The sequence below is a fragment of the Canis aureus genome, chromosome 7 (genome assembly GCF_053574225.1).
Source record: "Canis aureus isolate CA01 chromosome 7, VMU_Caureus_v.1.0, whole genome shotgun sequence".
Lineage (NCBI taxonomy): Eukaryota > Metazoa > Chordata > Mammalia > Carnivora > Canidae > Canis > Canis aureus.
The window spans coordinates 71,797,297-71,865,511 of NC_135617.1; the positions used below are offsets into that span (position 1 = coordinate 71,797,297).

The 68,215-nt window shown below is 50.1% G+C and overlaps 5 protein-coding genes across 20 annotated transcripts; 4 read left to right on the top strand and 1 right to left on the bottom strand.

The window, feature by feature from the left end:
• Positions 1-1,531: 1,531 nt before the first annotated feature.
• On the bottom strand, positions 1,532-5,568 carry TCF19 (transcription factor 19). The gene is made up of 4 exons (XM_077904761.1): positions 5,201-5,568; positions 4,180-4,794; positions 2,568-3,123; positions 1,532-2,284 (listed from the first exon to the last, which is right to left on the bottom strand). Exons 2-4 carry the CDS (start codon positions 4,415-4,417, stop codon positions 2,044-2,046), a joined length of 1,035 nt encoding a protein of 344 aa, XP_077760887.1. The 5' UTR covers positions 4,418-4,794; positions 5,201-5,568; the 3' UTR covers positions 1,532-2,043.
• A 19-nt stretch (positions 5,569-5,587) lies between these two features.
• Positions 5,588-18,513, top strand: CCHCR1 (coiled-coil alpha-helical rod protein 1). 15 transcript variants are annotated; one of them, XM_077904753.1, is made up of 18 exons: positions 5,588-5,713; positions 6,667-6,799; positions 6,878-7,091; positions 8,521-8,824; positions 11,134-11,297; positions 11,401-11,536; positions 11,699-11,809; positions 11,989-12,138; positions 12,718-12,828; positions 12,934-13,040; positions 15,046-15,158; positions 15,320-15,365; positions 15,507-15,643; positions 15,757-15,945; positions 16,062-16,163; positions 17,573-17,724; positions 17,831-17,999; positions 18,251-18,513. In XM_077904753.1, exons 2-18 carry the CDS (start codon positions 6,784-6,786, stop codon positions 18,361-18,363), a joined length of 2,334 nt encoding a protein of 777 aa, XP_077760879.1. In that variant the 5' UTR covers positions 5,588-5,713; positions 6,667-6,783; the 3' UTR covers positions 18,364-18,513. The 15 variants fall into 15 exon arrangements, 13 of the variants coding, with proteins under 13 accessions (XP_077760879.1, XP_077760878.1, XP_077760882.1 ...); XM_077904752.1 differs by having other exon boundaries at positions 5,619-5,713; positions 6,733-6,799; XM_077904756.1 differs by having other exon boundaries at positions 5,654-5,713; positions 6,733-6,799; positions 6,962-7,091.
• A 1,418-nt stretch (positions 18,514-19,931) lies between these two features.
• Positions 19,932-22,412, top strand: PSORS1C2 (psoriasis susceptibility 1 candidate 2). The gene is made up of 2 exons (XM_077904762.1): positions 19,932-20,835; positions 21,653-22,412. The coding sequence occupies exons 1-2, from the start codon at positions 20,781-20,783 to the stop codon at positions 22,006-22,008; spliced, it is 411 nt and encodes a 136-aa protein (XP_077760888.1). The 5' UTR covers positions 19,932-20,780; the 3' UTR covers positions 22,009-22,412.
• A 14,095-nt stretch (positions 22,413-36,507) lies between these two features.
• Positions 36,508-40,550, top strand: CDSN (corneodesmosin). The gene is made up of 2 exons (XM_077904763.1): positions 36,508-36,659; positions 38,692-40,550. Exons 1-2 carry the CDS (start codon positions 36,575-36,577, stop codon positions 40,101-40,103), a joined length of 1,497 nt encoding a protein of 498 aa, XP_077760889.1. The 5' UTR covers positions 36,508-36,574; the 3' UTR covers positions 40,104-40,550.
• Positions 40,551-41,219: 669 nt separating this feature from the next.
• Positions 41,220-45,248, top strand: C7H6orf15 (chromosome 7 C6orf15 homolog). 2 transcript variants are annotated; one of them, XM_077904764.1, is made up of 2 exons: positions 41,220-44,082; positions 44,208-45,248. In XM_077904764.1, exons 1-2 carry the CDS (start codon positions 43,803-43,805, stop codon positions 44,993-44,995), a joined length of 1,068 nt encoding a protein of 355 aa, XP_077760890.1. In that variant the 5' UTR covers positions 41,220-43,802; the 3' UTR covers positions 44,996-45,248. The 2 variants fall into 2 exon arrangements, with proteins under 2 accessions (XP_077760890.1, XP_077760891.1); XM_077904765.1 differs by having other exon boundaries at positions 41,220-44,007.
• The last annotated feature ends 22,967 nt before the right edge of the window (positions 45,249-68,215 follow it).

The window sequence follows — 68,215 nt, forward strand, 5'->3', positions numbered from 1 at the left end:
ACTCCTGGGACTCCATCCCAGGACCCTGAGATCACACAACCTGAGCTGAAATCAAGAGTCAAGCACTCACCTGACTGAGCCACCCAGGCATCCCTGGCATGCCTTATTTTTATAGCTCATTGCCTATTAGGACCTGGCTTTTTGCTTTCCTCTCTCTACTCTGGAAGTGTTCTTAGTGTTTTTATACTAAGGAATGATCTTTAGATACCTTTTTTCTGCTATTGCCCCAACTAGAAACTCCATCTTTGTTTTGTTGTATGCTTTGTTTTGTTTTAATTTTTTAAAATTTTATTTATTTATGATAGTCCCACAGAGAGAGAGAGAGAGAGAGAGAGAGATGCAGAGACATAGGCAGAGGGAGAAGCAGGCTCCATGCACCAGGAGCCTGATGTGGGATTCGATCCCGGGTCTCCAGGATCGCGCCCTGGGCCAAAGGCTGGCACTAAACCGCTGCGCCACCCAGGGATCCCCTATTATATGCTTTGTTAATACCAAAGTCCATTTGGTTTCCACTTGAGGTTTTGGCCTAGTCTGTCCATGAGCAACTCCCCAAACCCCCATGTTTTTGTCCTGGCTCTGCCATTACTTAATTGGGGCTCTTGCCTGGAGCTGTTCTTTTGATGTGGGAAAAAACCAACCAAACCTTGGGCTGATTTAAGTAGGGATAGAAGGAAATGGACAAAGATTGCTAATAGGTCAACATAAAGCTTTCCTAGTAAGAGCTACACCATTGACAATATGTTGGCTTGGCTAACTGTAGATGGGTTAGGCTCATTCATGCTGAATAAAGTGAGTATCTGCTCTACCTGGTGTACCAGGTTTTCTCTCTTCTATCATAGTACTGGTGAAATTTGTAAAGGTTCCACCATCCTCAAGAACTTGACCAAATTTCATCTACTTTAAGACAGTGGATCTGCTTTTCTTTTAAACATTTTATTTATTCATAGAGACGGGGGGGGGGGGGGGGGGGCAGAGACACAGGCAGAGGGAGAAGCAGGCTCCATGCAGGGAGCCTGATGTGGGAATGTGGGACTCGATCCCGGATCTCTAGGATCACGCCCTGGACTGGAGGCAGTCCTAAACCCGCTGAGCCACAAGGGCTTCCCTGTTTTTCCTTTAAAATAGGAACCTTAGGTACCTCTTCTCCATTCTCCCACCTCCAGCCCATTCTATTTCAAGTGAGCAGGTTCACATTTCTCTGTGCTTTGCTCATCTCTTCCCCTAAGAGTCAGTTAGTTGGGATCCCTGGGTGGCGCAGCGGTTTGGCGCCTGCCTTTGGCCCAGGGAGCGATCCTGGAGACCCAGGATCGAATCCCACATCAGGCTCCCGGTGCATGGAGCCTGCTTCTCCCTCTGCCTATGTCTCTGCCTCTCTCTCTCTCTCTTTCTCTGTGACTATTGTAAAAAAAAAAAAAAAGAGAGTCAGTTAGTTTTCCAGACCATACCATTCTTTCAAGAACTGGAAAGCCAGGAGTGTCAGACCTAGAAAAAGAATAAATGAAAAAAAAAAAAAAAGAATAAATGTCTAGGATTGAATGAAGTTGCTTATTTATTTGGAAATAGAAGCAAAGCTCTGAAAAGCCAGTTCAAGATCATGGTCTGTGTCAGTGGTTTACCCACAACGTAAAAGCTTTCTTGGGTTTTCCCAGTATGCCTTAGTGATGCCATCCAAGAACATTAAGCGCTTGTTTGTTCCAAGTCTGCCCAGGGATTGCCTCTGCAATTGACGGGTGCTCTGACCAGACACTCTAGTGCCTCTGACGACAAGGACCTACCTACAGCTTGTAATGGAATTTCCAGCTTGCAACTTCCGGAGGCAACAATATCTTTGGCAGGAAACCATCTTTTCTGTCACCTTGGCCATGAGGGCCTCTTCCAGCCTTGAATCAGTGTCCATAGCAATGGGCACGATCCCCTGTAGTCATTCCCTCCCAGGGAGGCAAGGGAAGATGGGAGCATTTCTTAGGATCCATCGGTGCTCCACTGTCTACCCCTGGCCTGGAGGTGCTGGCTCCCTGTCCTCTGGTACCCCGGTGATGGGCCTTAAGTCTGGATGCCTACATGACACCCTGGGCACCGGAAGTCAGCCTCCCTGGCAGCCTGGATGCTGTAGCCAACACAGGCCACATGGAACCAGACATCACAACCGTCGCACTGAACCCAGGCAACTGTTTCTTCTTGGGGTAGGTAGCAACAAGTGGCTGCACAGGGCTCCCCGCCCCCAGCTGCAGGGGGAGCCCTGGGAGTGCTCACTGGGTGCTTCCAAGGGCATCCACGTCGATTGCTGAAGAAAGTGACACAGAAAATCAGGGTCACTAGAAACCTGTAGTAGCCTAGAACTTTCCCCTGGGTAATCCTAGAGGGAACTTAGATAGACTCACTGGACCAGTGGTGAACCTCAACAGTAGAGCTAACCCAGGTCTTGCCAATTCAACATCTGTTCCACCTCTGTCCACCTCCTATTCCCATCCCCATTCCTATCCCCAGAGCAGAAGGCCACCTTCCAGCCTAGGGCACTAAAAAAGAATAAAAAAGGAATTAAAATTGAGAAAGTTCTCTCCACTTACCCAGCAAGTGTCTGTGGGGTTGTCTCTACACGGAGTTTCTTTCTGGGCTCCATAAAGACTGGGGGAGCCTCAGGAATCTCTCCCTCATCATCCAGCTCTGCCAACACTCGGTGAGCTGATTTCCTCCGATTTCTTGGGGGTGGGTCAGAAGGGGTACTCCCCACCTCCCTAGGAGGAGTGGGAACAGGCAGTTTCTGTGGCCCACCCCCACTCCGGGAAAAGGTGAGGGGAAGGGGTCTGAGCTTGCTGAGACTACCGATGGAATTGAGGATCAACGTGGCTTTCGGGGAAGGGGAAAGGGTGCTGAGGGGGCGCTTTGGGGCCCCTTGTGGGGGCAGCATAGGCTGGAAGCCAGTCCCAGTTCCCTCTTCACCACTAGACCTCGGGATGGTAATGGCCGCAAAATCTTGAGGTTTGACTCGGACTTGTTGAAACATGAAGTAGAACTCTGAAGGGCTGGTTCCTGGGGGCCCTTCAGGGCCAAAAGTCACAAGGTCTCCATCACTCAACTCCAGCCTGTGACCCCTTGGGAGTCGGACATTATTGACCAGAGTCCCTGTTGATGGCAGGGCACCAGACAGATACAGAGAATGACAAAAACAGAAATGACCAGAGTCAGGAGAGGAGAAATCTGGCCTCCTTCGCTTTTCTGGGGAACATGAAGGAGGAGAACATGACACTTGTCATCAACTTCTCAACACCTGAAGTCCCTCAGCAGGTGACACCAGATATTAAGCTCCTAGTGAGTTGAGAACAAGTTTATTTTTTATGCCGTCCCACAGGCATATGGAAGGAATGGACTCCTTCCCTCACTCTGCTGAGGTGCCATCCTCAGACATGTTTCTCACCCAGCTCTAACACAAAAACAGTTAATGGCATACCATGGACTGTCTGGGTTGAGATCTTGGCTCTATCTTACCAGCTATGTCACCTGAAAATTAAGCTATGCTTAATGTTTGTTGTCTGTAAAATGGGGACTGTATTAGTGTTCACCGACATTCGATGCGCTTAGAACAGTACCTGGTGCCCACAGTAAGCACTAAATGAATGTTGGCTCCCATAGTTAACCTAATCTCCACAACACTCCTGAAACCGACCTTACAAAGCCTTCCTTACATTATACCTATGAGGAACTCGAGACCCAGAGACGTGAAGGGACAGCAGCAAAGCCCAGGCCTTCTGAGGTTGACTACAAATGCCTGCCAGTCAAGGAGCAAGACCTATGCCCTGATCATTAAAACATAATGCAACATATAACCGCCTTCAGACAAAAACAAGGTGCCTCAACAAATTTGGAAACTGAGTCATCTGAGTTTGGCTCCCAAGGCCCCAGATCATCCCCACTATGATACTTCCCTGATGATGGCAGGCCCTGCATCTACCTCCCAGCCCCTGTTTAGATGCTTCCAGCTAGGCAGCGACCATTGGGGGCCAGTCCCACAGAGAGCTTCTGACACTGCACACCTTGAGTGGGAAGATGCAGGTCAAGACAACTGTCCATCCAATCTGATAGGGCGTTTGGGAGGCAGGCAGGGTCCCTGTGAAGCCCCTTGATCATTCTGGCCCAGAACTGCAATTGCCCAGGTGCAAGGCTGCCCTGCTTGCTGCTCACCTTGGCTGCTATGGTCCTCCAGGCTGACCCTCCAGTCATCACCCCGGCGCTCAGCGTGCAGCTCCGCATGGACTCCAGAGATGAGGCCAGGCTCCCTCTGGGGCTGCAGGGCCACATCACACAGGTCGGCCCTACAGCCCAAGCGATAAGTGCAGCCAGCCCCGTTAGGGGGGTGGAAGGTGTAGAGATCACCACCCCTGCCTCCTCCTATGCGCAGGAGCTGGAAGCAGGGCAGCATGGGTGGTGCCCTCTCTGCACCACCTGTTCCACTTCAGGAGTCTATCACCTGTCCCACACCAGAGCCATGCACGCTGCCCTAAGTTCACTTTCTGTCTGATGCAAATTTGAGCTGTGCTTTGTGCTTTTTTTCAACTTTGAGCACAGGCTTGAATTTGTACCAGGGATCAGTGGTAAAACTCAGAGGAGAACCCAGGCCTGAGTAGTGCAACTTCAGAGTGCAGGGCGCCTAGGCACGGGATACAAACAAAACTGTCAAGCAGCTTTGCAACCGAAGAATTCGGGGAAGGTCCCAGTGCAGCGCAGAGAGGAACACGTCCTGTGGCACCTTGGTGGAGCCGGATCCTCAGGCTGCCCCAGGTATTCAGGAGACTCAATCTGTGCAAGGCAACAACACATTAGGCGCCTCCCAGGGAAATGCGGTCTGTAGATGGGTGTGTGGGATTCCTGCTCTGTACCATACTACCTTGTCACCTCTGTAATTTGTAGAAAAGAAGCTTCCTATCAGACTTGCTTATCCAAATCGAGTAACCGTCCTGCTCGCCCGCGCCGCCTCGCCCTTCAGGCCAATCCCTCTCACAACCAGTTCCCTTTAACCCCAGCGGGAGGCGAATCCACTGTCCCCCAACAGACAGTGAAGACGGTCCCTCGGTTCTCCAGCAAAGCGAAGCTAAGCCCCGGCTTCCCGGCTTCTCCGGGCGCGGCGCAAAGGGGAAGGGGCTCCCGCGGTCAGGCAGGGCCGCCCCAGGCCTTCCCTCCCGTGCCCGGCCTGGTGCCCACCTACCGCGAGCAGCCTCCACGTGCCGTCCCCCGCAGGCAGTGCCCGAGCTCGCGCGCGGCCGCCGGGTGACAGCGGGGAGGCCGGGGGGGGGGGGGGGGGCGTGGCCTCCGCGCGCGGGCAGCGCCTGGCCCGCCTTCCGAGTTCCCGGGCCCGAGCTCGGAGCGACGAGCCCCCACCGGCCCTCCTGGTTGGCCGCTTCCGTTGCCCCCCGCCGCTCCATTGGCCGGCGCTCTGGAGAGCTCCGATTTCCCGCCTTCCGCCTCTCCTGATTAGTTCTCCTGTTTTCCCGGGTTCCCGGAGTTGGGAGGGGCCGCGGGCGCGCGGAGGCGTCCCCCACGGCCTGGGGCCTGGGGCCTGGCTTTAGACCCCACTGCGCCTGCGTGCCCTTCCCCTCCCCCCTCCCCCGGCGGCCCGCCGAGCCGCCCGCTCTGCGCAGGCGCGGTGGCCGCGCCCGGGGCGAGGGCCAGGGGTGGTGGCTGGAGGGCGGAGGGCGGAGGGCGGAGGGCCTCGCGCTCGGTAAGGGGCGTTCGGGAAGAGTCGGTTGGGGGGCGGGAAGGGGCCGACAGGGGGTTCGGGGTGGGCTCAGGGGTCCATAGGGGAAGAGGGGCACAGGGACCAGGGGAAGGAGCAGATGAAGTGGTCCCAACGGCCTTAGAGCCCCGGGTCCAGCAGGGGAAGGCTCGGGTATCGGGGGAGACGCGGGAGTGGAAAGAGCTGGGAGCCTGCAGGCGTGCGGTTGGGAGGGGATGCGGCCGTGAGGGACTAGAGTAACGCTTTCAGGAAGGAGCAGATGAGGCTGTAGGGAGGGTGATAGGAATCCCAGGCAGGGAGACTAGGTGCGTTCTGGTGGGAGGGTAGGGAGACCTTGAAAAGACCTCTCGTGTTCTGGACCCCGGAGAGAGGACGGTAGGCGGCAGGAATGGCAGCTGAGGGCATAGAAGAGGGAAACTGAGGACAGCGGCCGGAAGGCTCTGGATGAGATGTCAGGAAATTGTTTTTTCGGCCAAGGGGTCTAGGCTGCCTGTTCCCAGGGGACCTGGGGAGGTGTCCTGCCCTACATGTGGCCACATTCATCTGGGCCCAGGCCTTGGGCCAGTGCTTTAATAGGGAAGGACCCAGGAGTCATGGCTTGGTGGTGTCTGGATGGGCTTCCAGAAGGCCTTGCTGAGCCATGGAGAAAACTCTGGAGATTGGGCTCACAGCCCCTGCACTGCGTACCTCCTTTCTCACCTCCGACAAGGAAAGGCAGAGGCCGTAGAAACTTAAAGAAGAGGGTAAAGGCTTCCCAGAATTCTAAAAGTAGGAGTAAAGTCTAAGAGCTTCCTCTCAGCCTGCCTTAATTACCTCCATCTCATGGTTATTGCCATAGTTCTTCTATCAGGAACCAGGTTGGGTCAAGCAAGTGATCTTCGGGTATTTCCTACTTCTCTTGAGAAGTTACTAAAGGATTATGACTTTTGTTATTGTAGGGGCTTTCTCTTTGGAAGGTGGCCTGAAAATTGAACTGGGGTGTCCTTGTTTCTCCTATTGTCCAGGGAAACATAGATGGCTGGACACAGAATCTAGAGACTTCAGATAATGTGGAGATGTTTCAACCTTCAGGTCAGTGGGCCCAGGCAAGGGGACTGGTGATTGCCTTTCCTTAGAAAACTGACCATCTGTGTCCTTGTGATTCCTCAGGTTCCACTGGGTTGATTCCCCCATCCCACTTCCAAGCTCATCCCCTTCCAACTGTACCAAGAATGGCTCCCACCTGGGTTTCAGACATTCCCCTGGTCCAAACCTCAGCCCATCAAGATGTCTCAGAGAGGCGGCCAGACAACCAGAGACCTCAAGTGATCACGTGGGAACAGGATGTTTCTGGCAATGGGCAGGAGCCGGGGCGGAGAGGCAGGTAGGGATTCATTGTTGCTCTTTTCTTGGGCTTGCTTGCCAGTGACCCCTTTTCACTGAAATAGATTCCTTACCCTGTTTCAGCCCTTAGTTCCCTAATTTGTGCATTTTTGCATAAGCAACTCCTGGAGCTTAAGGATAAAGGATAAGGCATAAAGGATAAGGCAATGTGCTCGATGCTACAGATGGGGATAATGAAAATGAATGAGATCCTGATAGCAATGATTTAAAAGCCCTAAGGGAAGAGGTAGTAGGGTGAGAGAAAGAAGTACAAACCAGGAGTATAGGCTGTACTGTGGTAGCGTGGATTCTGATGGAGGACTTGCCTTTAGAGCTGACCGTGCTATTTGCCAATGTTTTTCTATAAAAATTGTGATTCTTACTCTTGATGTTTCGTCATGTGTCTCTTCTCAAATGTACTGGAATGTCATTCTGCCATTTTGCTCTAGAGTGGGGCTGCAGATGGGTCTGCCTTGGACCCCGTCCAAGAGAAAGGAGCATGATGATGAAAAGGGGAGAGCCCCAGAGTGGGTGTCAGGAGACAGAGACTCTGATGCTAGTTTGGCTACCAACTAGGGTCCTTTGGCCAGTTAATATCTCTAGGCTGTAGGGACGCCTGGGTGGCTCAGTGGTTAAGTGTCTGCCTTTGGCTCGGGGCATGATCCTGGAGTCCCAGGATCGAGTCCCACATCAGGCTCCCTGCATGGAGCCTGCTTCTTCTGCCTGTGTCTCTACATCTGTCTCTCCGTGTCTCTCATGAATAAATAAAATCTTAAAAAAAAAAAAATATCTCTAGGCTGTAGATCCCCACCATTTTAAAAGAAAAATCCTGTGGTTCTGGGCCTCAGTGGAGGAGGTGTGTCAAGATCCATGTTATCGTAAGCTCGTTTAAACTTTACAAGACACCAGTGGTCTATGTAACTTATTAATGTGCTGTCGACTCCTGGATACAGGATAGATACAGGATATCTAACACTCAATAAAGGCTTTTAATTAGTGCCTGGTCTCACTGTATTGATACTAGAAGCCATGATGACCTGTCTTTCTCTGAAACTTCCTCCAACTTTTCCTTACCCTTAAATCAGAATTCAGAAGTCTCTGGGTGTCTTCCAATCTCTATTTCAGAATGTGGGGCCTAATGATGTGCGTGTTTGATGCATCTGCCTGTATGTAGCTCAAAAGAGATCATGTTCCGTGAACTCAAGTAGCCTTTAGGTCCTGTGAGTGCCACTAGTGAGCCTAATATGCTTAGGACTGCCATGATAAATGACAGTGATGATGCAAATGCAGAGATTCCCCTGGCCCACCTTCATCCTCCCTCCCCCCATCTCCTCATACAGTAGCAGAAGGATCCTCCTCCTCTCTCTGTTTGTGACCTCCACCACCCTCCCAGCACCAGACAGGTCTCACCTGTGCTAACCTCTTTGAAGGTCTGTGGAGATAGAGGGGTCACAGGCCCTGAGCCAGCAGGCTGAGCTGATCTCTCGGCAGCTGCAAGAGCTGCGGCGGCTTGAGGAGGAGGTCCGAGTCCTGCGGGAGACCTCATTGCAGCAGAAGATGAAGCTGGAGGCCCAGGCCATGGAGCTGGAGGCTCTGGCACGGGCGGAGAAGGCTGGTCGGGCTGAGGCTGAGGGCCTGCGTGCTGCCTTGGCTGGGGCTGAGGTTGTCCGAAAGAACCTGGAAGAAGGGAGCCAGCGGGAACTGGAAGAGATTAAGAGGCTGCACCAGGAGCAGGTGAATATGGGGGTGAGAAGGGTTCAGTTCCTGCTGGAGGAACTGGCCAGAAGCTTCCTAGCAAAGAGCAAGTTTCACAGAAAAGTCCCCATGACCAGTGGAGTAATAAGATGTCTGGGGAAGGTGAAAGACGAATTTGGGTGTTTTGGTCTTTGTTCAGTAGGAAGTACTTTGTGTTCCTGCTTCACTCAGGATACCCACTTCATGTGGGAGCATTGTAGGGGTGGTGAGGAGGGTGGGAGAGGTCTCCTGAGGTGGACTGGGGAAAGGAGAGGACTCATTCAGCAAGCATTTCTCAGTGCTACCTTTTGCCATCTGAGATCTGTGTGGGGACTCTGGGGTGGGCAAATCAGCCTGAGTCCTTGTGGGTGGAGCTGACACCCAACTGGGGGACTTGCACATTCAACACCTTATGTAATCCTAATTAATTAATTGCAATTGGGAGAAATGCCAGGAAGGAGAAGGACAGGAAGCCCTAATGTGGACAAGGGCATTAGGGGAGACCATCCTAACCAGTTGACATGTTAAGAAGTGAAACCATAAAGATACTGGAAGAAAACATGGGTGAATTCCTTTTTTTTTTTTTTTTTTAAAGATTTTCTTTTTTTAAGTAATCTCTACACCCAAAATGACCCTGAGATCAGGAGTTGCATGCTCTATCTACTGACTGAGCCAGTCTGGTACCCCTGGTGAATTCCTTTATAACAGATTGGTGAAGGCTTTTCTACCTATGAGTTAAAATCCAGTCATTAAAGGAAAGATGGATACATTGGCTTTATAATTTTAAAATTAAGGATGTGTGGCGCAGCTGAAGGGACAGGTCACTTGACACACCCTCTCACTTGACTCTCTCCCTGTTCATCCCCCCCCAACTCCTGCCTCCTTACACAACGGATGGTACTTACCCACCAAAGATCTCTTGAAGAGTTACCCTATGTACCGGGAAAATAGTCCTGAACAAACACAATGACACAGTAAAAATGACAAAGTAAAATTAAAGAACAGATGATAAAAAATATTTACAGTTCATATCGTGAAAAAGGCTAATATCCCTAACATATACTCTGTGCCTAGAAATTGATAAGGGAAAGGTAGCAATCTAGCCAGAAAATGGACACAGCAGGTAGTTTAAAAAAAAAATGGCCTTTAGGTTTATGAAAGATGCATCTTGATAAGTTGTCATTTGAGCTGAATAGGAGTTGGCTGGTGAGCTGGCGACACTTGGCAGCCTGTGGGGCATAAGGAGGCCAGAGGGTCAAGGGGTATGAGTGTAGAAGAGGGGGGGTGCCCTGGATGGTGTACGCACGGGGAGTCCTTGGGGCCTGTTCAGAACTTTGTACTTTACCTTAAGAGCAGTGAGCTCTGTTTTTGTTATTTTAAGATTTTATTTATTCATGAGAGACACAGAGAGGCAGACACAGGCAGAGGGAGAAGCAGGCTCCATGCAAGGGAGCCTGATGTGGGACTCGATCCCGGGACTGAGCCAAAGGCAGCTGCTCAACCGCGGAGCCACCCAGGTGCCCTGATGAAAAATTTTTAAATAGACACTGTCTGTGTCTCTGCCTCTCTCTGTGTGTCTTGTGAATAAATAAATAATCTTAGGGGATCCCTGGGTGGCGCAGCGGTTTAGCGCCTGCCTTTGGCCCAGGGTGTGATCCTGGAGCCCCGGGATCAAGTCCCATGTCGGGCTCCCAGTGCATGGAGCCTGCTTCTCCCTCTGCCTGTGTCTCTGCCTCTCTCTCTCTCTCTATCTCTCTCTGTGTGTGACTATCATAAATAAATAAAAGTTTAAAAAATAAATAAATAAAGATTTAAATAAATAAATAAATAATCTTAAAAAAATTTTTTTCATCTATTTGATAGAGAATGAATGGGGGGAGGGGAATACAGAGTGGGACAAGGAGACTCCCCACTGAGCACGGGGCCTGTCTCTAGCCCCAATATCATGACCGGAGTCAAAGTCTGACGCTTAACCAACTGAGCCACGCATGCGGCCCCTGCCCCAGAAGGCTTCTGAAGACTGGTCAGGAGTTTGTTGGTATTGTGCAGGCCAGAGAGGAGGGTGGCTTGCTAAGGTTGGAGACAGAAGTGAAGATACATTTAGTGGAGAGAGACCTGGCAGGGACCGCTGACAGAATGGCAGGTGGACGGAGGACAGTGGGGCACCAGGGACTGTCTCCATTTTGCCACGTTGTTTTCTAAGGTTATGGAAGGTGGGATTGCAAGGACAGGGTCTGAGCGGGAGTGGATTCAGAAAGTCCAGATGTGGGAGTGAGCTGGCCCCTCTGTGCCCTCTCTTCTCTCCACAGCTCTTGTCCTTGACACAGGCACACCAGGAGGCTCTTTCCAGTTTGACCAGCAAAGCTGAGGGCTTGGAGAAATCTCTGAATAGTCTGGAAACTAGGAGGGCAGGGGAAGCCAAGGAGCTGGCTGTGGCCCAGAGAGAGGCCGAGTTGCTACAGAAGCAGCTGAGGTAAAGTGGGGGTGGGCAGCAAATGGGATCCGGCAGGTGGGTGGATGTGGCGGGTCTCCAGGGTGCCTCACTGATGGCTGCCCGGTTCCCATCCCAACCCCAGCAAGACCGAAGAAGACTTAGAGGCACAAGTGACCTTGGTTGAGAATTTAAGGAGATATGTGGGGGAGCAAGTCCCTCCTGAGGTCCACAGCCAGACCTGGGAATCGGAGCGACAGGAGCTTCTAGAAACAGTGCAAGTGAGAGAGTGCGCCTCTGTGTGGGCTGGAGGTGGGGTGAGAAGGCTCAGGGATCAGATCCTGGGAGATGGGTGGCCCCTGAAAGCAGTTGCTGACAAGGGGTGGCATCAGGCTTGAGGGCCTGCAGAGCAGCCGCTCCCTCCTTTGCGCTTCCTCCTGCAGCACTTGCGGGAGGACCGGGATGGCCTGCACACCACGGCGGAGCTGCTGCAGGTGCGGGTGCAGAGCCTCATGCACATTCTTGCCATGCAGGAGGAGGAGCTGACCAGGAAGGTAGGCCCCTTGCCTCCAGCAACTCCCCGAGGGTGGGAAGAGTTGCCGTGCTGCCAGAACCTTCTGGGACCTTCTCTTCAGTGAAGCCCTCTTCTTGCTGTGGCTCTTGTGGCTTGGGTGGGACAAAGAAAACAAAAAAACAAAGCCTGGGCGCACTTCTGGCCCTTCCTCCAACGCAGGTCCAGCCTGCAGACTCCCTGGAGCCCGAGTTCAGCAGGAAGTGCCAGGCCCTGCTGAAGCGCTGGCGGGAGAAGGTGTTTGCCCTCATGGTGCAGCTGAAGGCCCAAGAGCTGGAGCACAGAGGATGTGTGGCGCAGCTGAAGGGACAGGTCACTTGACACACCCTCTCACTTGACTCTCTCTCCCTGTTCGTCCCCCCACCAACTCCTGGCTCCTTACACAAGGGATGGTACTTACCCACCAAAGATCTCTTGAAGAGTTACCCTATGTACCGGGAACATAGTCCTGAACAAACACTAGTGCTGGCACGGAGCTTACGTTGGGCAGCAGGGACAGCAGGCCAGCAGACAGATGATGTCAAGTGATTATGGTGTGCGCTAAAGAAAAGTGTAAAAGCGTGACAGAAAGAGACCCCAGGGTGGGCGTGCTTTAGGCAGGATGGTCAGGAATGGCTTTTCTAAGGAGGTGACAAAGTCCAAACATGGGTGGCATGGGCTGAGGTGGTGCATCCTTGTTGGTATGTCACAGTGTGGTTCCTCAAGGTGTGGGCATGTGGAACATGCTTCTGGAAGGAAACCTGGACTCAGACTCCATCTCAGGAACCCAAGCTTGTCTCCCTGCATGATGTTCTTTCAGAGACTTTGACACCAGCCCCTCCATTCCCAGTGCCCCCCTCCAGCTTTCTGCCCTAGCTGTGCCCCGTCTTGCCTCCTCCCCACCCTGCCCAGGTGGCAGAGCTCCAGGAGGGAGCTGTGGCTCAGAGCCAGGAGCAGGCCATCCTGCAGCGCTCCCTACAGGACAAAGCCGCAGAGGTGGAGGTGGAGCGGATGAGCACCAAGGTAGTGGCTGAGCCAGGCCGAGGCTGGGTGGGGTCGGGCGTGCCTCACCACTGCCCCCCACGAGCCCTGGGGAGGGGATCCCTGTCTTCACTGCCTCCTTCCCAGGCCCTGCAGCTAGAGCTCAGCCGTGCTCAGGAGGCCCAGCGCCGGAGGCAGCAGCACACAGCCACAGCCGAGGAGCAGCTGAGGCTTGTGGCCAATTTTGTCAGCAGGTATATGGGATGGAGGGTAGGCGGAGTAGCATTTTTGCTTCCCTGGTTTCCTGGGTAGCCGGAAGTTTAGGAGCTTAGGCAAGAGGGGCTGGAAAGCTGGCAATTGGGGGATGCAGGGCTAGAGGTACCCAGCCCTTTACTGTAAAAGTCCCTGTGTTTGTTTTTCCCTGGGGCGACCTGCTCCACACTCAGGAGGGTCGCTTGTTACAACTCCCATGCATGTTTGGTTGGAGGTGAGACCGTGCTTCCTCCTATAGTGCCGCTCACTGGGAGGTTCTCCACCTTCAGAGCTGTTGGAAGATGCAGAGTGTGGATACACCAAGTTTAATGTATTTATTTTAAAGCTGTACACCTCCTGGCTTACTAGATAGTCTGTGACATGTATGCCAATTTCCTCCTTAATCATTTGCAAGCCAGTGCCTCTCATACCAACTTCCTAGGTGTGTCCTTCTCAACTCCTGTTTTACAACCTGTAGGAGGGCCTCTAAGCGGAACGCATGCTTCTTTGTGCTGGTGACAGCCCCTTGTCAGCTTTGGACTTGGGAATACTGAGGTGGGCCCCCATAGGCCTCCTGGCACGGTGCCCGCTTGTCATCCGCACTCTGAATGTTGACTGTTACCACGAGGCTGTTCTGGGTGGATAACAGAAGAATTACTGGTGTAGAAAATTGTGAGGCTGGCTAGGTCCTTGTCCACCATCACTTTCTGTTGGGTTTGTACCTTGAGGATTAATTTCACTTTAAAATAATCATGAAAAATTTCCACTTCTCATGGACTTAGACTTATAATGAACCACCCAGATTCACCTCATCGTGCATGCCTCCTGTTCCCAGGAGAATGGGAAGGTTGCACTGTGCACAGGGCTTTACTTTGGCACCAGGACATCACTGAAATGGTCCTTGCCAATGACTGATTGCCAGAAAGTTCGTGAGGCTTAAAACAACCCACACTCAGATTGTTAATCATGTTTGTTTGTCTATCTCTAGATGGTCTGGAAACTTCATCAGGAAATTGCTTTAATAAGAGCCACAGGAGGTGTTGGAGGTTTTTGAATAATGGGTTTCTGCTGTGCTGCAAGGGATACAACCTTTATCATCAGCCTTTATCATCTATGTGTTTTTCAGTCAATACAGACTTGGACTCTCCTGGAGAGTTCTGCCCTTGCCTTGGCCCTGCTCAGTTTTCATGAGCCTTTGCTGTACCGCTTGGGGCACGGCCAGCCCATAATGCTCATGGGTCTGGCCTTCACTAGTGTCAAGGAATTGTGAGGGTAGCTTTGATCTGTAATGCATATTAGTGACCAAAACATAGGTTATGAGAAATAAACTCTGCAGGTTGCTTGGAAAGATAAAAGATACATAGGCGATGCCTTCTTGGAAACTGTGTGCCTTGTTCTTTAGGGAAAATGTACCTAAGTTCATATACCCACACATGGCGTACAGTGCCAGGAGGTTTCCAAAACCAGGAGACATGTCCAGGGACTGCAGGCAAAAAAAGTCCAAATGAGCTAGAGATGATCCATCCTTATGGTGTCAGCCCCCATAGAGTTGTTTGTACTGATGTGTACTGAACTCTGTGTGTTATGGGCTCTGGGTCAGGATGAGGTGTGTGACCCTATGAAGCTCGTTCTTGTTTTTACCACAGGGCTCTTATTAAAGATACTGATTGATAGGACCCAGAGGAGAAGCTTGCTGTAGGTTTTGGGACCAAGCAAAGCCATGTGGTCCTTAGGAGCAATGGGATCATTTTTATCTAACAGACACTAAAGGGTGTGAGCGCTCAGGCTTTCCTCATTGGCCGAGGCCGAGGGGCTCAGATGCGACTGGTGGGACAGAGTTGGTGCCCCAGCCCTCGGCCTCAGCTTCTCTTTTCCCTGCTATGGTTTTCCCTGCCTGTTCCCTGCATATTCAGCAGTATAGGATAGAAGGAGTTGTTCCTACGAGTCACATCAGGTCCTTCAGGGGATGAGTGGGGTGGAAGGGTCAGTGATGTGTGCCTTCTCCAGCTTTCAGACCTGGCTCCAGAGCACCATGGCTGAAGTGGAAGGGGCTGCAGCCCGGCTGCCCTGCCTCAGCAGCCGAGTCAGCTATGCCGTCCGCAGGGTCCACACGATTCGGGGTGGGTAGGGCAACTGCCAGACACGCTGTACTCCTGCCCCTGCCTTCCCCAGCTCTTGCCTCCCACATTTGACCTCATGCCTTCTTGTCACCAGACCATGCATCCCTTCCCCTTTCCCTCCTCAAGCTCCTCTCCGTTGCTCTCTGCCTTTTCTCCCCCAGGCCTGATGGCTCGAAAACTGGCCCTTGCTCAGCTGCGCCAGGAGAGGTGAAGCCTGGGGCACTGCGGTGGATGGGAGGGGGTTAAGGTGGTGTCTGCTGGGACCCCAGACAGTGAGGACTGAAGGGGATGGGGGCTTAGGGATCAGGCTAGGTGACTGCCCCTGACTCTTTCCCTTCCCTGCTGCAGCTGCCCCCCAGCCCCGCCAGCCACACACATGAGCCTTGAGTTGGAGCAGCTGCGGGAAGAACGGAACCGCCTGGATGCAGAGCTGCAGCTGAGTGCCCACATCATCCAGCAGGAGGTGGGCCGGGCCCGGGAGCAAGGTACGCTTGGTCCTGGCGTTACAGAGCTGGAGCAGGGGCCAGAGTTGGGTGTGTTGGGGAGGGAGGAGTGGAGTCTGGCCACGGAGAGACCTTTGAGTGCCATCTCTTCCCAGGGGAGGCGGAGCGGCAGCAGCTGAGTGAGGTCGCCCAGCAGCTAGAGCAGGAGCTGCAACGCACCCAGGAGTCCCTGGCTAGTGTGGGGCTGCAGCTGGAGGCTGCTCGCCAGGGCCAGCAGGAGAGCACAGAGGAGGCTGCCAATCTCCGGCAGGAACTGACCCAGCAGCAGGAGCTCTATGGGCAAGGTGTGCAGGATGCGGAGTCTGTTTACCACGGAGGGCTGTGAGGAACGGAGAAGCAAAGCTTCCTCTGACACATCCCATCTGCACCCCCGCCCCCCCCCCCCCCCCCCCCGCCCCAGCTCTGCAAGAGAAGGTGGCTGAAGTGGAAACCAGGCTGCGGGAACAGCTCTTAGAAACAGAGAGGAGACTGAATGAGGCTCGGAGGGAGCATGGCAAGGCAGGTGAGATTTGTTTGGGTGGCTGTGGTCGTCCGGGGAGAAGGCAGTGTTGGACATAAGGGTTTTTTGTTTTGTTTTTTTAAGATTTATTTATTTGTTCATGAGAGACAGGCAGAGAGAGAAGCAGGCTCCCCACTGGGAGCCTGATGTGGGACTCAATTCCGGATCCTGGGATCACGCCCTGAGCCAAAGGCAGGTGCCCAACTGCTGAGTCACCCAGGTGTCCAAGGATCTTAAAGCTGTTTTTGAAGTATGCCAATAATGAAGTTACCAAGAAATGGCACAAATACATTCTGAGGCGGTGAACACACTCCTTCAGCCAGCACACATAGGAGCACCAGCAGGTGGCCAGCCCTAGTGCCCCCTGAGCCCTGCCCAGCCACCCCCCTCCACAAGGCCACGGCCATCCCAACCTCACACCAACCATTACCCCCAACTTTTTTCTTTTTCTTTTCCTTTTCCTTTTCCTTTTTCTTTTTCTTTTTTCTTTTTTCTTTTTTCTTTTTCTTTCTTTTTTTTTTTTTGCCTTAAAGCAATAGAAAATTGTTCTCTTACAGTACTGGAAGCTAGAAGTCTGAAGTCAAGATGCTGGCCAGGGTTGGTGCCTACTAGAGGTTCTGAGAGTCTATTTTATGATTCTCTCCTGCATTCTCATGGTTGCTGGCAATCAGTGGCATCCCTGGTTTGTTGGCACATCATTCTTTTGTGTGTCCATCTTTACATGATGTTCTGTGCTGCACGTGTCCGTCTCCCAACTTTTTTTAAAAAGATTTTGTTTTTGAGTAATCTTTACAACCAGCATGGGGTTCAAACTTACCTAAGATCAAGAATCATGTACTCTACCGACTGACCCAGCCAGAGGCTTCCCCCCAATGTCATAATAGGGAAAAGTTCAAATACCTAGCCAAATTACAAGACTCATGCAGTGCCCACTTGTGTACTTCCTCTAACTAGATGCAACAGCTATTCATCTATTTTTTGTTAAAGATTTTTTTTAAAGATTTTATTTATTTATGAGGGACATAGAGAAGCAGAGACACAGGCAGAGGGAGAAGCAGGCTTCCTGCAGGGAGCCGGATATGGGACTTGATCCTGGGACCCCAGGATCATGCCCTGAGCCAAAGGCAGGCACTCAACAGCTGAGCCACCCAGGCGTCCCTAACCTCAGTGTCATTGGCACACATTAAGAAGACATTGATTGCACCAAATTGAATATTCAGTACACATTCAGATTCTCCCTAAATGAGTCCAGGAAGGTTCAGGGATGGGGTTGTGGAGCATCAGCCACTGTGCCCAGCATGCAGAAGACATAGCCCCCCAGTGTTCTGCCCACAATTCCAGCTGTTCTCATGGTGCCTCACTACCTCTGGGTTGCCCCACACCTGTGCCCTCTGTACCCTGGCTTCCACTAGTGGTCTCCCTGCGCCAGATGCAGCGCAAAGCCACCTGGGAGAAGGAGCGGAACCAGGAGCTCAGGCGCCTGCAAGATGAGGCCCGGAAGGAGGAGGGGCTGCGGCTGACCCAGCGCCTGCAGGAGCTAGAGAGGGACAAGAACGTTATGCTGGTAGGGGGTCAGAGACTGGGCCCTGGAGCTGCCCGGGGAGTAGAGGCCTCATTGGGGAGGGGTGGCTCTGCCCGGGCTAGGTGGCATTTGACCCTCTCCTTCCCAGGCCACCTTGCAGCAGGAGGGTCTCCTCTCCCGTTACAAGCAGCAGCGACTATTGGCAGTTCTTCCTTCCCTCCTGGATAAGGGAAAGTCTGTGGAGTCCAGCCCCAGGGACCCAGGGTCTTCAGCAGCTGTGCCTCTGGCAGCACCCACCACCAGGGAGTCCATAAAAGGTAATGGTCTAGATAGGAAGGGATGGATGGATGTACAGGACTTAAGGAATCTCTCCTCCAGGTGCTCTTAATGGTGTGAGCATTTTTCTCCATGACCTTTGGAGGCCCACAGCCCCTCATCCATGCCCACCTTGGGCCAGAGAACACCCTCCCTCATAACCCTCCCATCTGATGGCAGTCCTGTTCTCTGCAACCGGAGCTGCAACAGCCTTGTCTGTCTGGCTGCTATCCCTGGGGGTCTTCTTTCCTAGGATCCCTCTCTGTCCTGCTCAGTGATCTGCAGGGCCTGAGTGAGGCCATTTCCAAAGAGGAAGCTATTTCTCAAGGAGGCAACCCGAACTGTCCTGCTCCAGTGTGTGGCTGAACAGCTGGGGACTCTGCCTCTGGGGGCTCAGGGTGAACAGCTGGGGACTCTGCCTCTGGGGGCTCAGGGTGGGGGGCCGGCCAGCTGCCCTCGTGGATACCAGCCACCAGGATGTCTGAATGCTGTGGCTCAATAAAGGTGATTACAGTGTGCCATGTTTTCTCTGGGACTGAGAGGGAATTCCCCTGCAGCCATCTCCATCCACCCGGAAAATGCGAGAGGTGGTCCCCAGCTGTTTTCTCTAGGTAGTGCCTTTCTCAAAACCCCTTCCCCAGGCTGCTTGAGAAGTTTCTGGCAAGCCCCAGGTTTTCTTTTTCTCAACTTTTGTTTTAAAACTCTACTTCTGGAAGAAGACCACTGCCCAGAGTGAGGAATATAAAACATCGCTCATTTGCTCAGAGTCAGGCAGTGTCCTCCCTCAGGGGCCATAGTGGTGGGCTTGCTGAGTGGGTCCCTGCTGCCGAGGCACTGCTGTCCCGGTGGTAGAGACAGATGATGGACAGGTACCTAAGTGAACGGACGGGCGTCCTTGGGAAGAGAAAAGACATACAAGGTGATAGAACCTGACCAGGGAGGGGCCACCCGATGCTGCCTCCCTGAGGAGGGGCTGTGTGGAGGACCTGCCTGAGGTGGGGAAGCAAGCAGCGGCGTTGGCTGGAGTCCTGCAGATGGCAGGCTAGCATGGAGGGGGACCTGGTGGGGTGCGGGTTTTATTCCAGGTCAGTAAAAAGCCCTTGGAGTACTTGTAGCAGGGATGCAACCACATGATTAGGCTGACTTCTTTTTTTTAAAGATTTTGTTTATTTATGAGAGAGAGAGAGGCCCAGACACAGGCAGGGGGAGAAGCAGGCTCCATGCAAGGAACCAGATGTGGGACTTGACCCCAGAATCATGCCCTGGGCCAAAGGCAGGCTCTAAACCACTGAGCCACCCAGGGATCCCTAGGCTGACATTCTTTTTTTTTTTTTTTAAGATTTTATTTATTTATTCATGAGAGAGACACACACACAGAGGCAGAGACACAGGCAGAGGGAGAAGCAGGCTCCATGCATGGAGCCTCCATGCATGGAGCCTGATGTGGGACTTGATCCCGGGACTCCAGGATCACACACTGGGCCAAAGGCAAGCACTAAACTGCTGAGCCACCCAGGGATCCCCTAGGCTGACATTCTTAAGAGCTAGGTAGGCTGGCTGTGGAAGTTGGGGTTTGGGTTGGGGAGGGAAGAAGAGGGGGTGGGGAGACCAGTTAGCAGGGTAACTGAGGAGGCCTGGAGAGATGGGCTCCTGAGCTGGGCTTGGGGCAGGGTTGGGGGAAGGAGCAAAATGAAGGCTTCAAAGTGAGCCACAGAGGGACAGTGGTGTCCCTCACCAGGAGGGAGCAGACCAGGTGGGGAACAGCCTGGGGAGGGTGGGAGATGTGTTAGGGAGGCATTACTTCCTAGAGGCTTACTGGACCTCCAGACCAGGGGCAGCCTTTCTGAGGGCTCCAAGAGACGGAGACAAAACTGGACTGAGGTCTACAAGATGGGGTGGGGGGTTTTGGGGGCAGAGGGGGAAGGGCAGGGAGGACCAGGCAGTGGCCAGAGGGGCAGTGAGCAGGATTCCAGAGGGAGGAGGAAGGGGCGGAGATCCACAGGAAGCAGAGGCAGTTTCCTCCTGAGCCTCTGGGCTGGGACGGATGGAGCTAGCTCCGGGGTGGGGGAAGAAATCAGGGTGTCCTCATACTTCCTGGCCTGCCATCTCCCACATGGCTCCTGGGTGTAATTCTTCTGATGTCATAGCTTGGGAGGCCCCTTGAGTGCCTGATGAAGGCATGTGCTACTGCACGTCCCAGTCCTGAGGGGAGGGGGGATTGGGAGTTCCAAGGACAAAACAGTCCCAAGGGGGAAGCTCGGGGTGCTGGCTGGGGCCATCCTAGCTGCGTTCCGTATGTTTAGAAGGAGCATCTCTCCCTGCTCCTGCCACGGCGTCCTGCCTGCTGGCCCCTGTAATTACACTGCTTCCCCACGCATGGTTGGCTTCCATTCCTTGGCTTCCAGTAGTGCCAAGGAATGAAAGGTGGAAGTCCCCGTGACTAGAGATGACAGGTAGGTATTGATGGCTGCAGAGTGTGTGGAGGAGGACATGAACACAAGGGTGGGGTGACCGAGGTCTAGGTCATCAATAGAGCTGGGGTGGCTGAATCCCAAAATGAAGGGGGGGTGGCACTAAAGTGAGGGACGCCACCGTCAGAGGTTACACATTAGCCCTGGCTTTCCAAACGGGTTCAACCAGTTAGGTTCTGATGGGATTCCTGTGTCACTGGGCTGGCCCCTCCCCAGAGATTGGACACCTCCTCTCAATCCCTATAAAGCCTCTTGGGGTTCCTAGGCACCTACACTCAGCCCACCCCCAATTTTGGGGGCCAGGAGACAGCCATGATGCTCAACTGGAAGCTACTGGGGATCCTGGTCCTTTACCTGTGTGCTGGAGGTAATCTGGGAACAGAGCAAGGAGTGCAATTTGGGGTGATGGAGGATGGTCAGGTGGGGCAAGGGTGAATTAGATGCCTAGGGATGGAGGAGACTTCAGAAGATTCTGGGTTTTCACATGAAGGAGGGAGTTAAGAAGTTGAAGGTGATGCAGGAAAATGCATTTTAGCTCAGAATGTTTTTGCTGGTTGAAGTGTAGGTCCATGTGGCAATTTAGATCAGAATCCAGGTGTGTGGGTGAGTATGCATCACGACTGAGGCCTGTGGAGGGTGGATGTGTTTGCAAAGGGTGGGGTCTGGTTGCCACATGGGCCCAAGGTGTAGATGGCTTTGGAGGTGTAGACCAGCACAGAGGCCATGCCAGTGAAGGTCCCAACCCTGGCTGAATGGAGCTTATGTCAACTTATGTTGGTTTTTTTTTTTTTTTTTAATTTATTCATGAGAGACAGAGAGGCAGAGACACAGGCAGAGGGAGAAGCAGGCTCCATGCAGGGAGCCCAACTTGAGACTTGATCCCAGGACTCCAGGATCACACCCTGGGCTGAAGGCGGCACTAAACTGCTGAGCCACCCAGGCTGCCCGCTCTGTTGGTTTAAAGTAGGTCAAGTTAATGATTCCGGACAAGGTTTTTATGTCATTTTAAGATCACTTCGGTCTGTTGTTAATGTGTGGAGAGCTCTTTGAGACTGACTTTTGAGGTAGGTTTGTGATGTCTGCTCAGGCTGTGGTCTATCCCAGAGAGCCTATTCCCCCTGACCAGCTGGGGCAGGGAGATCTGGCCCTCACCACCTTCTACCTTTCCCCTTCCTCTTCCACAGGCATCTCAGGCAGCAGAGAGCACCCCCGTCCCCCACTCACAGAGACTGGAGAGGAGGAGGGCTCCCCAACATTGCCGCAGGGCCCCCCAGTCCCTGGTGATCCCTGGCCAGGGGCACCCCCTCTCTTTGAGGACCCTCCACCTCCAGGCCCCAGTCGTCCCTGGAGAGACCTGCCTGAATCCGGAGCCTGGCCTCCTGAACCCCCGAGAACCGACCCCCCTCAGCCTCCCCGGCCTGATGACCCCTGGCCAGCAGGACCCCAGCCTCCAGAAAACCCCTGGCCACCTGCCCCTGAAGTGGACCATGGACCTCAAGAGGACCCAGATCTTGACCCACCCCGGGAAGAGTACAGATAAAGGGACTCCCCCAGAGGCTTCTTAGGGCTCCAGGCTGAGTATCCCAAGTATACCTTTCTGATTCCTCTCCAGTTCTCCCATCAGCCTCAATCCCCTTCCTCTTCAATTTTTTTCTGAACTCTGAAAGCGTCATTCTCTTATCTGTCCTCTCTTGAGATCCAGCCCCCTTTCCCCCTCCTTTTTTCTTTGACAGCTGAAGCATACACCCCTACCTCATGCCCAGTCCACCCACCTACCTGCTTCCAACCTGGTCCCTCCTCCCCACCCCTGGGGCTCCTGGGGCCAGGTTGGTGGCCCTGTGTTCTCTGCTGCCCCCTGGTGGCCGACAGCTGGGAACTATCGGAAGACGGAGACCATTCTTCCATGAAATGGAAAAATAAAAACCATGTTTTCTTCATTTTGAATCTTGGCTGCTGCTTTGCTGATGATTAGGTCTTTGAATAATGAGATGCCCTCCCCAGAGCACAAAGCTACGGAGATCTGGAAGTACTCTTAAGTTCCCGTCTTGCCCATATGCGTAAGGACGTGGAGCTCAGCAGGAGGAAGTTGGAAATGTAACCATCAGAGTTACAAGGACATTCAGACCCACATTTCTCCCATTCTGGAACCCCTATTTTGGAGAATGAGAAACCATATTAAGTCTCTTTTATTTTTTTTTAAGATTTTATTTATTTATTCATAGAGACACAACAACACACAGAGAGAGAGAGAGAGAGAGAGGCAGAGACACAGGCAGAGGGAGAAGCAGGCTCCATGCAGGGAGCCCGACGTGGGACTCGATCCTGGGTCTCCAGGATCACGCCCTGGGCTGCAGGCGGCGCTAAACCTCTGTGCCACCGGGGCCGCCCTTAAGTCTCTTTTAAATAGCTTTTGATTTGCACTGAACATGAAAGCTTTTTCGCGGGGATCCCTGGGTGGCTCAGCGGTTTAGCGCCTGCCTTTGGCCCAGGGTGTGGTTCTGGAGTCGCACATCGGGCTCCCTACATGGAGCCTGCTTCTGTCTCTGCCTCTCTCTCTCTCTCTCTCTCTCTCTCTCTCTCTCTGTGTCTCTCTCGTGAATAAGTGAATAAATAAGATCTTTTAGAAAAAAAAAGAAAACTTTTTCCCAAGGGCATGTGGGCAAGACTAAGTTCTAAGGGGATCAATTTCCAGAAGTATATGCATCCCCTTCCTAAAATGAATCTGCCGAGGACCGTACTGTTTTCTACCTGCCTCCATTAACAAACCACTCTACTCCCTCTTGACAGAGAGAGGCTGGGCTCTCTTTTTCACCCTAAACAGGACCCGAGTGCCCTTCCTGGAGTTGCCAAACAAGAGTCAGGGGGAAACAGAAGTCAGCCCTTTCCCCCATCTCATTAAGAGATGCATTTTTTTTTTTTTTTTTTTTTTTTAAGACTTTATTTCATGAGAGACACAGGCAGAGGGAGAAGCAGACTCCTTGCCGGGAGCCTGATGCTACTCCATTCCAGGACGCCAGGATCACGCCCTGGGCCAAAGGCAGGCCCTCCAAGGGAGGCATCTTAAATAAAAACTTGCTTTTCAGGACACCTGCGTGGCTCAGGGTGTGATCCGAAATTCCTGGATCGAGTCCCGCATCCAGTACCGTGCATGGAGCCTGTGTCTCTGCTTCTCTTTCTGTGTCTCTCATGAATAAATAAAAATCTTTTTTTAAAATAAATAAAAATCTTAAAAAAAACCAAACTTGCTTTTCTGTTTAATCACTGTCAATATTTGTAGTTTTGACAACTTGTGTCCTGTAGTAATTGTAGTTATAAACCCGCTGCCGAATAACTGTTTTCAACACTTCGGGTCTTCTAGTCACAGGAAATACATTTCAATCTATATACATGTTTTTGTTACGGAGATATACAAAAGGACTTCCCCAAAATACAATAAAATACAAAAAGAAAGTGACACAATGGAAATATATTTCATTAGGATAGAACTGTAGGGAGAGTGGAATGGAAAAAACTAAAAAGAAATATAAGCTAAATTTGTGGACTGGTTATAGGGCTTGCTCACTTATTAAAAGGGTGTTGTGGGTACAAAAATATTATGCTATGTCCCATCTGCTATATTTGAGTGATGTGGCTTTTAACAGGTAAGTATGTACAATTTCCTGGAAAGTATACCCTTTGCAATATTTTAACTTATAATTAAAAATGTTAGCCGTTGACTTAAAAATACATAATTCAGGGCAGCCTGGGTGGGTGGCTCAGTGGTTTAGTGCTGTTTTCAGCCCAGAGTGTGATCCTGGAGTCACAGGATCGAGTCCCACGTCAGGCTCCCTCCATGGAGCCTGCTTCTCCCTCTGCCTGTCTCTGCCTCTTTGTGTCTCTCATGGATAAATAAATAAAATCTTTAAAAAAATAAATACATAATTTAAAACCATTCTTTAAAGGAGTATTTGAGCAGGAAAGTTCAAAAGGCAAGAGCTAAAAGATTACCCTGACCTAATGTGGAGCAAGTGGCTTACCAGGGTGGGGCTGAGAAGGGTTAAAAGCAATTGAATGTGCACGACCTTAACATTCACCACTTAGGACCCATTTGTTTATGTGGCGACTCCCATCAAAACCTGTAGGTGACCAGTTTGAAAACAATACAAAACGAAACCAAACCTAGTTTTAGAATTTAGAAATAATCCTGGAAAGTAACAGGGTTGTAGGGGTGGGCCTAGTAGAATTCAATAGGCCTCAAAGGGGCCTGGTTCACGAAATTTATTCATTCAGCCATGATCTTTTTTTTTTTTTTTTAAGATCTTATTCATTTATTCATGAGGGGCACAGAGAGGCAGAGAAGAGACACAGGCTGCGGGAGAAGCAGGCTCCCTGTGGGATTCCAGGATCAGGCCCTGAGCCGAAGGCCGACTCTTCCGCTGAGCCAGCCCTCAGTCCCTCGGGCATGATCTTATAGACCCTCAGTGTGTCCATCAGTGCCACGTGACACAGGGGAATATAGTAAAAAATACACGGTTCCCACTCTCAGGAAGTCTAAAATTCAGCTGAGGAAGAAAGGTTTTGCCTGAAAAGTTAAACAATGTCCCACACAGGAAGGATGTGTGTGACTAAATCACTCTGAGAAGGAACCCAAACAGCCTGGGCAAGCAACGCCGCGGGCTCAGAGGGGTCCAGGGAGGCCTCCTAGCGGCGGGGGGATCGGCCCGGCCCGGAGGGGCTGCGGGGGAGGGGCTTGGGAGGCTTGGGGCTGCGGGGGAGAGGCTTGGGGGGCTTGGGGCTGCGGGGGGCTGCGGGGGAGGGGCTTGGGAGGCTTGGGGCTGCGGGGGGCTGCGGGGGAGGGGCTTGGGAGGCTTGGGGCTGCGGGGGGCTTGGGGGGCTGCGGGGGAGAGGCTTGGGGGGCTTGGGGCTGCGGGGGGCTGCGGGGGAGGGGCTTGGGAGGCTTGGGGCTGCGGGGGGCTTGGGGGCTTGGGGGCTGCGGGGGAGGGGCTGCGGGACTCCGGCGCAGACGCAGAGGGCGGGCCCTGCCCCTGCGAGCTCCGGCGGCGGGCACCTGGCGGGCACCTGGCGGGCACCTGGCGGGCACCTGGCGCCGTGTGCCCCGCGCCGCCCGCCGTGTGCGCAGGCCTCCCTCTCCGCAGCCGGTGGTGGTTCTTTTTTTTTTTTTTTTTTTTAAGATTTTATTTATTTATTCATGAGAGAGAGAGAGAGGCAGAGGCACAGGCAGAGGGAGAAGCAGGCTCCGTGCAGGGAGCCCGACGTGGGACTCGATCCCGTGTCCGCAGGATCACACCCGGGCTGCCCGGTGGTGGTTCTCCGCGTCGCCGCTGCTCTGTCCCCCGCCGCCTGCGGTCCGCGGTGCAGCGGGGCCTGCGCCAGAGCTCGGGCGGGAAATGACCTATTCGGGCTGCTCGCCGCGGGCGGGGCGCTTCTTCGGGGACCTGGTTAGCGCCTAGAGCCTTCTGCCCGCAAAGTGCTGTCACCCCGGCAGCCCGCCACCGCCTCTGCCCGCTGGGAGCACCTGAGCGGCGTCCCCTGGCGTTCGCGCTCCCCCGCAGCTCCCCGCAGCCCCTCAAGGGCGACTCACAGATGCGGGGCGTGCACACTCCGGTCCTCTGAGCCCCGGTTGTCCCCTCCCCCTTGCCTTTTTAAACTGAGTCCCCTTTGTTTTGAATCTTTGTCTCAGGATCTGGGCAACCCAGCGTAAGACGCAGAGTACAGTTTACTACAAGCCACCGCAGTTACCTGTGACCCCCATGTACTGTATGGACACCCTTGTGAAATGTCTACACAGTAAGCTCTCACCTAATTTGCACAATAACCCCATCCTTATCACCGTTTTTAAAAAAAATATTTTTATTTATTTATTAATGAGAGACACACAGAGAGAGAGAGAGGCAGAGACACAGGCAGACGGAGAAGCAGGCTCCATGCAGGGAGCCTATGTGGGACTCTGTCCGGGCCCGGGATCACCCTGAGCCACCCAGGTGTCCCCTTATCACCGTTTTGGATCCAGACAGGTACAGTGAGGAGCATACAAGGAGAAACAAATGGCAAAATTGGGATTTGAACTCAGATCTATCCTACAGCAATGTCTCTGATTTTAATCACTATAGCTTCCCATCCCTTTATTCATCTGTGTAACCCTGACACCGAATACAGTGGTTATATGAGGGTTCTTCAGAGAAACAGAACCAATGGAATATACCTGGAGGTTTATTACAGGAATTGGCTCTTGAGACTGTGCAGGCTGAGAATCCCCACAGTCTGCCATCTACAAGCTGGAGACCCAGGAAAGCAGTGGAATAATCCCAAAGGCCTGACAACCAGGGGAACAGTTGGTGCAGGTACCAGTCCCAGTCAAAAGGCCAGCAAACCAGGGGTGTTGATGATGTCCGAGGACAGGAGAACATGGATGTCCCAGCTCAAACAGAGCAAGTTCATCCTTCTTCTTATCTGTTCAATTAATTCAGCCCTCACAGGTTGGATGATGCCTACCCGCACCCCACCAGTGACAGCAGGCTTCTTCCCTCAGTTCACCATTCAAATGCTACTCTCTTCCAAGAAACCGCCTCGCTGATGCACCTCACAGATGCACTCCAAAATAATGTTTTACCAGCTACCTGGGCATCCCTTTGCCCAGTCAAGTTGACAGATAAAACTAACCATTGCATACATGTTTTATGAGTGGCTGAATTCATTAATAAATAGCAAGTTTGGGCAACAGAAATAGACTGTAATGATTAGAGTGAAGGGCTTTATAACCTGGAAAGGAAGGGGATATTGTTGGACAAGTGAGTTGGGGGGAAATCAGGGAAGCCAAGCTTGGGAGCTCATATCAAAAGTCTTTGTCCTCTGATAGAGTCGTGCCCAGTGATAAGGAGGCTCACACACATGCCTGGGTGTGCTCGGGCAGGGAGGTATGGGAAGGAAGGGAAGAAGTCTGGACCCCTCAAATGGACCCCTAGCAACCCCCCAAGCCAGTGAGATGAAGTTCGTTGTGAAAAGAAAGAGAAAAGCATTCTTAAAGGAGAGAGAAAGTGAGGCAAAGGAACGGAGTCCTTAGTGTGGCCCAGGCAAGGACCTAGGGTTCCGTCTTATTTAATTTCCACATTATTGTGGTTTCCATGTTTCTCCTCTTGTAAAGTATGAGGTTCTGGAGGGCAGAGATGGTGCCTTGTCTGTGTTTATAGGTCTTACTTCTTATCCTCGTACTTGGCTCTGAAGGTGTTCAAGAAAGCAAGTTATTAGCCCCACTTCACAGATGAGGAAACTACTCTGAGAGAGGTAACTCATCTGTTTAAGATGTCACCCAAGGACAGCCCGGGTGGCTCAGCAGTTTAGCGCCAACTTCGGCCCAGGGCGTGATCCTGGAGACCCAGAATCAAGTCCCACATCGGGCTTCCTGCATGGAACCTGCTTCTCTCTCTGCCTCTCATGAATAAATAAATAAAATCTTAAAAAAAAAAAAAAAAAAAAAGACATCACCCAAGTGCCAAAGTGAAGACAATCCAGGACTTGGCTCCAAATCAGTTCTTTCCGGTTTGACACAACAGGTGGGTGAGTGGGAGAGAGAAGGGGGAGGCATGAGGTAATTGGAGATTTTAATACCTATTGATAGGCAGCAGGCATTGACACCCAAACACAGGGTGCTTATTAGCTGGGAAGGAGATTGAGTGGTACTGAAGGGTATGGAGTATTAACACAGGGGAACCCATTGTGCCAGCCTATCATTGAGGTTAGACAATACTGCTTCTTTCCTGTCTACTTTGACTGACCTCACCTAGGAGTGAATGTGGTGGGGACAGTGTTGCATCTTATGTCAACATGGAGTCAGAGAATTAAATAATAGAACAGGATCACAGTTTTAGAGAACAATAGCTCAGTACCTCGGACATGGCAGGTAGTCAGTAAATGCTTGGCCAATGAAAGAGAAGAACCTAGAACTTGTATCATGGTATAACCTAATTATAGAAGCCTAGTTAACTTGAGAAGGCATCGGGCACAGTGCTCAGCCTTTGGGCAGGCCAATCATGTCTTTGGATTAGACAGAAGAGATGGTTGTCTGCACTTCTTTGAAGATCTCTAGGCAGGGAAACTCCAAGGCACTCATTTGTTCATCCACTTGCCCATACAACAATAATTTATTGAGCATCTACTGTGTGGGGTGCTAGACTGCGGTGACAATCCCAGGAAGCAGCTTCAGTCCTCCCTGCCCTCAAGGAGCTGTGTGTCTGGGGAGGAAACAAACATGTAAATCATGGCGATAAAATGTGATAAAAGTTAAATTACAGAGGGGCACACCCCTCTGTAGGAGCTGAGGAGGGGAAGACCTAACTCCTCTGCCAATTTTATGTTTCAAATTCATTTGAAAACTTGCTTCAGTATAAAGTTAAGCTCTCTTGCTATACATTTTCTTCCTCTAATCTTCAATTGCGTGCCCACTGGGTGCCTGGCACTAGCTCAAAGAACTTGTTGGATTAAACCAACTCCACCTTCCCAGCTTCCCCCTACCCCCACCATAGCCTCAAAAATCCTTAGCCTTCCTTTTGACAGCTTAATCTCAACTGTGGTTGGAGGAAGACCGAATCCCATAGTGGTGAAAGCATCCGATTGTAACCCAAGTTTTTGTCCCTTCTCCGCTACATATTTTCTGTGTGACCTTGGGATGTGACTTTTCGGGATTTCTGTAATAATCTCCAAATTTCCACCCCAGGCGGAGAGGCTTTCCTTGTGTTGGGTATTCTATGCTTTTCCACCAGAGGGCGGCCTAGAGGCCCCCCAAGATGTTTCCATCCAGAGTTCTCTTTGCCCTTTGCCTCTGACATCATACACTCCCCAGGCCTCACTCAGGCCCCACTAGTACCCTCTTGGTCGCCAGGGTGACCTCTCTGAGGTGAGTCAGGCACATGAGGTGAGATGAGGCAGGCTCTGGAGCCCTCAGGAAAATTCAGGCACAGGCTGCTTGGCCTGTGGCCTAACATATTCATTATTTCTTCGTTCTCTGATTATGTCCCTCCCATGAGCCAGGCGGTGCTCTAGGGCTGTGGATGCGGTGGTGAGTCAAAGAGAGGAGGGCCCTCCCCTCACGGGGCTCATCTTGTGGTGGGGGAAGGGAACATCCCACAGATGGACACAGGACAGAAGTAATGGGATGTCAGGCTGGGATAAGCGCTCTGAAGAAAATTCAGGAAAAGGAAGGAAATGGAGCATGATGGGTCATATTTAGCGGTGGGGTGCGATTTTAAATAGAAAAGATAGAGGGGGGCCTCTTGAGGAAATGGCAGGTGACAAGAAGTGAATGAAGTGAAGGAGGAAGTCAGGCTATGGGAATACCCAAGAAGAAGAGGAGAAAGCAGCTTAGGGCATCCTGAGTGCATGGGAAGCCCAGGCCACTAGGGTGAGCATCACCTTACCTCCCTGGACTTGTGTCTGCAGCTCCCTCTGCAGCTCCAAAGGACAAGTGATAATTTCTGTCTCCTGGGGTCACTGAGAGGATCCGAATCAACCCCGCACATGTGGATGACTGTGAGGATCTGTTACACACTGTTGAGGACTCAGTGCTACTCTCTGGTTCTAGTCCTGGGGTCCAGGAGAACAGAGCTGGACTAGGGATGCCAGCCTCTCCAACATGATTCGGGCTTTTCTGGCCACCTGTGTGGAAGGGTGATGCATCAGGTGCCAGGGATGGACACTTCGGGGGACAGGAGAAGCTCCCTGTGAGAGTGATGCTCCCAGCCAGGCAGAAGTCCAGAAGACGGGCCCACACGATCCGCCCCCAGCAGCCCGAGAACCACACCTGGCCTGGGAGTCCCGCTTGGGGCAACGCCTTCCGCCTTCCTGCTGCTCCCAAAAGCTCATTCAGACTGTACCCTGGCCTTCCCTTTCACCCTCCCTGGCTCCATCCTCTGGACTGCCAGGGAGCTGGGAGGCACTAGTCCTGGGTGACCAATAACAATAAAGAAGCATTAATAGCTACAGTGGAAAGAACGACTGTTTTAAAGGTAAACATAATGAGCAATGAGTGCTGGTTTCCCTGGCGCTCATTCCACAGAACAGAGAAGAGGACAAATATTGTTGTTGCTCGGACAGCTAATCACAGCCTCTGTAGTCACCTCCTCACAAGGCAAGAGAGGTGGTGGCCAAATCAGATGTGACTTAAACCCAGCGGGTCTCAGGCTGGGAGCATGACCGGCACTCAGCTGACTCCCTGCTGCTGCTTACAGGAGGCGGGGTGGAGACAGGAGGGGGAGCAGGGAGGCTGGGGGCAGAGTTCTTCCTCACGGAGACTCACTGCCCAAAGATGCCCCTGCCTCGGGCTCCAGTCCTCACTCCAGCTGCAGTGCCCTGGGTCCCTGGGAGGGTGCCGGCAGGCTTCGGAGAGGGTGAAGGTGGGGCATGGGAAGAGGAGAAGTGGAGGCTGACCAGGCCAAACTCCAGGAGGTCAGTCCCAGAGGAGACACGGGTGGGCTGGAGCTGATGGAGGAGGACCAGGTGGAGCTGAGCATAGAGCACACCGCTGAACGTTTTGATGAGGTGCAGACTGCTCCCCAGTGATTCTTAGCTAAGGGTGGCGTGTTATCCTGGGTGGGATTCCCAATAACTCACCTAAGGGATTGTTAGGGAACACGGCCCCGTCCTGCTCCACCCTCGGCTCCAGAGTAAGGCTGGGTGCAGGGGAGTTCCCAGGACTCCCTCGGGGTGCCATGTGAGCTCTGCTCTTTAAATGGAGGTGTGCTGCATCCCCCAGAGGAGAGAGAACGTCCAGGGGGGCGACGAGTGGCTCGGGGAGACAGTCACCCGTGAGGAATGAGGGTGGGACGGATGGGCCCCCAACACAGTGGAGCTGAGAAGCTTCACATGGGAGCCCAGTTCATGTGCCTGGACAGACAGGGTGCTCCTGGGGGCAAGGCCTCAGCCGTTGCCACATCCCACCGGGCGCCGAGCGGCTGGGAGGGCGCTGAAGGCCGAGAGGGGGGATCCAGGGGAAGTGGGGCAGCGGGGGAAGAACCACCGAGCGCCTGCTGGGGGCGCGGGCCTGGCATTCGGAGATCCGAGATCCGGGGCTGATGGCCGTGCCGGGCTGCACACATAAGCTGCCCTGGGATCTGTCTGCTCAGAGGGGGCCGGCCATGTGGAACATGGGTCCTGGGCTGCATCATCTACCACAGGGAAGAAAGCACAGAGGCAGGTGGAGGAGAGAGACCACACTGGAGTGACACTTAGCCAGTCACGTGGGCACAGCGGGGCTGAGGTGGGCATGGGTCGGGCAGGAACTCCCACGTGCAGATTCGTCCTCTGCTTCCTGGACCCGTGTCCTCAGCCACAAGAGGACCAGGTGGAGAGTGTGGGTGACTCAGGGGCACCCACACCCACTACAGGGCAATGGCCCAGGGAGACCTTCTGGGAGCGGGCCAGGGGTGTGAGCCTGCCCTGGGTGACAGCTGGACAGAGGAGCCCACCCCAGCAGAGAAAGTGCGAGGGAGGAAGAGAGGGCAGGAGACGGAAGTGCCTTTGGCTGGAGCAGAGCAGAGAGGCTCAGGCCCTGGGGTGCAGAGCAGCCTCTTGCCCTCTGCCCCCACAAAACAAGCCCCTCTCTTGGGCTTCTTCTCCCCTGTGTTTTCATTCCCCGTTCCTTCTCTCAAGCGGAAGTCCTAGGTCTACCAAACACCCCTGCATGGGACACTTGTTCCAAAACTTCTGTCCTGACTTTGAGGGCCGTGGATAAAACACAAAGGAGACAAGATTGAGTGGGAGGGACAGGATGTGCTGTTGACTTTCTTGCTTGGGACCTCTCAGCTTTGAGACTTTGATGACACACAAGGAATTTTGCACACACCCTTACTGGGTCTAAGGAACCTCTGAAATCTGTCTGTGGACCACTGCCATTGATTCATGGCCTGGTGTCAGCTGAAAGATGGGACCTACACGGCCTCTAGAGTCCAACAGGCTTGAGTGTGTGTCCTTTCCAAACTCTCGTGCTAGTTACCCGCTGGTCTGAGCAACCAATTTAAACTCAAGTTTCCTTGTCTGTGAATTGGGGGAGAAAAACTCTTACCCTGCCGAGCTGTTGTGAGGTCTAAGCACCAGAGCAGTTGGAGTAGCCGGGACAGTATCTGGCCCACCGTTGGCCCTCAGGAGATGGTGGTTCTCTACCCCAAACCTCCCCTCTGACTATGCTGTTCCCCCTGTTCAGAACCCTCCAATCCCTGCATCCTCCTACACTGACCATATTCCTCCCTTACCTGCTGTTACGCATCCCCTGTGATGCTGGCCCAAGTAGCCCCTCTGTGCCTCCACTCTGCTGCTCCCATTTATACTTTCCAAGCCAGCCACTTGTTCCAAACACCCCTTCAGCACAGCCAGGGCCTGGAGTCTGAGCTGCTGACTCCCTGCCTTCAGCACTCCCCAAGGCCCAGGGAATGTCCTGACACCACCTCGGAACCAAGTGCTTCTCTTTTCTCCATGCTAGCCTTCTCTCTGGGCTGTGTGTTTATCCCCAGCTGACCTCAGCTCCTCACGGTCAAGGACAATTCATCGCCCTCCTTGTTGCAAAGTCTAAAGCACCGTGTAGGCTGAGCGTACTGAACCAGTGCCCAATGCTGGACGCAGCAGCAGCAGCCCCGAGCAGCCCCAGGCAGCCTCAATTGAGTGGACACAACCTGCCTTCTTCATAAACGTGTCACCAACTCCCAATCCCTTGCCCTTGGAAGGCATGTGCCTTAGGTCTGATTTTCTAGGGGCACCTGGGTGGCTCAGCCGGTTAAGCTTCTGCCTGTGGCTCAGGTCATGATCTCAGGGTCCTAGGATGGAGCTCCACGTTGGGCTCCCTGCTCAGTGGGGAGCCTGCTTCTCCCTCTCCCTTTGCACCACCCCCCTGCTTGTGCTCTCTCTCTCTCTCTCTCTCTAATAAATAAATAAAGTCTTAAAAAATGTTTGATATTCTCTGGTGTGTGTGGGGTTGCCTCGGGCCACCATGTTCTCTCCCTCAGTCCAGGTGTTGGACGGGGCACTTGCTGGGGAGCACAGCAGACCTCCTTCACCTCTGTAGGCATTGGTGAATGTCCCACGGGACAGCCCTGGCCTGGCAGGTGCCGAGCCAATGGCCCTTCCTGCCCTCCTCAGCCCCATTAGCTTCAGATTTTTACTGCCTGAGCTGAAAGAAGTGTTCATGATGAGTCCAAGGGACATAGTAAAACAGCAGAGAGGAGAGTTGCTGGGAGGGCCCACACATGGGGAGACGCGCTGGTGGGATCAGGGAGAAAGGTGACAGAGAGGACAGGAGGATAGGAGCACAGCAGGTGGGAGAAGGACGGAGGCTGAACACCAGGCTGCGCGAGTGGCTGCAGCTGTCGAGAGAGGCCGAGACACTCTGCCTCCCCCAGCCCTGGCTGTCCTGGCCAAGGTCTGACGGCATCTGGGAGGAATGAAGAGAGAGAAAACAGGACAGACGTTGCCACCTCTGTTTGCGCTGGGAAAGACTATCCCACAGGCCTTGCCGACGTTCCTCCCCTTCTGCCCACCCACAAGGCTCCCTGTGCCTCTTCTTTCGGGCACTCCCCTCTCTGCTCCCAGCCCACCCCGCCCCCCTCTTCCCTGAGACAGCCAGCGGCTGGGAGTCCAGGGAGGGAACAGAGGTGGCCGGGATGGGCTCTGGAGGAACTGACACCATGTTCAGTAGCACCCCTGGGTGACGCTGCTCGCTGCTCCATAGGGGTGGGGCGGGCGGGGCGGGGGTGGGGGGAGACTCTGTGTCCCCTCCAGGTCAGCTGGGCTGGAGCCTCTGAAGGGAAAGCCTGGGGCTGGGGAGTGGGCCATCCTGCTCGCTGTCCCCAGGGGAGGACACAGGTGGGGCGCTGTGGGGCTTCATCTGCTAAGCTCCTGTGCCCGGAGGGCTGCATCTTCAGCCTCACCGAATCTTTCTGATCATTTCCCATTTGTTTTCTTTCTTTCTTTTTTTAATTTATTTATGTTAGTCACAGAGAGAGAGAGAGAGAGGCAGAGACATAGGCAGAGGGAGAAGCAGGCTCCATGCACCGGGAGCCCGACGTGGGATTAGATCCCGGGTCTCCAGGATCACGCCCTGGGCCAAAGGCAGGCGCCAAACCGCTGCGCCACCCAGGGATCCCTCATTTCCCATTTGATCCTCGCAAACCCCCTGTCAGGTAGGCTTGACTCAAAGTATCTCCATTTTACAGAGGAGGACACTGACGTTCAGAAAGGTTGGGAGACTTGCCGGAGGCCAGGAAGTTAACTGAGACTCCTACCCAGGTCATCCTGGTCCTAAGCCAGTGGTTTTGTTTTTCTCCCACTGCCTCAACCCTCTTTGGGGAGTCTGTCCTGTTACCTCCTGTCTCCCTAGCTCCTGGCCCCTCTTCTTTCCCAATCCCATTTTGAATGCTGGTAAAATCAAGGGCTAGACTAGCTGCACATGGTAGCCACTAGCTGCACATGTCTGTTCACATTTAAATTAAAATTAAGGGGATGCCTGAGTGGCTCAGGGTTAAGTGCCTGCCTTCTGTCAGGGGCATGATTCCACGGTTCCCATTGAGTCCCACATCAGGCTCCCTGCAGGGAGCCTGCTTCCCTCTATGCTTGTGTCTCTGCCTCTCTCTGTGTCTTTCATGAATAAATAAATAAAATATTTAAAAAATAAATTAAAATTAAGTACAATAAAAAAATTCAGTTCCTTAGGCTGGCCATATTAGCCCCATTTCAAATGCTTAGTAGTATTTGGCAGCACAGATACAGAACAGAACATTCCTATCATCAAAGAAAGTCCTAGGGGCAGCACTGGGCTGGAGGGAAAGGCAGGACAGGAGAGAGAGAGAGAGAGAGAGAGAGAGAAGGCAATCAGGGCTGGGGCATAGGCAGTCTTTGTGGGGAGGTATGGAGGTGAGAGTCTGGGTGAGGGGTGCAGGGAGGAGGAGGAGAGGCAGCTTGACCTGGTCCCAGGCCTCTCCCTCCGATACTGATACTCTGGGCAATACCAGTGAGCAATTAATTGGCTGGGGTGGGGCCAGGACCAAAGCAGGAGGAGGGGAACATGATGGAGGAGGACCGGCCTCCCTCCCAGCTGAACTCAGGACTCTGGTCGGCCAGTCCTGCCTTTCATCCTAGGGGACCCTGAAGTCTGCCTTCTGCCTGACCCTCCTTCACCACCCTCAGACCAGGGCTGGCTGCTTCCTGTCCCCTCATCCAGGCCAGGGAGCCAGCTAATGGTCTGCAGGGCCACCACCTTCCCAATTAGCCTCATTAGCTTCTGGCTCACGCCCGGGAGTCAGGGTCACCAGCTGTGCGGGAGAGGCCATGAGTGGCCTGTGAGTAACCTCAGACCCAGCTATGACAGGGGCTCCCAGCCCAGGCCTCTCCCCAGGCTGTGGCCCTGGCACCCAGCACCCCTCACCCTATCCCAGGAGCGCCCCCGGAAGGGAGAGGTCAGGGAGCTGGTATTCGGAGTGCAGATTCCTAGTGGGTAGGAGGGAGAGGACTCATTCATTGCTGGACACATACTAGGCATGTGGCAGGCATGCGACCCGGACAGTGACCACAGGGGGTTCTGGGGGTGCAGGGCAGATTCTCTGAGCTGCAGGAGGAAAGTGGAGGCTGAGGGACAGATCCCAAGGAAAGGGGCAGATCCAGGGGCCATGGACGGGAAGCCAGGTGGGGTTAGCCATGGGGTAGTGGTGGGGGGCCAGAGCGGGTACCTGGGAAAGTTGAATGTCCACGTCTGTGCATGGGAGGAGGATGGGGAGTGGGACAGGAGCCAGGTGACTGGGTCTGTGGGGAGAGTGGCCGCTTGAGTGGGCAGAGTGCCTGGTTCCAGGTGAAGCAATGACGAGCCATGGGCAGGCCCGTCAGCGGGCTGGAAGGCAGGATTGTTGGAGGCCCCGTGGCCGCGGATACTCCGCACCGAGCCACCTCTGCCGCTGAGTAGGCAGATGCCCCAGCTGATTACTTGAGCTCCTCCCAGCCACACCAAGGTGCCCCGGGCACCTGCCCCTTCACCTCCCCACCCCTCCCCTTGGTGACTCCTGCCCGGAGAATGTCCAGCCCTGGCATAAAGGCCCTGGGTGTCCACGAGCTGCTGTTAGAAGGCTGCACAGTCCAAGATGGGCTCCTCGCAGGCACCCCAGGAGGGGCATGTGGGAGGGCGAGGAATGATGGCACTGCTGCTGGCTGGTCTCCTCCTGCCAGGTAGGAGGCTGGGACCGGGGGAGTCAGAGAACGGGGAGCTGTGGCGGAGGCAGGATGCAGACACCAGGTCACAGGAGGCTGGAGGGTTCCAGTGCTCTGGGTGCTGGGAGCTGGGAGGAATCACCATCCAGGGAGAAACCCCGAGACGACCCAGCAAGGGCAAAGAGCATGGGCTCTGGCATCTGATGCCTGAGTCTGAGGGCTGCTCCTCCCTGCCTTGTCACTCCAGGCAAGGTATTCAACTTCCTGAAACTCTACAACCAGACTACCTCTAGTCTTCCTGAGTCTCAAATTAAATAATGTATGTGACAAGTGCTTTGGGAATCCTAGAGAGTTCTATAACTATTGGTTACTGTTGTTATTGCTCTTGTCAATTATCAGAGCACTAGAAGATGAAGACCGGATTTTAATAGTAGTAACTGCTACCACTTACTGAGTACTTTTCATGTGTCAGACACTATCCTAGCACTTCACGTTAGCACTTTTGATCATCAGCACTGTATGAGATTCGTTATTCCCACTGTACCAGTGAGGACACTGAGGCTAGGGCAGGTTAAGAAACTGGCTCAAGGGATGCCTGGGTGGTTCAGTGGTTGAGCATCTGCCTTCAGCTCAGGGCATGATCCTGGGGTCCAGGGATCACGTCCCACATCCGGCTCCCTGCACGGAGCCTGCTTCTCCCTCTGCCTGTGTCTCTGCCTCTCTCTGTGTGTCTCTTGTGACTAAATAAATAAAATCTTAAAAAAGAAAAGAAAAGAAAAGAAACTGGCTCAAGATCACAACTTAGAAAGTGGCAAAGCCGGAATCCAATCTGGGGTTGTGCCGTGGACCAGCAGGTGAGCGGTGAGCCTGCCCGGTCGGGGGCCGTGGCCGGAGCGGAGGAGGAGAGGAGGCATTCTCCGTGAGCAGCGCTGCCGAGTGAGGGGGGCTGTGGACAGAGCTGGCTTTGGTATGGAGGGGGACACAGGACTTCTCTTTGGGGAGAGGATGGGGACATCACGGGCACTGCTTGTGGGGGGACAGATTCGGCCTCTCCGAATGTATAAACTAAAGTTCGGAGAGGTTTAGAACTTGCTCAGGACCTGCAGGAGTTGAGATGGGGAGCAGAGGAAGGATAGGGTGAGGTGAGCCTGGGAGGAGAGGCACAGGGTTGGTAACAGAAAGAAGTGGTCTCACCCCTGCCAGGACCTAAGGGTGGGAGCCCCGGGGGCAGGTGGCATGTGTGATGGCTGGGTGCGGAGAGAGGGAAGCGGATGCTGGTTGTGAGCCTTGGAGGTTTCCTCCTAGGGTGCCTGGGCTGGGCCAGGACCCAGGGCTGGCTTGGGTGCGGTGTCCTGTCGCGCTGAACTGGCAGGTTCTGAAGCACCGGCGGTGCCCCCACATCCTGGCCCCCGCCCAGCTTTCCTGGCACTGGCAGCACTGAGATGGGATCAGAGCTCCCACCCTTTGCCCAAGCCCAGACTCTCTCAAGGCGGCTGGTGATGGAATCTCAGTCCTCCAGCACCCGAACCCTAACCTCAGTCCCCCAGCCCCTGGATGCCTCTTTCCTCACATCTCCATTGCTACCTTTCCTTTCCTTCCCCGCTTATTTCTTTCCGTATTCCTTTCCTTTCCCCACTTATTGTTTTGTCTTGTCTCCCCCTTCCCTGGGTCCCTCAGTCTTACCTGGGACTCTTCCCCTCGGGATTTAGGCGCCCTCTTGAGGAGCAGCAGTCTCCCCCATGCCCTGCCTCTATTCTGGACCCTTGGACCTATGAGCCCCTGCCACTTGGTCCCCTCTTCTCTTCCTTTGACAGCCCCTCCTTTGGAGTCTCATTTTCCCTGTCCCTGCCTCCTCCCGGAACACCGAAACAGCCCTTCCTCTGCTGACTCATTTTCCTTAACAGACAACAGCACTTCTCGCCACCCCACGCTCTTCCCAGGTCCCTCCCAGGAGAGATCCCAAGCAGAAGACAGAGCGACAGAGCGGGCTTGGAAGCTGAGGGAGGAGGCCAAGCCATTCTGCCTTTACTAACCACTACTTCCTCCCCAGGGGCCTTGGCTAAGAGCATCGCGACCCTCTCAGACCCCTGCAAGGACACGCGTATCACCTCCCCCAGTGACCCCTGCCTAACTGGGAAGAGTGGTTCCAGTAGCTTCAGTGGCCACAGTGGCTCCAGCGGTTCCAGCAGTTCCAGTTCCAGTGGCTCCAGCGGTGGCCTTAGTGGTTCCGGTGGCTCCAGTGGTGGCTCCAGCGGATCCAGTGTCGCCCAGGGTGGTTCTTTGGGATCTTCATTATTTAAGCCAGGAACTGGGTATTCCCAGATCAGCTACTCCTCCGGATCCAGCTCCTCCCAGTCGGGAAGCAGCAGCGCCCAGCCAGGGGCTGGCTCAGCCCTACCAATCAGTGATGATTCTTCCCGTTTACTGATCAGCTCTTCCCAGTCTGGAGGAGGCTCCAGCTTATCCGCTTCCCCAAGCTCTTGGATATCCAGCAGCGGTGGCCAAAGGGTCAACTTACGCCCCTGTACTTCAGATGTCCCTGACTCTCCCTGCAGTGGGGGGCCTATTGTCTCCCATTCTGGCTCCTACATTTCCAGCTCCCACTCCGTGTCAGGAGGTCAAAGGCCTGTGGTGGTAGTGGTGGAGCAGCATGGCTCTGGTGGCCCTGGAGGGGTTCAAGGTGCCCCCTGCAGCACTGGTGGCCTTCCGGGCAAGCCCTGCCCCCCCATAACCTCTGTAGACAAATCCTATGGCAGCTATGAGGTGGTGGGTGGCTCCTCTGACAGTTACCTGGTGCCAGGCATGACCTACAGTAGGGGCAAAATCTACCCTGTGGGCTACTTCACCAAAGATAACCCTGTCAAAGGCTCTCCAGGCGCCCCTTCCTTTGCAGCTGGGCCCCCCATCTCTGAGGGCAAATACTTCTCCAGCAATCCCATCATCCCCAGCCATAGCTCTTTTAGTTCCAGCATCTACCAGTCAGGAGCTTCCTCAGCCATTGTGTTCCAGCCAGTGGGCTCTGGTGGGGTCCAGCCCTGTGGAGGTGGCTCTAAGGGGCCCTGCTCCCTCTCTGGTTCTGGAGTCCACAGTAGTTCTAGTGTTTCCAGTAGTTCATCTTTCCATCCCTGTGGTGGTGTTTCACAGGGGCCCTGTTCCCCACCAGGCACTGGCACCTTTGGCGGCAGCTCCAGCTCCCAATCCAGTGGCAAAATCATCCTTCAGCCCTGCGGCAGCAAGTCCAGTTCTTCTGGTCACCCTTGCATTTCTGTCTCCTCAACATTGAGTGGGGGTCCGGATGGTTCTCCTCAACCTGATCCTTCAGCTGGTGCCAAGTCTTGCGGCTCTGGAAAGCTCCCCTGCCGCAGTATCCGGGACATTCTGGCCCAAGTGAAGCCTCTGGGGCCCCAGCTAGCCGACCCTGAAGTTTTCCTACCCCAGGGAGAGTCACTTACCAGTCCATAAGTTAGCTTTTGCATATATGCATGTGTGGGCACACACGCAAACACATCTCAGTTGGGAGTCCAGAGGCCGGCATGGGGTTAGCTCAGTTTCCCTCCTCCTTCCCAAGAGAGCTGCTCTATTTCCTTCATTGCTCTAATATGGCAGACGCCCCGTAACACCTCTTTTTTCTTTACTTCCCAAAATTGTAGACTCCAAATCCCTTTTCTCATTCTCTCCTACTGCTTAGATTCCCCTGGTACTACAGTGCCCTCCCTGCCAGATAACCATTCTCTAAAGTTTCCTCTGTCATGTCTTTGAGATGGTACAATCCAGTAGCTAACCCTTCCCATTCAGATTCTTGACTGGGAAACCCCTGAAATGTCCCATAGTAACTCTGGTTCCTGGACAAGTCGTCCTCCCCCTTTCTTTATTTGCCAAATAAAGCATAGTCCAAACTGTTGCCTGAAAGCAATGACCACTTTTCACTGACATCTCTTTGCCATCTATCTGGTTAACCAATGCCATGGGGTTCTCACACTCCTGATTCCACTCCCACCCTGCCCTATAGAGCTCACTACAGTCTCTGTGGGTTCCTAACATTCCTTCTTGCCTCTCAAGGTCTCTGTCTCAGAACCCCTTCCTGGCTGCCACTTCCTTCAATGCTCAGATGCTTCCCTGTGTGAGGGAGACACCAGGGGAGCCTCAGACACTGGAGTAGACGCCCACTCTCTCTGGACCCTGGACAGATGGTTCAATAAACCGTGTGAACTAGATGGAGACTTTTGGAGTCCTGGGTCTCCCCTTAGGACTTGGAGTCCTGGGTCTCCCCTTAGGACCTGCACGGAGTCCTGGGTCTCCCCTTAGGACCTGCACGGTGCTCTCTTATATCTCTAGAGATCCCCATGTCCCTCATTTTCACTCGTAAGTTAGAACAGTATTTCTCTTATACTTTATAGCTACACCCACAAAGGGAAAACAATAAATATTTGTTTAACTGAAAGCAGAGGCTGGTCTCCAAGATCCTTCCTCCCATTTCTTTTCTCTCTCACTGCTCAGGAAATCCATTCTGTCTCTATTCCCCATTCACCTGAGGTCTTTCCCTCTCCCTATATAGGGCCCTAATTATTCCCTTTCCCGCCCCATGCAGGTTCCTACTTCTCTACCATTAGTTTGCCTCACTTACTAGAAGCCATCCTCTCTAGGAATCTGAGCATTGATTTCCTGGTTTTCCGGGACACTTGGAAAACCTTGGGAAGGCTGGAATACAACAACCAGATCAGATTCCTGGTGACTGGGTGGGAGCCCAGGTGGGCGTTGTTCTGGGAGCTACGGGTGGAGAGAATAAAAGACAGAGAGGATGGTAGCATGATAGGGAGTGTAGCCAAGCATGATGACTCACTAGCCTACATAAAAATGCCACAGCCTATGGCAGAACAGAGCCAGGTGTCCTCTCCACCTCCACACTTTTGCTGCTACTTCTGCAGTTCTAGAGAGAGACTTATGGGAGGTAAGAGGTAGAGCACTATAGTGGAGAAGGAGAGTGGCCTCCATAGGAGAAGAGAGAGAAAGCAGAGGGTGGTAAGGGCCAGGCAGACTGTGTCCTGGAGATTGAGGCAGTGGTAGTGAGACGGTGAGGCCAAGGAAGTTCTCATCACCCAAGGACAGGAGAGTGAGCTATGCTTGTCCCTTTAGGAAGGGCCTCACCCCAAAGCAAGGCTACCTCTCAGAACCTCTGTTTGACTACAAAGGAATTTATCCCTACCCTAGGATCTAATCTATTCCCTCCTATTGGATGGTATTAACTGGTCCCAAATTTTGATCTATTGTTGATCAAAAATGACCTGGCAGCTGAGCCAACCTGCAGGGTTGATTGAAGACAGAGAAAGGCTGCAGAATAGTCCTGTTTTTGTTACCACTGGTGAGTCACACTTGGCCAGGCATCTGGCCCTGGATTTCAGCCAATTATAGGCTTTACAGGAAGGATACAGACTCTGATGTGGGAATTCCTTTAGTCAGCAGTCTTTAGTCTCTGGTATGGTCAAGGTCAAAAGTTTTTGCAAATCTGGTGGATGTCACTGAAAAAGGACACTGCCCTCCCCTGCCCAGTTCTGGAAAAAAGCTTCCCACTCATCCAGTAGCTAGCAATCTGGAGCTGGGGATGAGGATGGAAAAGGAAAATCTAACAGCTTATTTTAGACTTCATGTAACCAGGAAGCCTAGTCTGGGTGCCTCCTGGAAGCAACAGGGAAAATGAAGGCATTTGTACACTTTTTATTGTAAAAATTTCAAACATATTTAAGAGTAGACAAAAGAATTAATGAATCTCTATGCTCCCACACACAGATTCAACAATTATCAATTCAGGGCCATTTGACAACAGAGTTTGTTATTTATTATTATTTTTAAAGATTTTATTAATTTATTCATGAGAGACACGCACAGAGAAAGAGAGGCAGAGACACAGGCAGAGAAGCCTGATGTGGGACTTGATCCCAGGACCCTGGGATCACACCCTGAACTGAAGGTAGATGCTCAACCACTGAGCCACCCAGGAGTCCCTGACAATAGCATTTAAATATCTTCCTCTATTATTAGTTGGGAACGTCTACTCCCTCTCAGTATTTCTTATATTCTGTGGACCCATTTGACCGTCTGTGGTAGGCTGAACGGTGTCCTCCCTAGCACCACCAAAGATATCCACATCATCCCTGGAACCTGCTAATATGTTAGGTTACGCAGTGAAGGGAAATTAAGGTTGCAGATGGAATTAAGGTTATTAGCTGACCTTAAAGTAGAGAGATTATCCTGAATTATTTGGATGGGTCAATGTGTAATCGTAAGGATCTTTAAGTGTGGAAGAGGGAAGAAGAAGAAGAAAAGGTCAGAGTCATGCAATGTAAGAAGATCTTCTGTTTCTGGCTTTGAACATGGAGGAAGGGGACCATGAGCCAAGGAATGCAGGTGGTTTCTAAAAGCTAGGAAATGCCTGAGTGACAGGCATTAAGGAGGGCACATGATGAGATGAGCACTGGGTGTTATACTGTATGTTGGCAAATACAATTGAAATAAAATTTAAAAAGAAAAGGTAGAAAATGCAAGGAAATGGGTTCTCCTCTAGAGCCTCTAGAAAGAAACACAGTCCTGGTGACTCCTTGATTTTGACCCAGTGAGAACAATGTGCTGGGAGCCCACTTCTGATCTTCAAAATTGTAAGGTAACAAACTTGTATTGTTGTAAGCTACTAAGGTTGTGGTTGTTATAGCAGTGGTAGGAAATTAATACACCATCGTCTCTTAAGGATGGGAACCAGGCCTATTCCTTACATACAAGATCTTATCCAGGAGCAGCCTCTCCAATGTGGGGCACTTCTGTACTCCTGAGCTCCTACAGGTTGTGGTTAAGGTAAAGGAGCTATGGCGATGTATGAGAAAAGAGTGCTGGAAGAGAATGATCTGGATCCCAAAGAGAAAGTAAAGAGAATTGAATGTTTCTATTGCTGAAAAGGCAATGATGAGATCAGGACCCCAAGATTGAAGATACTCCTGTGCCTGGTGTAGGAAGCCAGAGTGGGCAGGGCAGGGCTGGCAATCAGTGACCAGCAGTGAACCAGGACACCTGGGTCAGGAAGGGGTGGGGAACTTTAGGAAAGAAACCGGGGTGGACACACCCAGCTTCCCTAGGACATTCAAGTGGCACCTGTTGCCACAGACTGAATTAGGAATGAGAGTGGAATGTACAGCCTTATTATCTGCACAACCACTGGCTCAGCTTGTTTCTGCTGTCCCTCACCCCACCAAGAGGATAAAGGGTTGGCTGTCTTGGGGCAGAGAGAGAGAGATGTTAGAGTTGAGCAAGATGCAGGGCTGCATGGCAGGGAGCGGAGTTCCTCTGGGCCTGCTTCTTCTGATCTGTCTTCATCTCCCAGGTATGGAGGTTGTACCCAACCCTTTGCACAGGTGGAAACTGGAAGGCTCCAGGGGAACTGGAATTGAGGGAAGAGGTAAAGGCAAGAGGGTCCCTTGGGTCCTTGGGGAAAATGAAGGAATTTGGAGCAAAGAGAATCCAAGGTGGGCATTGGAACCAAATATCCAGTCCTTCTGTGGCCTCCTCTTTCTTTTCCCTCAGGCTTCTTTGGCCGAAGCATTGGTGCAGTGGAGGAGAAAGTAATCCAACACTTGGGAGCCAACTTGCCTCTGCTTGAACAACCTTACTTGACCAGCCACTCCAACTCTGAACTTCCTCAGTCCAAACCAGACCCTGGGCCAAATGATTTAACAAGGGTTCCTTTGAAGCTCAACGTTTCTCCATCAGATGGCTTCCTACCTGCAGGAGGTTCTGGAGTTCAGAGGTGGCCCCCAACTGAGAGACTGCCCTCCATGGATTCCTGGCCCCCTGAGGATCCTTGGCAGATGATGGCTGCTGCCATTGAGGACCACATAGGTGAAGTGCTGCGTGAAAAACAGTCTTTCCTTTCTGGTGCCATTGCCCCCACTCTGGGCAGCAGTTTCTTGCCCGCAGGACCCTCTGCACATTCCGCAGGCCCCATACCTGAGGCTTCACTCTACCAGGAGTCTAAGTTTAGACAGCCACTCCATTCTAATGTGCTGGGAGCCCACAGAGAAATCCTTGCCCGAAACCTACCTTCTCTTACTAACAGGATTCGACAGCCACCTATGCCTGGGCACCCCTGGGGAACCCTGAATCCAGGAGTGTCCTGGGGAAGTGGAGGTCCTGGAACTGGATGGGGCACCAGGCTCATGCCACACTCTGTGGGAATCTGGGGTATCAATAATCGATACCCAAGTACTAGCTGGGGGGATATTAACCGGTATCCAGGTACTAGCTGGGGGAATGTTAACCGGTATCCAGGAGGCAGCTGGGGAAATATTCATCTACGCCCAGGTATTAATTAATTTCCTCCCAGAGTTCTTCATCCTACTGGCTCTGTTTGGAACATCCCAGCTGGCTTCCTCAGTCCTCCAAACCCTGGGTCACAGTGGGGTTAGGAGAATGACAGAGGGGAACACCCTAAGTTGGAAATCAAAAGAATGGAGTGTGAGCTAAATGAAGATTCAATGAGTGTGTTTTCTAGCATCCTCTCTACTTTTTACTGCCTCCCCTGCTCCCCTCATGCTGATATCCAATAAAACACAAGCAATTATTAAATTTGCTCCTTCGCAGTGTCTTTGTTTCTGGGTGCAAAGTGAAGTGCATTTTGTCCATCCCCATTTTCTAGCCACCCTCCTGTCTCTCCAGGGTCTCTAGATGCTCTCTTGCTGTCGTCTATCCTTTGGAGAAGATCAAAGCCCAGGTGTTTGAGGGTGGAGCTCCATGCTCTCACCCTAGCCAGGTGGGAGAGCTGGCTCTAGAATTGTCCTGAAATCTGAAGAGGGGAGGAGGGGCAGCAGGACCAACTGAGATGGTACCTGTGGCTGAGGAGAAGGATGAGGTCCAAGAAGTTAGTACCAGGGCCAAGTGGGAAATGAATAGCCTTTGATTTGCAGAGAAACAGAGTCAGAGAAAGTCATTTGCCTCTGCTTATTTTTTCTTCCTCAGAAATGTAAGCCTCTTAGAAACAGAGGATGCATTGATCTCCTCCCTTACACGCATCACTTGGCACATTGTGCCCTAGAGAACCAAGACTTTGAACATTTGCTGAATGAATAGTAGACTCCAATAAAGGAATGAAGTAAAAGGGAGAAGGAAAGGGGGGCGAACCCGTTGGAGTCAACGATCCTACCTGCAGCTGCGTTTGCTGCTTTTATTCCCAAGTGATGGCACAGTCTCCTCTTTTGGTCACGTAGTTGTCTCTCTGCTACTCTTTGGTTTCCCTGGAGCTCAGCATCCCGTACAGGAGGTGGAGTGAAGTGGGGATGGTCATTGTAAGAAGTGCAGATGGAAGTTAGCAGGAGCCATCTGGAGGTGAAGGGCTTTCCAGAAGGGCACACTCCAGCGGCTACGCCGTGTCTTTCCCTATGCCATGCATGTAATTCACCAGAGTGATCCAGGTGCGTGTACCCTCAGATAGCTTGGGGATTGCCCCAAGTCATAGGAATTGGTCAGGTTGTGAGGAGGAAGTAGGAGAAGAATAAATATCAGAATTGGAGGGATGGGGAGCTGCCTGCCTGAGAGGTGGGTGTTCTCAGAGAAAGTTTTCCCATCCCAGTGTCTACTACTACACTCCTCCCTATGTCAGGAATTCCTTCTTAGGACAGCTTCCCATCACCAACCACATTCCTTCCACATCACCTCAACCTCGCTCCCTCAATTCTTTCCTACCTTGGACTCTTGGTTTCTCCCTGTCCTGGGGCACATGGTTCTGTTTTCAGCACCTGTCTCTCCCACAAATCCAAGTTCATTCTTTCAGGCCTGGGGTCTCAGTTCTCTCTGTCCCCTTTTCTGGTTGCACTTCTGACTTCCAAGTCAGTACCCTCCTCTTCTGCTCCCCATACTCTCTAGAGTGTAAACACCATGTGTCTATTTTGTTCACTGCTTCACCCCTAGCAGCAAGTCTGGACCAAGGCTGGATCAAGGAACCCTCTCTCTGACTCCCTGTTCTCTCTTCTATCTTTTCCTGAGCCACAGGGCTGCGTACCGAGTCTAATCTGTACTCCTATCTGGCTTTCCCAGAGCCTCTCTGACATTTCCTTACAAACCTCACATAGCCCTTCTCAGCTCATAAAATGCTCTGAATACTCCATATTTGACCCTCATTACTATCTGTGAGGAAGGTATTATAAGATGAAGAAACTGAGGCCCAGAGGGTTTAAGCAGTTTTTAAAAAAATATTTTATTTATTCATTCATGAGACACACACACACACACACACACACACACAGAGGCAGAGCCCAACATGAGACTTGATCCCAGGACTCCAGGATCACGCCCTGGGCTGAAGGCGGCCCTAAACTGCTGAGCCACCCGGGCTGCCAGCTTAAGCAATTTACATAAGGTTCCATAGCTAACAAGTGACAGAGTCAGTGACTCTAACCGAATTTTTCTCATTATCCGTGCAGGGAGTGTTCAAGTACAATATGTAATAAACAAAAACCCACCTAACTTTTATTGAGTACCTACTATGTGTCAGACTCTGGATAGGGTGCTCTCACACATACCCCTCCAGCCAATCCCCACAATTCCATCAGGTAGGCACTGCTCGGCCCACTGCACAGGTGGAGATCCTGAGGCCCAGAGAGGGAAGAGAGCCAGGGTTTTCACAGAGGTAACACTGAGCCAAGGGAGTGAGGTTCACCCAGGGTACCTGCGGCCAGCCCCACTTGAGTGGTCTTAGCCTTATGGCCAGCTGTTGCTTAAAAAGAACCGAACAACTAAACAGGGAAAAGTCAGTAATTGGTGACATGATGAAGGTCCCAAGGTTTTTAGGAGCAGTTGCTGCCAGTGTAATGAGTTTTCTGCGTCTTGTAGTCATTCATTGGTAGATTGGTAGATGTGGTGGCTGGAGTAGCAGGCGTCATTTCCCTGCTCCTAGGAAGGAAGGTGCTGTGGCATGAAGTGCACCCGTTAAGAGGCCAGGAGGTCGAGGTTCCCCTCTGTGTGTCCACATGGCCTCTGTCATGGGAGCTCGCCACTTAACTCTGTGGACCTTAGTTTTGCATCTCTAAAGAGCACGAAAAGCAGATATGCTATCTGTCTCACAGGGTTGTTTGACTGGTAGAATTAAGATCATGACAAAGTGCAGGAGAGACTGAGAAACCCAAGCACTGCAAAGCACTGATTACAGTGCGGTCCACAGTCCCTCCGAGGCAGTCCTGGCCAGACCGCACAGAAGGACGGCTCTGGGCCCCAGCAGGAGGCTGGTCTGGAGACGTGGCCGCAGCTGACTTCACAGTTGATGGCTGGGGCTGGCGTGGTGCTTCCCAATGGGAATTACACTCAAGAATTATTCCAAGATCTAGAAAGGAGAGTTGGCTTTTTATTTAAGTATTTCACAAACGGTGTTCAGGCAGATGTTCTTGACTTACACACATACTGTTGGGCGGTAATAGGAATAGCCTCTTTATTGTGTATTTACCACAGACGAAATGTGTTGCAGGGTTATTTCTGTTCCAACAATTGTAGGATGTGCTTGGATAAAGTAGTAAATAAAGAGATAAGGTTTTATTATTTCCACCTTCCAGGCAAAGAACCTTAGGCTCGGCAAGGGTAGGTAATTTGCCCAACGTCACATAGCCGATACGCAGTGGAGCATGGTCACGGTACCCTTTAGAAACTGCAAACCCAGGTGGGCAGAGTGCACAGGGCAGGTGAGAGATTCTCTAGCCCCCAGAGCCACGTGGCCACCTTAGTTCTTTCTCCAACAAATCCACATCCACCCATCTTTTCATGTCACCTGAAGACCGGCAGTCAGATTTTGGTTTTCTTTCTCTCTCTAGATCAAACGCTTACCTCTTGTGTTTCTCTTATTCGGTTGGAAAGACGTCCCCTATTATCTTTGCCCTATCTCTTTCTAGGTCAGCGTTTCCCTTTTGCTGCGGAAAGCTGGTGAGCACACCCTGGGGACATCTTTACTAACCCATACTGTCACACGGGAGAGTGAGCACACGAGCTGCCAGGAATTTCGGTCACACGCCAGGCTTTCTGTGTTCAGAGCATCCTGGTGGTGGAGGAGGTACAGTTCAGTGAAGGGGTAGTGGGATGCAGGGAGGTCTCAGAGGTGTGGCTGTGGCTATGTAGGAACAGCCACCTTCACGCTCTCAGGAGCAATGGCTGCTCTAGGGTGGTTCCAGGCCCGCATAGACAGAGATCAAGGGGGTGGATATGGTTTATCCCAAGCTGCTAGTAAGCTGGCGCTCTGCTCTGGGAGTTGTTCATTCTAAAGGAGCAGACTGTGCTGATGTGAAATAAGTTTTGATCCCAGGCGGTGCCCACCTAGGCAAGCGTCACTTGTGGAAATGTGGGAGAAACAAATTGTGAAAGAGTTTCCAGGCCATTTCGTCCTTCTTGGCCTCAGCATGGCACTCATGACTGACAGAGGGGAAGCTGTGTCCTGTAGCATTTTCCCGCTACCCCTCCCTCTCCACTCCTGTGCTCAAACTGCTCCTGGCTTCCCAGGACCACCCATCAGTGCTCACCTCTGGCTGGGTCTGACTGCCCATCCCATGCACTGGACTTTGCCCACCCAAACCCACCTCTCCTTATACCCATTGCTTTGGGGTTCCCTGTTCACTGGGACACTGTAATGCTGAATTCAGAAGAGCTAACTGTTCGTGATGAGTTTAGGAAGAAAACCAACCTTGTTTGTTAGTGCACCCTTACCTGCCTGTCTCCCAGCTTCCAACTACAGGGTCTCCACTCCTGGGACTGCCTTTGTCTAAAGGACTTGAGGCACTCCTATTTAGGGATGCCTGGGTGGCTCAGCGGTTGAGCGTCTGCCTTCAGGTCAGGGCCTGATCCTGGAGTCCTGGGATTGAGTCCCACATCAGGCTCCCTGCGTGGAGCCTGCTTCTCCCTCTGTCTGTGTCTCTGCCTCTCTCTCTCTCTGTCTCATGAATAAATAAATAAAATCTTTTTAAAAAAAGGCACTTCTGTTTAAAGTTTGTTACCCTTATGAATTTATTAAACAATTCATATTTAAGCATCAAAACACACTCTCCTGCTTACGTGCTGTTTACACAACTACGGTGTAAAAACTTATGGTTTAATAAACCAAATTTATGCAGACATTTAATATTGGTTCACATTTAGACTATTTATTTATTTATGAGATAAAAATACATCTTTTTTAAAAAAGATTTTATTTATTTATTTATTCATGAAAGAGAGGGGGTGGGGCAGAGACACAGGCAGAGGGAGAAGCAGGCTCGATGCAGGGAGCCCGACGCAGGACTCGATCCCGTGTCTCCAGGATCACACCCTGGGCTGAAGGCGGCACTAAACTGTTGAGCCACCCATAAAAATACATCTTAAAAATTTATTTAAGGGGATGCCTGGGAGCCACCTAGGCATCCCTAGACTAATTTATATATTTAATGAAAATCATATGTCTGATATATAAGATGCTCTTAAATATCTTAAATCCCTAATAAAGCAAACAAGTGCACAAATTTTAACGATTATAAAACTGATCACTTCATTTCCACTAAAAATCAGAAAGCTAGTTCTATGGATTTAAATGTACTTCTTCATTCTTCTCTTTACTCTTCCATTCTTGGTTTACCTTTCTAGGACATCAGTATGTTTTATTTTCCTATCACCCTGAGGTTTCAATAATCTTAGGATCTGCATTTTGACTACCTGGACTTGGGCTGGAAGTGAGGCTGGTTGTACAGCTTACAATTCAAATCTGGGCTGTTGGTAACCAGTATGAGCTGCTACTCTTTCTGCTCACATTCCTCCCCCTTCAGAGGAATTGCCTGAGTGTCCTGCAAACCCATGGCACCGTTTCGCATTCCCCCCAGCTGTGTATGAAGTTTCCAAGTTTTCCATGTTCTTGTCAGCACTTATTATTACTCTATTTATATAGCCGGGACTATGGATGTGAAATTGTATCTCAGTGATGAGTAAAACTTTCAAAATGCATGGATTTTAGAATTTTGCAATCCATTTTCTCTCCTTAATATAACATGCTTAACAAATCTCTCTTGACCAATGTTGCATAATGCATTTCCTCTCATTATGATATACTGACTAGATCTGTTAGCATTATTAAATCTGATGCATTCTTTATTTATAGTTTGTTATAATTAGCAGGGCGATCTAGAATCTTCTAGAAGATAAGGATCTAACTGGCTTGACTTTATTAGCTCTCTTTTTCAGTGATGTTTTGGTTGATTTATTTTCCTATTGAAACCACCTTCTCTTTCATTGTTGCGTCTGACCCCACCCCTTGTCAGACATTCTCATTTCTGCCAAGCTCATATTTACAGTGGGGCTTCTTGGCTTTCTGAGAATTCTTTTCTGCTTACCTAGATGAAAGTGCACATCTCTCTGCTTCATAAACAGACACATAATTGATACAAGAGACAAAATGAACAATTCCCTTTTTATTAAAATCAATTTTCAGAATATTCTTTTCTATTACAAGCCATCTTTTGTGCACTTTATATTAACTTTTATCTTTGAGTATTGTAAAATCTCACAGCATTCAACAGCCTTAATTTAATTCAATGAACCCCAATTATCATTTTTCTTCTCATCCTTTCTTCTCAGGTTCAACTGTCTTCAGGTGAACAATGAGAGCTCCTTTAAGTTGACTCCTTTGTCCTTTAAATTTTTTTTATTTAACCTCTTTTGAAAATTTTAATTAACAGAATACCAGTGTTATATTAGTTTCAGGTGTAAAATATAGTGATTTGACAATTCTATACATTACTCAGTGCCCATCATGACAAGGGTACATTTAATCTCCTTCACCTGTTTCCCCCATTCCCCTACCCACTTCCCCTCCAGTAACCATTAGCTGTTCTCTATAGTTAAGAGTCTGTCTCTTGGTTTGTCTTTTTTTTCCCCTCCTTTACTCATTTGTTTTTTTCTTTAAATTCCACATATGAGTGAAATCATATAGTATTTGTCTGTCTCTGACTTATTCCACTTAGCATTATACCTTCTAGATCCATCATTGTTATTACAAATACAAGACTTCATTGTTTTTTATGGCTGAGTAACATTCCATAGTGTGTGTGTGTGTGTGTGTGTGTGTGTGTGTGTGTTTACCACATCTTCTTTATCCATTCATCTACTGATGGACCCTTAGGCTGCTTCCATATCTTAGCTACTGTAAAGAATGCTGCAGTAAATGTAGGGGTACATGTATTTTTTCAAGTCAGAGGTTTCATTTTCTTTGGGTTATTGCCTATGTTTTCTTCAAGGAGTGTTATGTTCCATTTTTTGTTTATTTTCATGCAAGGTGTGAGAAAGTAGCCCAATTTCATTCTTTCTCATGTTGCTGTCCAGTTTCCCCAACACCATTTATTGAAGAGTTCCATCCCTTCACTTTCCTTTGTCCTTTTTAACACTTTCCTTGCTATACTTTTTTTTTTCTTTCTTTCTTTTTAATTTATGATAGTCACAGAGAGAGAGAGAGAGAGAGAGAGAGAGGCAGAGACACAGGCAGAGGGAGAAGCAGGCTCCATGCACCGGGAGCCTGATGTGGGATTCGATCCTGGGTCTCCAGGATCGCGCCCTGGGCCAAAGGCAGGCGCTAAACCGCTGCGCCACCCAGGGATCCCCTTTCCTTGCTATTCTTGAAGCATCCTCACTTTCTGGTAATAATAGAACATTCAAGTTCTGTCCTGATTCTTCTCTTCCCTAAGATATGGAATCTGTTATCATCCAAGCCTTGCATTCTAAGGGGTCCTAGTTTCTTTCAGGTAAGAGTAGTATTTGAAGAAAGGCAAGGTGTTGGGTGTCCATACGAGAGTCAATTAAAAATGTTACTTTCTGAGATGCCTGGGTGGCTCAGTTGGTTAAGTATCCGCCTTCTCTGTTCAAGTCATGATTCTGGGGTCTTGGGTTTGGGCTCCCTGCTCAGGAGCGAGTCTGATTCTCCCTCTGCCTCTCCCCTCCTCTCATGCACATGCATGCTCTCTCTCTCTCAAATAACTAAATAAAATCTTTTTAAAAAATGCTACCTCCTCTGTTGGCCACTTTTTATTTAAAAAAAATTTTTTTTATTGAAGTTCAATTTGCCAACATATAGCATAACACCCAGTGCTCATTCCAAGTGCCCCCCTCAGCGCCCATCACCCAGTCACCCCAACCACCCACCCACTTCCCCTACCAGTACCCCTTGTTCATTTCCCAGAGTTAGGTGTCTCTCATGTTTTGTTACCCTCACTGATATTTTCACTCATTTTCTCTCCTTTCCCTTTATTCCCTTTCACTAATTTTTATATTCCCCAAATGAATGAGATCATATAATGTTTGTCATTTTCTGATTGACTTATTTCACTCAGCATAATACCCTCCAGGTCCATCCATGTTGAAGCAAATGGTGGGTATTTGTCATTTCTACTGGCTGAGTAATATTCCATTGCATACATAGACCACAGCTTCTTTATCCATTCATCTTTCGATGGACACCGGGGCTCCTTCCACAGTTTGGCTATTTTAGACATTGCTGCTATAAACATTGGGGTGCAGGTGTCCCGGCATTTCACTGCATCTGTATCTTTGGGGTAAATCCCCAGCAGTTGCTGGGTCGTAGGGCTGGTCTATTTTTAACTCTTTGAGGAACCTCCACACCGTTTTCCAGAGTGGCTGCACCAGTTCACATTCCCACCAACAGTGCAAGAGGGTTCCCTTTTCTCCACATCCTCTCCAACATTGGTTGTTTCCTGTCTTGTTAATTTTCCCCATTCTCACAGGTGTGAGGTGGTATCTCATTGTGGTTTTGATTTGTATTTCCCTGATGTGTTGGCCAGTTTTTAGATAGACTTACATTGAGTTCGCTAACTTAACATGACATATTTATTGTTTCCTACTTTTATCAGATATGCGTGCCATTAACCATGAAGATTTTAACATCACCGAGACTAAGGGAGGGGAACATACTCTGGACAGGTTGTGTGGAAGAATGAAGTGAAGGCACATGTGAAAGCTCATGTAGGTTGGGGGAAGGGTTAGAGGGTGTGAATTAGGCAACATTCAGGTAAACCGAGGCTAGGATTGGGAGCCAATTCACTGCAGAGATTTTGAAGTCATCAGATTGGGATAGAATGAAGTGCTCAGGGATATTTCTACCTGGTAGGGCCTGTTTGAGCTATACTCATTTGGGGTGAGACCATATTCAACCCTGTTATGGATTGAGCTATGTCTCCCAAAAAATATATGTGTAAGTCCTAACTGCCAGTACCTAAGAATATGATCTTATTTGGAAAGAGGATCTTTACAGAGGCAATCGAGTTAAAATGAGGTCATCAGGACCTCATTTATAGGTGCTCCTATACCAAGGAGGAAGAGCACCTGGCTGGTTCAGTTCATGATTCTTGATCTTTGGGTTGTGAGTTGGAGCCACACATTGGGTGTGGAGATTACTTAAAAATAAAATCTTGGGGATCCCTGGGTGGCGCAGCGGTTTGGCGCCTGCCTTTGGCCTAGGGCGCGATCCTGGAGACCCAGGATCGAATCCCACGTCGGGCTCCCGGTGCATGGAGCCTGCTTCTCCCTCTGCCTATGTCTCTGCCTCTCTCTCTCTCTCTCTCTGACTATCATAAATAAATAAATAAAATAAAATAAAATAAAATCTTTAGAAAGGTGAAGGGGGACTTGGACACAAGTACACACAGATGGAAGAAAAGTAAATACACAAGGATAAGGTCATCTACAAACCAATGAATACCCAAGGCTACCAGAAGCTAGGAGAGAGCCATGGAACAGATTTTCCCTCACAGGCCTCAGAAGGAGCCAATCCTGCTGACAACTTGAGTTCAGACTTCTAGCTCCAGAATGGTAAGACAACACATTTCTGTTAAGTCACTCAGATTATGGTACTTTGTTATGGCAGCCTTATCAGTATCTGAAAAACCATGGGAATTTAGAATTTAAAGCAGGGGAGTAACAGGATCATATTTTCTCTGGATGGAGAAGGAACAAAAGGGGAATGGCATGAATGAGCTAAGAGATAGATTTTTTCTCTTTAAAGATTTAATTTATTTATTCATGAGAGAGAAAGAGAGAGGGGGCAGAAGCAGGGAGAAGCAGGCTTCCCATGGAGCTGGAGCCCGATGTGGGGCTCAATCCCAGGACTCTGGGATCACGACCTGAACCTAAAGCAGATACTTAATGGACTGAGCCATCCAGGTGCCCCAAGAGATAGATGTTGAGCATCTGGGGACCTTCAGTAATGTGAGAAATGGGTGCAGAAAAGGGCTGTTTGGAGCACTGACAGTAAGTTAAGGTGCTTTACATTTGCCAGGGGATGACTTCAGCCAGGCAAGTCACCCTGACAGGAAATGACTCCTCTGCAGGGCTGGTATCTTGCCTGTCTCATGTACAGGGAGGTGCTTTTGTTTAATTATTAAATTTGTTTTCTGTTTCTTGTTTCTCATGGGGATCCTCATGGCCTCTTGCCTGGGTAGTTACAGTAATGTCCTAATTGATATTATACGCACGAGCTCCCTTTTCTCCAGCTCATCCTCTCAGCTGGAGGGAGGGGCTAGTGGGAACTATTGTTTAATAGACAGGCATTCAGATTTGAAGATGAAAAGAATAATGGGGAAGGATGGTGGTGACAACTGCCCAGCAGTGTAAATGGATTTAATATTACTGAACTCTACACTCAAAAATGGTTAAGACAGTAAGTTTTATGTGTATTTTAATAGACACACAAAAAGTCAGTTCTAGTCAGAACACTTCCTTGCTCAATTATCAGCTGCTGCAGAGCCTGGAACTTGCGCTGAAGGTCATTTCTGTGTGGCCACTGCCTCTCTGGATTTTGCTTTCCTCTTCCCCCACCTCCTCACAGAGTGGGACTCAGAGAGGGTCTGCAGAAGCAATGACTTCATGAGCTCACACACCAGCCCCTTGTCCAGCCCACCTATGGTGCCCAGCCTTCAAGCCCGTGGCCATCCTGAGGCCTTGCTCCTGCTTCACATCCACCTCCTCCTCCTCTGTCTGCTATTCAACCACAGGAGAGTCCAGTTTCAGAAGATTTTGACAAAACTTGGGAAGTTGGGAGGTTCCAGTGGGGGGAAATAGGAGGAGGGAGGAAGTAAAAGTATGTTTGGCTTGGGGGAAAGATTAATACTGATTAATCTTTTTTAAATCTTTTTTTTTTAACATTTTATTTATTTATGAGAGAGAGAGAGAGAGAGAGAGAGAGGCAGAGACACAGGCAGGGGGAGCAGCAGGCTCCGTGCAGGGAGCCCGACGTGGGACTGTCTCCAGGATCACACCCCGGGCTGAAGGCAGCGCTAAACCTCTGAGCCACCTGGGCTGCCCCCTTGTGTGGGTTAAATGAGGTGATTGACACGGATCTACAACGCCTGCCATTGCCATTACCGCCAAGCGTGTCATCAGGATCTCTCCTCGGGCTGGCCCCTGCGCGCCTGCCTGTCCCTCGCACTCCTCCGCCAGAGCAGGGCCGCCCGACCTCCGCCTCCGCCTCCGCCTCCGCCTCCGCCTCCGCCTCCGCCTCCCGTAGCGCCCGCAGCAGGAAGGCGGCCGCAGCGGCAGAGGCGCCCGAGCTGTGCTCGGATTTGGATACCTGTGCGCCCACGACTCTCACGTCCGAGCCAGGGCTCGGCGTCCTCCTCCCCTCCCTGTGCCCCTGACCCAGCGTCCAGCGCCAGGTCTCTGCGGTCTTGGCACTTGCCCTACGACTCTGCTCACAGGGACACCTAAAGCCGCTCCACCGGCCTCTCTTCTCCGACTGGAGACCTGAGCGCCCGACCTCCTCCACCCTCGGATTTCTTCCCCGCGCACGGACGACAGCAAGCCCAGCGCCCACGGGCTCCGACCTCTCCTTCACAGGCGCCTCCATAGGCTGGGCCGAACGCCCGCGCTCACACACGTTCGCGGTGAGCATTCCGGGGGGCGCCCGCCTGGGGCCCTGCGCTCCGCTCGCCCCTGCCCGGGGGCGTGCTCCGCGGGGACCCTCTCCGAGGGGGTCGCCCCGTGGGGCGCAGCTGGGCAGCCAGTAAAGCGGGGGGGGGGGGGGGGGGCTGCGGAAGGCGCCCGGGCCTCCCCGAACCGTCCGAATTCGTCCTCGGAAGCTGGCGGTTCCCGCCTTGGCCCCGCCTGAGCCCCAGCCCGCCCCCCCCCCCCCCCCCCCCGCCTTCTCCCGGGGACGCCGCCTCCCGAGCCGAGCCGCAGGCAGCTGCAGCAGCGCCTGCTTCCACCCCACATGGTCCCGTTTTCCTTCACTTCTCGCCAGAGGCCAAGGCATCGGACTGAGCCTGGGGCTGACCCAGGAAAAGGGACTCTATTCCTGAGGTTTGGGCCCAAACTCTGTCGTGGCTCCCTCCCGTAATGAGCTGGACCAACGATCACGTGTGATCCCGATGACTGCCTAGAGAGGAGGCAGGCCTGTGGGGTGCCTGACCTGTCACATGTGCCCTGACTCCTCCGTGTCCTCTGGCTTCTGAAAGAAGGGCTAAGTGTCCTTCACCAGCAGGGGCTGGTGCTAAGTGATTCCCGTGGCACCAGCCTTAAGGAGTGATTTTGGCTGTAGGGTCTGCCACAAGTATCTCCCTCAGAACCCCAGGAGGCTGTTGCAGCTGGCCAGCAGCTGGTGGAGGATTTTAGGACATCAGTATCGGTTATCTCATCTTTGAAGACTTGACCAACATCTGGCATGGTCTGGAAGATGAAGTGGAGGAGAGCATATGCACAGAGCCCTGCAAGTTGGAGAGCTGAGTCACTTGAGAGTCTGAAACCTCAGGAGCAGCTGCCTATCTCCTGGGCACAAGCCAAGGCTGAGGGCGATTGAAACTCTATTGGATCTCCTTGGTTCCCAGGGGCACAGGCTAAATTGGGACCATGGCAGCCTCATTGGCACAAGGAGAAGGGAGCCCTGGGTTTCTGCAGGGGTATGAGCTATCAGAGAGGAGAACAGCAGTTGGAATGGTGGGGAATGTGGGGCCTGGAAATTTACTTGAGTGTTTGTAAGAAATAGGAGGTGCCATGTTTAGTATATATGCTGCCAAAGCGAGCACAATGTGCCATGTTCACACAAAAAGTCAGGATGCCAATCTTAAGATACTAGGGAAAAGGGATAAATGAAGACAGAAGTCCACTGTGTCCCTACTACATACTTGTAAATTTTCCAGGTGCAGGAATGTTTCAGATGCCATCATTTTTTTATTTTTATTTATTTTATTTTATTTTATTTTATTTTTTTTAAAATTTTTATTTATGATAGTCACACACACACACACACACACAGAGAGAGGCAGAGACATAAGCAGAGGGAGAAGCAGGCTCCATGCACCGGGAGCCCGACGTGGGATTCGATCCCGGGTCTCCAGGATCAAGCCCTGGGCCAAAGGCAGGCGCCAAACCACTGCGCCATCCAGGGTTCCCCAGATGCCATCATTTATATTTATATTTTTATTTTTTTATTTTTAAAGATTTTATTTATTTATTCATGAGAGACACACACAGAGAGAGAGACTGGCCGAGACACAGGCAGAGGGAGAAGCAGGCTCCATGCAGGGAGCCCGAAGCAGGACTCGATCCTGGGTCTCCAGGATCAGGCCCTGGACTGAAGGCGGCACTAAACCGCTGAGCCACCCTGGCTGCCCCAGATGCCATCTTTTAAAAGATTTTTTTATTGATTTTAGAGAGAGAGCTCATAAGCAGTGGGGAGGGGCACAGGGGGCGGGAGAAGCGGGCTCCTCACTAGACAGGGAGCCCCAACGTGGGACACAATCCCTGGACCCCAGGATCATGACCTGAGCTGAAGGCAGACATTTAATTGACTGAGCCACCCAGGTACCCCTCAGATGCCACTTTTTAAAAGAAAATGCAGTCTGCATAGATGGTGTGAAGTGTTTTCTTTTAAACTCAGTGTGTCTTAGTGCTTCACCGTATGTTATCTCCCACCTGAGTTTTTGTTTACTTGACTATTTTAAATTTTTACCAAACTTAAACATTATATAGTTTTAAAAGACAAAAATGCTATGCAACAACAAAAAGCTGTGGTCCTTCGTACAGCCTTTCCCAGCTTCTCTCTTTTGGATGCAAACAGTGCAGTGCTCAATTGGCTTTTGTCTTTCTGTTTTTTTTTTTTTTTTTTTAAGATTTTATTTATTTATCCATGAGAGACACATACAGAGAGAGAGAGGCAGAGGCACAGCCAGAGGGAGAAGCAGGCTCCACGCAGGGAGCCCGATGCAGGACTCTATCCCAGGACCCCAGGGATCAGGACCTGAGCCAGAGGCAGACGCTTAACCACTGAGCCACCCAGGTGTCCTTGTCTTCCTGTTTTTAATAATGAGTTGCATCAGCTGGGTTTCAGTACAGGCTATAGAGATTCATCCAGGTATATAAAACAGGAAGGAATTTTGTGAAAGGTATTTGGAGCTTTTGAAAACCTTAGAAGGGCTGAAGGAGCAGGTTCTAAGCTGACCCTTATGGTAGTCAGCCAGGACAATATTGATCTACTAGGTTTTCCTTTGATCGCGTGTCTAGGATTTTATCACTGATTTGTCACCAAATTCTTCTCCAACAGTGTAGTTTTTCTCTCTATTCAAATGCATGATAATTGAGTTCAGCCAAGTAAAGGAATCCTCTTTATTTCTGAGGGTTTGGCCCCAGAATCCTGTTTCAATCTGGACCTGTCGATTCCTAGGTCTCCTGCATAGCTGCCTTCTGGAATGTCTCAGTATCGTACCAGGATTTCCAACCACCTCACTCTTTGAAGATTTTATTTTATTTTATTTTATTTTATTTTATTTTATTTTATTTTATTTTATTTTATTTTATTTTATTTTATTTTATTTTATTTTATTTTATTGAGAGAGAGAGAGAGAGAGAGGCAGAGACACAGGCAGAGGGAGAAGCAGGCTCCATGCAGGAAGCCCCACAAGAGACTTGATCCCGGGTCTCCAGGATCACGCCCCGGGGCCAAAGGCGGCGCTAAACTGCTGAGCCACTGGGGCCGCCCCCACCTCACTCTATGGAGGACCCCACCACGTCTTTGTCTTTCTTGATCTAACCCCTCACCTTGGTGGAATACACACTCCAATAACTCCCTGAGGTAAGGGCAAGAGAGAGAGAGAGAAGTTTTTAAGACTTTGTCTACAAATGTCTTTATTTCACTGCTATACCTGGCTAATAATTGTTCTGAAGATGGAATTCCCAGTTGCAAAATTTGCATCTGACTTTCGAAAGCATTGCTGTGTTGTCTTATATATAGCCTCCTTTGTCACTTGTTGACTTGTCACTGGTGACTGAGTCTTGATCCTTTTTGTTTTTTCTCTGTAAACAATTGGAAGACTTTTGGAGTTTTTCTCTTTGTCCCTAACATTTTTAGGACTCATGATGATATGCTTTTGACTTCATTCACTTTGCTAGATATTCAAGGTTCTCTCTGAGTTTGGAATCTGATGACTCTCAGTTCTGAGGAATGTTCTTGAATTATTTCCTTGATAATTTCCTTCCTTCTATTCTCTGCCTTTGCTCTTTTTGGAAATCCTGTTATTCATCCAGATTAATAATCTAATTTCCATATGTTTTCTGTATCACTTAATTTCTTTATTCTTTGCTTCCTTTTAGGAGATTTCATCAACTTTAAATTCTAACACTTCTATGGGCATATTTGCCTTTGGAATCACATTCTTTTTTTTTTTAAATTTTATTTATTTATGATAGTCACAGAGAGAGAGAGAGAGGCAGAGACACAGGCAGAAGGAGAAGCAGGCTCCATGCACCGGGAGCCTGATGTGGGATTCGATCCCGGGTCTCCAGGATCGCGCCCTGGGCCAAAGGCAGGCGCCAAACCACTGCGCCACCCAGGGATCCCCTGGAATCACATTCTTAATTAAAAATGCTGCTTTTTAGATCTCTAACTGTTCATTTTCATAGCCTTTCATTTTTTCATGGAGACAGTATCTCTTATTTTTATGAAAATATTGTGGGTTTTATTTTTAGTTCTTTGAATTGTCTCTGTCTCTTTGAAGTTTCTCAATTTCTGTATGCTCAATCCCCCTCTTTCATTTTAGTGGCACGAAATGGTCACTATGCTGGTTATCAGTGTATTTCCTCTCAACTGAGAATGCATCCTCTTACCTGAGCTCTGATTTCTTCTTTGCAGCCCGCTCAAGATTAAGCTTTGTCAGTAGGGGGCACTTGAGGGACGTTGTGGGAGGAAGCGTATTCTGGTTCCGAGTTGCTGCAGTTTTTGATTCTTGCAGCTCCAGCTGCACAACCCATCAGTGTTTCTGGTGTGGACACGCACTGGGCTCCAGCTCAGCCACATGCTGAGAGTGTGCAATTCCTTGAGGAGCTAGTCCTGGCAGGTACAGTGCATGCCCCAGACTTTGCATGCAGCCAGTGAGCTCCTAATGCCCAACTCTAGGTGCCTCTGTTCCACCCCGAAGACGTGTTTCCTGCCTTCTCACAACTGTTATGGCCTGGGCATCCCAGTGAGATTATCTGTCACACAAGGGGCTCAACCACGTCCTCTCCAAGGAGGTCTGAATCCAACTTTGGAGTGGGAGATGCCCTTCCTGGTTGTCATCCTTTTGGTACGCTTCCTCAGCCCAAAAGTATGCTTTAGGTTCTCTTTATGTTTTTATAGTTACTCCTCCTTACAAGTCAATAATTCTTTATATTAAACTCACCCTGCTCAAATTAGGGCTTTGACTGCTGTTTCCTGATTGGACCTTGACTGGTATGGTAATCTTCGGCTCGTAGGTTAAGCTGTTTGATAACAACATGTGTTGGTGGGTTTTTTCAGTGGGCTTCACTATAGTGTGATTGGGTTTCTCCAGAAGGCCCTGCATTCAGGGTCCAGTCAAGTGAAAGAAAAAAAACTCCATATATTTAAATAGATCTTTTTTTAAGAGAGAGAGAGAGTGAGAGAGAGCACATGCATGCAAGAGGGGGGAGGGGCAAAGAGAGGGAGAAAGGGAGAGAATCTCAAGTAGGCTCCATGCTCTGTGTGGAACTTGACACAAGGCTTGATCTCATGACCTGAGCTGAAATCAAGAGTTGGACGCTTAATGGACTGAGCCACCCAGGTGCCTCTAAACAGATAATTTTATGTAAAGAACTGGTAACCATATATTGAGATCCAAAAAGACAAAAAGGAGCAAAGAGGGACCACAGGGGTAGACAGGCTGAAGAATCATGGGAGAAGCTTGGGATCATGAAATAGTAGAATCTTGGAGCAGAGGCCAGGTGGAGCTGGAAGTCAGACCTCTGAGTGGGGCCTGAGCCCCAGCGTTGGTGTCTGTGAGGTGGTGTGATGGGTCATGCTGGGAGTGTGGAAGAACTACACCTTGGGAGCAGCGCCTGCTACTGGAACCAGCTGTTACTGCTGTGCTGTGTTGACAGGACTGGGGAGCAAACATGAAGGAGCAGGGGTGCCTGGAAGGCTCAGAGGTTGAGGGTCTGCCTTCGGCTGAGGTCATGATCTCAGGGTTCTGGGATCGAGTCCAGGGTCAGGCTCCCTGCTCAGTGGGGAGTCTGTTCACCCTCTCTCTGTGTGTCTCCCCTCCGCTCAAGCATCCTCTCTTTCTCTCTCAAATAAATAAAATCTTAAAAAAAAAAAAAAACATGAAGGAGCAAGTCCCTTCTTCTGCCTCCAACCCTGAGGGCTCTCTCTGCCTAAGAGGGAACAGCTGGCAAAGGAGGGACTAGATGAGTGGGATTGAAGCCACATGACAATAGCTTCATAACCAGCAACCCCCCCTACTGCTGTGATTTGTAGGGTTTTTTTTTTTTTTTTTTTTGGTCTGATCAGTTGTTCTGGAGGAGATTTCTCTGTTATTCTTCTGAGAGCAAGTCTGGCTGCAAGTTCTCAGAACTGACCTGCAGGAAGACCTGGAGGTCTTGCCATTTTGTATGCAGACTTTTAGTTAAATTCTCCATTTTCAGATAGTTCTCTGCATCTCCCCCTCCGGTAAGTAAAGCATTCACTAGGGTGGACTGTGGGAGTCATGCTGCCATGCAAGCGAGTTGGGGGATCTGGGGCTTTCTATTGGCTTCTTACACGGATGTTCACCGTATGTTTCCAGGCTCTCTTGCATCCCTACGTTCAGACAAACTTGTTATCTTCATTCCTTACAACTTCTGGGGTTCTGTTTCGTGCAATCAGGCTGCTTTGGGATTTTCCCACTGTGAACTTACTCTTGTTTTTCTTTTATCTGCTAATCTGTTTACTGGCCAGATCTTGATTTATTCACTTATATAGATTTTATAGTTTCCTTGTTTTCTTCTTTGTAGGTTCTTACCTTTTAAAAAACCTTTATTACATTTTAGTGAGATGTCTGGTGGGAGCAGAGACAAATGTGTGTGTGTTCAATCAGCCACATCAAGTCAGAAGACCCAGTTGAGTTTGTAGGGTGGTTGTGTTGGATTCAAGCTACGTAGCATGGATCAGCTTTGCCATGTAGAAGCAAATGCCATGAAACCATTCTTTCTATTTTCCATTTTCTTTGGCACCTGGTCCCCTGCTGTGGTGTATGATTTGATGCATTTCCAACAAGATCCTTTGCTACATGATGAGACAGTCAAGAATTCTGAATTATATGTCATCCTGTGGAGAGATCTTCCAGGAACAATGTGAATTTACAATCTTCAATTTATTTTAGTGGGCCTCTAATGATCGGAAGCAAAGCTGAGCCAAAATAGATAAGCTAATATACATTCTCTGCCATTCATGCTTATAAATAAAATACTTGTTTTTTATATTGCTTCCAAAAGCAAGGACTGCAGAAAAGCTATTTGGATGGACCTGACAGCCATCTTAAGAACTGTAGAAGAGATGGGGTGCCTGGGTGGGTCAATCGGTCAGGCATCCGACTCTGATCTCGGCTCAGATCATGATCTCAAGATCATGAGACTGAGCCTCTTGTTGGGCTCCAAGCTGGGCATGGAGCCTGCTTAAGATCCTCTCTCTCTGGGATCCCTGGGTGGCGCAGTGGTTTGGCGCCTGCCTTTGGTCTGGGGCGTGATCCTGGAGACCCGGGATCGAATCCCACGTCGGGCTCCCTGCATGGAGCCTGCTTTTCCCTCTGCCTGTGTCTCTGCCTCTCTCTCTCTGTGTAACTATCATGAATAAATAAATAAAATCTTTAAAAAAAAAAAAAAAAAGATCCTCTGTCTCCTTGCTCTGCCCTGACTCCCCCACCACCCCAGTCATGTGCACAGTCGCATTCTCTCAAAAAAAATTTTGTAGAAGAGACACTCTTTTGTTCAATAACTTCCCTTTTCAAAAAAAAAAAAAAAAAATAACTTCCCTTTTCATTAAAAAAGTAATAACATTTATTGAATTTGGAATCTTTTTTTTTTAAAAGATTTTGTTTATTTATTCATGAGAGAGAGGCATAGACACAGGCAGAGGGAGAAGCAGGCTCCACACAGGGAGCCCGATGTGGGACTTGTTCCTGGGTCTCCAGGATCATACCCTGGGCTGAAGGCGGGCCAAACCGCTGGGCCACCAGGGCTGCCCTGAATTTGGAATCTTAAGGGAGAAATTATATGTATATAAGAAAATAAAAAATAATCTTCAACCCAATCCATAAATATTGCTAACATTTGGATATTTTTTCATTCAATGGGCATCTGCTCCTTCAACTGAATTCTATGTTATGAACAATATCTTACATTTAAAAATTCTTCATAAAATAATTTTTAAAAAAGATTTTATTTATTTATTCATGAAAGACAGAGAGAGAGAGAGGCAGAGACATAGGCAGAGAGAAAAGCAGGCTCTCTGCAGGGAGCCCGATGTGGGACTCAATCCCGGGACCCCAGGATCATGCCCTGGGCCAAAGGCAGACAGACACTCAACCGCTGAGCCATCCAGGCATTCCTTCATAAATTAATTTTAAATAGCTGTCTAATATAATACCATATGACATTCTCTTTTACTGAGTTTGTCAAATGTTTCACTGTTAAAAATAATGCTTCCATAAACATTGTCTACAAAAGATGTTTTGGTATGTGTTAACTCTTGGTGAATGTTATCTAAGTATTTCCAAAGAGATAGCAGCCCCCCCCCCCATTAATATAATATGGGGCTCTCTCACCACAATCTCTAAAAGTTGAATCATTTCCTTTATTAAAAAATTTCAAATTCTTTTTTAAACCACTATCTCAACAACTCAAACATGGTTTTAAATAGCCTAGATTCATGGAACTGCCAAAGAATGTAAGTCGACAATAGCCAAAATATGGGAAGAGCCTAGATGTCCATCAACAGATGAAGAGATAAAGAAGATGTGAGAATTATATATATGTATATATACCCATATATATTAAATTATATATATATATGTATATAATTACTCAGCCATTAAAAAGAATGAAATCGGGCAGCCCTGGTGGCTTAGCAGTTTAGCGCCGCCTTCAGTCCAGGGCCTGATCCTGGGAGTCCGGGATTGAGTCCCACGTTGGGCTTCCTGCGTGGAGCCTGCTTCTCCCTCTGCCTGTGTCTCTGCCTCTCTCTCTCTCTCTCTCTGTGTCTCTCATGAATAAATAAATAAAATCTTAAAAAAAAATGAAATCTTGCCATATGCAACAATGTGGAAGGAACTATTATGCTAAGCAAAATAAATCAATCAGTGAAAGGCAATTACCATATGATTTCACTCATGTGGATATTAAGAAACAAAACAAAACAGATGAACAAAGGCAAAAGGAGGGAAAAAAAAAGATAAAAACAGAGAGGGAGGCAAACCATAAGAGACTCTTAACTATAGGAAACAAAGTGAGGGTTGCTGAAGGGGAAGTGGGTGGGAGGATGCGGTAACTGGGTGATGGGCATTAAGGAGGGCATGTGATGTAATGAGCACTGGGTGTTATATCCAACTGATGAATCACTAAATTCTTTTTTTTTTTTTTTCAACTGATGAATCACTAAATTCTACCCCTGAAACTAATAATACACTATGTGTTAACTAAATTGAATTTAAATAAAAAATTTTTTAAAAGGATATAAGTGGGCTGCAGATATGGTTTCATTAACTTTAACCAGGATGGATCCTGATTTTAAGAGATGAATGATCGTGATAACTAAATAAAATAGCCATTTTATATTCCATATATGGAATGGAAAAAAATATATATACACAATGGAATATTACCCAGCCCTCAGAAAGGATGAACACTTACTATTTTCTTCAATGTGGATGGAACTGGAGGGTATTATGCCAAATGAAATAAGTCAATCATAGAAAGACAACAATCATATGGTGTCACTTGTATATAGAATATAAGAAATAGTCAAAAGGGACCATAAGGGAAAGGAGGGAAACTGGGTGGAGAAAAGTTAAAGAGGAAGACAAACCATGAGAGGCTCCTGACTCTGGGAAACAAATGAAGGGTTGCTGAAGGGAAGGTGGGTAGGAGGTTGGGGTAACTAGATGACAGGCAATGAGGAGGGCACTTGATGGGATGAGCACTGGGTGTTATATGCTGGCAAATTGAAATTAAATAAAATATAAAAAAACAAAAAACGACAACAACAAATAAATAGCCACAGTATTAATTATTACATAAACTAAAGTAATTGTCTTTGGCAGATGTTTTCTACAATTAATTTGGATATTTCAAGTAAGTATACAGAAAATTAATTACATACATTTGGTAGGGTTCCTTGTCATTCTTAGAGGATTTGATGAGTAATTTCTGAGGTCTTTCTGTTTGTAGTAGGTGACTGGTAGTACCTGCTTTGATTTATTTTTTCAAAATAACCATTTTAGCTCTACTATGAACAACATGGTTTTAGGGGCCAGATTGGTCTTGCTGTAGTAATGCTTCATAATGTGGCTGGTTCACTGCAGTTCACGAATTGGAGCAATCCAAAAAAGTTTCCTGAAGGACATCCTGGCTTTGGTATTTTTGCACAGATTCCTGGATTGTTTCCACCCAGGTAGGAGCATAGGCTGAGGCCCTTGGTTTCCATGGAGCAATGTGGACCTGTTACCTGTCCAACTGAGCTTTTAAGAAAAGGTAAGTAAGACAAAAGGCAGAAACAGACCCATAAACACAGAGAACAAACTGATGGTTGCTAGAGGAGTGAGGTGGGGAGATGGGCAAAATGCGTGAAGGGGAGTGAGAGATACAAGCTTCCAGTTATGGAGTAAGCCACAGAAATAAAAGGTATAGCATAGGGAATATAGGCAATGATAATAGAGTTGTATGGTGGCAGATGTAGCTATACTTGTGGTGAGCGCAGCATAATGTATAGACTTGTCAAATGTACATCTGAAACTAATGTAACATTGTGTGTTTACTATATTTCAATAAAAAATAAAATTAAAAAATATTTTATTTATTTATTTATTCATGAGAGACACAGAGAGAGGCAGAGACACAGGCAGAGGGAGAAGCAGGCTCCCTCCAAGGAGCCCGAGGTGGGACTTGATCCCAGGACCCCGGGATCACGCTCTCAACCAAAGGCAGATGCTCAGCCACCCAGGCGTCCCAGTAAAAAAATAAAATAAAATAAAAAGATCTTATTTATTTGAGACAGAGAGAGAGCATGAGCAGGTTGAGGAGCAGAGGGAGAATCAGATTTCCCACTGAGCAGGGAGCCCTGATGTGGGGCTCGATATTGGGATCCTGGGACTATGACCTGAGCTGAAGGCAGACACCTAACTAAGTCACCTAGCTGCCCCCAAAATAAATATTTTTTTTATTTTTATTTTTTTAAAAAGATTTATTTATTTATTTATGATAGACAGAGAGAGAGAGAGAGAGAGAGAGAGAGGCAGAGACACAGGAGGAGGGATAAGCAGGCTCCACACTGGGAGCCCGATGCGGGACTTGATCCCGGGACTCCAAGATCGCACCCTGGGCCAAAGGCAGGCCCCAAACCGCTGAGCCACCCAGGGATCCCCAAATAAATTTTTTTAAAAAGAAAAGATAACCAATGGAAATCATATATCCTAAAGTTACCTAACAGGGAGTATAAACTAGGATTTCTGGTATATGGCTCCTCATAATAGTTCAACAGAGATAAAGAATATTTTAGAGATGATTATATAAGGAGCATGCAATTTTCTCTTCTCTAAGTTCTCAAACTCAGTCCCTGGATCAAGGATATCTCTATCTTTATATGACTTTTTTTTTTTTTAGCCCTTCCTGGAATCGCTTCCATTGCCCTTTGTCTTCATGCTCTGTCTTCTCCTTGGCTAGGTTTGCTATAGTGGACAAGCATGTGAAATTGATTATTGAATTTGTTCCAGAAAATTTGCTGAAGACTTTTAGTTTTATATTACCTAGTGTCCCTTATTAAGGATGTCATGTGAGAAATTTATTTTAGAATTTACTGCTTGGAGAAGTTGTTTACTTTTCTTTTCCTCATACATACTATAGGCTGTCTATATATTTTTTTCTGCACAGATTGCCCCAGAAACCTTAAAACACTAACTTTCTTAAATACCTCGATATTTTCATCCCTAAGGTTTGGAATATTTCTATTCCAAACCTCAGTTTGCCTCAGTTTGTAGGTTTTAAATGTTTTGCCTCAGTTTGTAGGTTTTAAATGTTTTCATATG

What these genes read in the sequence shown, in the direction of transcription:
- CDSN (XM_077904763.1), top strand. Translation starts at nt 36,575, where the DNA reads ATGGGCTCCTCGCAGGCACCCCAGGAGGGGCATGTGGGAGGGCGAGGA. An exon ending in GGCTGGTCTCCTCCTGCCAG is followed by an intron (nt 36,660 to 38,691) that starts GTAGGAGGCTGG and finishes CTTCCTCCCCAG; the next exon opens with GGGCCTTGGCTAAGAGCATC.
- PSORS1C2 (XM_077904762.1), top strand. Translation starts at nt 20,781, where the DNA reads ATGATGCTCAACTGGAAGCTACTGGGGATCCTGGTCCTTTACCTGTGT. An exon ending in CCTTTACCTGTGTGCTGGAG is followed by an intron (nt 20,836 to 21,652) that starts GTAATCTGGGAA and finishes CCTCTTCCACAG; the next exon opens with GCATCTCAGGCAGCAGAGAG.
- CCHCR1 (XM_077904746.1), top strand. Translation starts at nt 6,256, where the DNA reads ATGTGGCCACATTCATCTGGGCCCAGGCCTTGGGCCAGTGCTTTAATA. An exon ending in TTGCTACAGAAGCAGCTGAG is followed by an intron (nt 11,298 to 11,400) that starts GTAAAGTGGGGG and finishes TCCCAACCCCAG; the next exon opens with CAAGACCGAAGAAGACTTAG. An exon ending in GGGCCGGGCCCGGGAGCAAG is followed by an intron (nt 15,644 to 15,756) that starts GTACGCTTGGTC and finishes ATCTCTTCCCAG; the next exon opens with GGGAGGCGGAGCGGCAGCAG.
- TCF19 (XM_077904761.1), bottom strand. Translation starts at nt 4,417, where the DNA reads ATGCTGCCCTGCTTCCAGCTCCTGCGCATAGGAGGAGGCAGGGGTGGT. An exon ending in GGAGGACCATAGCAGCCAAG is followed by an intron (nt 3,124 to 4,179) that starts GTGAGCAGCAAG and finishes TGCCATCAACAG; the next exon opens with GGACTCTGGTCAATAATGTC. An exon ending in ACCCCACAGACACTTGCTGG is followed by an intron (nt 2,285 to 2,567) that starts GTAAGTGGAGAG and finishes CACTTTCTTCAG; the next exon opens with CAATCGACGTGGATGCCCTT.
- C7H6orf15 (XM_077904764.1), top strand. Translation starts at nt 43,803, where the DNA reads ATGAGAGTGGAATGTACAGCCTTATTATCTGCACAACCACTGGCTCAG. An exon ending in AACTGGAATTGAGGGAAGAG is followed by an intron (nt 44,083 to 44,207) that starts GTAAAGGCAAGA and finishes CTTTTCCCTCAG; the next exon opens with GCTTCTTTGGCCGAAGCATT.